The 67,994-nt window shown below is 53.8% G+C and overlaps 4 protein-coding genes across 8 annotated transcripts in view; all 4 read right to left on the bottom strand.

The window, feature by feature from the left end:
* Positions 1-1,756, bottom strand: part of C1QTNF5 (C1q and TNF related 5) — a 2,029-nt gene extending 273 nt beyond the window's left edge. Inside the window, exons 1-3 of one of the 2 annotated variants that reach the window (XM_082660190.1) lie at positions 1,546-1,756; positions 993-1,256; positions 1-665 (exon numbers count right to left, since the gene is read on the bottom strand). The exon at positions 1-665 is cut by the window's left edge and continues 273 nt beyond it. In XM_082660190.1, the coding sequence (XP_082516316.1) occupies positions 148-665; positions 993-1,206 (732 nt within the window). In that variant the 5' untranslated portion in view covers positions 1,207-1,256; positions 1,546-1,756 and the 3' untranslated portion in view covers positions 1-147. Of the gene's footprint in view, positions 666-992; positions 1,496-1,545 lie in introns of those variants that run through there. The other variant, XM_082660189.1, reaches the window with a different exon arrangement.
* A 695-nt stretch (positions 1,757-2,451) lies between these two features.
* MFRP (membrane frizzled-related protein) lies at positions 2,452-7,117 on the bottom strand (the record flags this gene model as incomplete). The annotated part of the gene is made up of 13 exons (XM_082659919.1): positions 2,452-2,676; positions 2,767-2,894; positions 3,489-3,620; positions 3,766-3,896; positions 4,386-4,534; positions 4,907-4,983; positions 5,212-5,337; positions 5,465-5,595; positions 6,014-6,227; positions 6,361-6,522; positions 6,611-6,724; positions 6,837-6,939; positions 7,064-7,117. The coding sequence occupies 13 exons, from the start codon at positions 7,115-7,117 to the stop codon at positions 2,452-2,454; spliced, it is 1,746 nt and encodes a 581-aa protein (XP_082516045.1).
* Positions 7,118-15,424: 8,307 nt separating this feature from the next.
* Positions 15,425-40,592, bottom strand: USP2 (ubiquitin specific peptidase 2). Of its 4 annotated transcripts, none has more exons than XM_082659815.1 (13): positions 40,515-40,592; positions 31,584-32,392; positions 19,220-19,270; positions 18,576-18,699; positions 18,268-18,379; positions 18,059-18,169; positions 17,834-17,898; positions 17,545-17,648; positions 17,376-17,456; positions 17,163-17,241; positions 16,830-16,937; positions 16,525-16,645; positions 15,425-16,307 (listed from the first exon to the last, which is right to left on the bottom strand). In XM_082659815.1, exons 2-13 carry the CDS (start codon positions 32,349-32,351, stop codon positions 16,220-16,222), a joined length of 1,812 nt encoding a protein of 603 aa, XP_082515941.1. In that variant the 5' UTR covers positions 32,352-32,392; positions 40,515-40,592; the 3' UTR covers positions 15,425-16,219. The 4 variants fall into 4 exon arrangements, with proteins under 4 accessions (XP_082515941.1, XP_082515940.1, XP_082515942.1 ...); XM_082659814.1 differs by lacking the exon at positions 40,515-40,592 and adding an exon at positions 38,381-38,478; XM_082659816.1 differs by lacking the exon at positions 40,515-40,592 and adding an exon at positions 38,381-38,478 and having other exon boundaries at positions 18,576-18,675.
* A 23,278-nt stretch (positions 40,593-63,870) lies between these two features.
* The window catches only part of THY1 (Thy-1 cell surface antigen), a 5,072-nt gene continuing 948 nt past the window's right edge, over positions 63,871-67,994 (bottom strand). Inside the window, exons 2-4 of the mRNA XM_082660916.1 lie at positions 66,707-66,767; positions 65,874-66,209; positions 63,871-65,340 (exon numbers count right to left, since the gene is read on the bottom strand). Coding sequence (XP_082517042.1) covers positions 65,228-65,340; positions 65,874-66,209; positions 66,707-66,743 — 486 coding nt within the window. The 5' untranslated portion in view covers positions 66,744-66,767 and the 3' untranslated portion in view covers positions 63,871-65,227. The remainder of the gene's footprint in view (positions 65,341-65,873; positions 66,210-66,706; positions 66,768-67,994) is intronic.

Here is a 67,994-nt window from a genome sequence, read left to right as displayed (position 1 = left end):
CTGCAGCAGAACGGAGAGGCCCCCACCCCACCTCCGCGGTCATTCACAACATTCCAGGGGGGCCAGCCCTCCTGGATGACGTGGCTGTCAGTGTCATGCCCTCCTGCCCTTCGAGTGAGACAGCGTGCGCTCACTTTCCAGTGGGCATCAAGCGAAGACTGGGGAGTTGTGCCAGTCAGAATACACTAGAAATCCAGAGAAGGTGCTGTCTGTCTTGATGCTGGCGTAGATGCCAATATAGTCACCCACGCCCACCTGTACCCACACCTGGTCTTTGGGCTCCAGCCTCACCATGGTGCCCCCAGAGAGCGAGGCTGGCTTGGGCCACCCCCCGAAGAACTGGAAGAAAGAGGCGATGGACTCTCCATTCTTGACCAGATCGAACTGCAGGCTAGCCCGGTAGACGGTGGCGTGGACGGCGAAGTAGTAGACCCCGGGCACGTGGCAGGTGAACTTGCCGGTGACGGCGTCGTAATGTCCCTGCTCATTCACCAGCACGCGGTCGAAGGGTAGGGGCGCGTCCGACGGCGGGGGCACCCGGCTCTCTGAGCGCTTGGCACTGAAGGCGGAGCGCGGAGGCACCGAGCACTCGCCTGCCGGCCCGGCCGCCCCCACGGGGCCTGCTTCTCCTCGCGGCCCGGGCTCCCCACGCGGCCCCGGGAGGCCTGCAGGGGTGGGGGTGGGGGGAAAGCGGAGCAGTTAGGGCGCGCCCGCCGCGGGCCTCCAGCATCCTCCCTCAGCCTCCCACCTGCCCCTTCCCGGGCGGGGCCGCCCTGCGCCCCAGGACCCGCTCCACGCTTCCTGCAGGCCTTGGGGCAGATCTGAGTGTCCCAGGGGTTCTGGCTCCCGCAGCTGAGTCCCTCTCTCCCGGCTCCGGCCGGGTCGGACGGGGACGGGAGCGGCGCCCCCTAGCGTCAACCCCGAGCCCCGGGCCCCTGGGAGCAGGAGAGGGGCCGCACTCTTACCAGCCTCCCAGCGGAGGCGCTTCTTACCCGGCCTCCCGCCCTCGCCTTTCTCTCCCGGAGCGCCGGGCGCGCCGTCGCGGCCGTCGCGGCCGTCGCGGCCGGGCAGACCCTGGCTGCCATGGTGGCCCGGCGTGCCGGGGAGGCCGGGGTGCCCCGGGCACAGGCTGGGGATCTTGTTGTCGTCCAGCGGGGGCGAGCCGGCCGCCAAGCCCAGGAGCAGCAGAGCGAGGAGCGGCCTCATGGCGCTGGCACGCGGAGCCCGGACGCCGCGGGCCTCTGGTCGTCTGTGGGCTGGGCAGGACAGGAGTCGGGACCCAGAATCCTGGGACCTGCCTCGGTCCCCGCCCCGGCGCAGCCGGCTCGGTCCCCACCCCACTGCCATGTCCCTGAGTGAGGCTGAGTGGCCTCGAGGGGACGAAGAATGGGGCGCCCCTAGACCTAAGAACCCCGAGAGCACTGCGCAGGGGGAAGGAGAGGCCGGCCCTCTCCCCACCACCACCCCGGGCCGGCGCCCAGTCTTTCCCACAGTCCCCTCCCCCATCCCCATTTCCCCGCCCCACCCCTTCGCGACCAGACTCACCCCCCTCCCGGCTCCCGGGGCTGCTCGCTCTCTCTGTGGCCTCCTTCGGGTCTCTCGCTACTCCGGACCCTCCAGTTGACTCCTGCTTGCTACCTTCCTTCCCTGCGCTTCTCTCTAGCCAGGCGCCCCCTGCCCTAGGCGTCCCCCTGGTCCCGGTTCGTTCCTTGCCGGCTCTGCTCTGCTCCTCCCAGACTCCAAGAGGAAACCAGTTGTTCAGGGGCCAAGAGCCCGGGCCGGGAAATAGCAGGGAAATAACTCGTGGTGTCGCCCGGCGGCCGGCCAAAGTTTGGTGGAGAAAGGAGGGAGAGATTTGAGGCGGGCGCAGAGGCAGAACCATGAGAAACAGACGCTCAGGGCATCTACAGCTCCAAGGAGCTGGAAGGAGAGATGGTGCCACGACGGAGATCAAAGACAACACTCTAGTCCAGGAGAAATAGAAGCTGAGAACCGAGGGTGGACGGTTCTAGAAGCAGTAGACAACTGGATCCCCAGGGCTCAGAATAGGGGCTGCCACATGACTAGGCACTGGATACATTTTTTTTTGGAATAAATGAAAAAGTGAGAAAGAGGGTGGTAGAGAGCCTGAAAAAGCAGATGGAGATGAGGAAGGTAGAAGGTGGGAAATTGGGGTCAGAGGCTTGGGTGGGAAGCAATCTAGATGATCACTGGTACAGTGTGGAGTCAGGCCAGCTGTTTGCAGCAGCTGGGGCAAATAAAAGGATAGGGAAGGATCTGGCAGGGTGGGAGGGTCCCGTTAGCCCCGCTGAGGACTCCTCTTCCCCTCCCTGGGAGGACCCAGAGGGGATGGGCAGAGTCCCATGCTGGTCCCCTTCCTTTGCTCCCCTGCCTGCCCACCCTGGTAGGCAAAGGAGGCTGGGCAGCAGAGGGCAGGGGCCCGCCTCAGGGTCAGGGCTGGGCACAAGCCTCCAAGCCAGCTGCCTCAGGCAGCCTGTTGCAGTTAAAGGGCCAGGGGGTGCCCAGTAGTGCCAGGCCAGACTGGCACTGGCGCTCTGCCTCCTGGCAGACAGAGCGGCAAGGGGGAAGGACACTGCCTAGCGGGGTGCAGTGGGGCACAAGTAGCCCACAAAGGAGCCTCCGGAAATTCTGGTAGCAGGGCAGGCTTGTCAGGCTCTGTGGAAGGAGGAGACCAGCCCTCAGGCACCCTGCTCCCCCAGTTCCCTCCCCTCCCTGGGGGTTCCTCCTTATCTCTCCCTGGAGCACCTTGTAACCTCTGAGGACCTCCACCACCTCCTCCTGGGTGGCCATGCCCACCCAGATGTTAGGGAAAGCCGTGGTGTTGTAGCTCAGACCGATGCACATCTCCACCTGGACAGGTTCACAGGCCAGCTCTGCAGGGGTGGGAGGGGAGGGTCACTCTGGGGAATACTCACTGGCTGTGTGAGCTGGGACAAGTCACCTAAGCGCTCCCTATGGGTCAGACGGGGAGAATCAAAGGAGATAACACAGAGAGATGCTTTATCCATGTCGAGGATTCCTGTTTTCCTTGAGAGCCTACTCCAAGCATCATTCGCCAGCCCTGGGCATCATGCAGGCACGTCTATGATCTCAGGGAGCTAGGGACACCAGCATTGGCAGGACCAGGGCATCTGGAAGGAGCTCCGCCGCTCTCCCCCCATCTCCGAGGTGGGCCCTGGAGAGGGCCTCTCTGTGTGACAAAGCTGGATGGGCTCTTGAAGCCTCAACCATCAACTCCCAGATTCCCATTTCCCTCGGGGGTGACACTAAGTACCCTTGCCACTCCTGGGGGAGAATCCCTCCAGTATTTGGTGGAGTGGTCCAGAGTCAGGCTAGTGGGCCCCCCACCCCATCAGGGAAGATAGGGATGGCTGTTATGACACGTGCCAGTGGGTTTCTAGGGATGGGCACCCAGCCCGCTCAGGCCTGCCAGCCCCCCTTGCGGTGCCCTGGGGCAGGCTCCTCACCTGGGGGTGGGAGCAAGGGGATGCTGCAGTTGTCATCGCTGCTCTCTGTGCAGTCTCTCCACATGCCACACATCCACTGCAGATTCTTACACCCTCCATCCTGGCAGGAGAACTCTCCGGGCCCACAGGGGTCTGCAGGCACAGGGGGCATGGCAGTGCCCTGGGACATGCAGGTACCCCCACTGCCTTCACAGTGCCCTGACCAGGGTCCAGAGCCCTTCCCTGTTCTCCTGGAGGTGCCTCCACTGCCCACACTCACTCTCCCAGGGCCACCTACTCTCTGTGGCATTGAGGGCCCGGTAGGTGGCCGAGAAGCCCCCGATGCTGATGCCATGGTCTGTCCTAAAGAGCACAGCCAGCTGGTGGTGCGAGGAGATGAGGCGTGGAGGCGGCTCTGCTCCACAGAACCTGCCCAAAGCAGACAGCAGTCCTGGCACGGGGCACCCCCGCAGACGTGGCACGGAGCTGGGTGCTCTGGGCTACGCCAGAGGGGATGGGAGGCATAGTCACTGACTCATGGGACTGGTGAGGAAGACACACATGTTCAGGAGACAAAGTACTAAACAAACGAAACAAACTGCTTGAACTGGAGCCCCTTCGACCTGGGGAGAATCAGTGAGGGTTCTGGGGGAAGCTATAAATAGACCGGGCAGGTGGGAGAGCTGGGACGGGGAGAGCCTCCTGGAGGAGGTGATGTAAGGAGCAAAGGTGAGAGGGACAGGTACGAAGGTGAGGAAGGACGAGCCTTTTTCAGGGTGACAGTGCGGGACCTCCAGCTTGGCGCAGGACAAGACAATGAAGCTAGTGCGTGTGTGGGCCGGTTTGTAGGAAGCCTTGACCTCGGACTCTGGAGGATGGGGTTTATCCTCAGCTCCTCCCCGCTGGCTCCGCCAGTACCTGCCCAGGAGGCTGAGGGCCCCTGAGTTGCGGGTCTCATACACTTCCACGTAGTCAAACTTGCACTCGTCCTGAGCTTCCAGGCTGAAGTTGTGGAACAGCAGTTCGACGCCATGTCCAGCGGGCACCGAGATGTGCCAGGTGCAAAGCTGGGGGAGGCACAGGTGGAGTAATTTATGGGTTCCTTCTTCTGTCCCAATCGGGGCCTCCAGGCTTGAGCTCCAGATGGGCTTCCCCCTGCTGCAGGCCGGGTAGGGAGTGGGTGGGCCCTGCCCACACTGCTCGCATCATCGGTGGTGGCGGAAGGGCCTTTAACTTATCTGGTCTCAGAGATAAGCTTACCCAGCACGGGAACAGGGATACCTAGTAAGCACTTAATACTGTTCTCTTCCTGCCTGCTTGATCTCTGACCTTCCCAAGTACAAGGCAGCATCTGCCATGCTGTTCTCAATCGCACTAACCCGGATGCTCAGGTGTGCCCACGTGGGCTGCACCACCCTCCCTATGGAGCGCTGGCTTACCTGTTGGTGAGGGTACTGCTGCAGGTAGCTGGGAGCAGAGAAAGTGCCCTGGAGCCCAGTCAGGTTCCCCCCACACCCTGTAGAGAGGAGGAGGAGCTCATGAGTTTGCCAGGGTCTGTGCCTTCGCCCGGTAGGGTCAGCAGGGATGGCAGCGAAGAGTTTTGGCTGTGCCCGTGGGGAGGCAAGTTCTGGGCCAGAAGAATGACCAGGCAGGTTTGGAGCTGGGCCAGGCCTGGGGAGGCCAGCCTGAACCTGGATCAGATGCCTGAGGACAGTACCCGCCCTGAGGCTGGCCGGGCCCTTACCCGAGAACTTGGCGCTGCAGTTGGCCTCGTCACTGCCATCAGCGCAACTGGCAAAGCCGTCGCACACCGAGTCGGGTAGCAGGCAGACGAGCTGGTCGCAGGGGAACTCATCGTGGGCACAGCTCCCTGGGGGCGGGCATCTGGATTCAGAACCCCCTAGAATCTCTACCGCTTTTGCAGGGCTGGGAGTGGCTGGAGAGGGGGGAAGTGGACAGTTGACAGGTAGCTGGGGACCTGGCGGGAAAACACTCACCATGACCGGGGGCCACGGCCTGGTACCAGGCATGGAAGCCAGATCCTTCCACGCTGCTGTCGGAGACGAAGGCCACGCGGAGGTGGCTGGCATTGGTGTTGAGTGTCGGGGGAGGCACCCTCCCACACACTCTGCAAGAAGCCAGATTGGGAGTGACGGAGGATCAGAGCTCAGGGCCAGCCAGAGTGGAGCCTGCCTGGGCCCTGCGGTCCTCTTCCCTCAAGCCCCGTCCTGGGGACGATGTGTCCAAAAGGTTCCTTTCATTTCCAGCAGAGCTCTGACCTCCCTAGCTCCTGCACGTCCATTCTTGAGGCATTTATCCATGGGAAAGATATGTGGGAGCTCCAATTTCCAGATTTCGAAACCAAGGTCAGAGAGGGGAAGTGACCTTCCCAAGGTCATATAGCAAGATGGTGGCAGAGCTGGGCCCAGAGGCCAAGCCTCTCCGTTTCCTCCCAGTCAAGAATTTCCCACTGCAGTTCCCTGGTTCTGCCCTCCAGACAGTGGTTCAGGAGGGGGGTGGGATCTCCTGGGGGCAGAGGGACCCACCTGAGGAGGGGGCCTTCAGGCTCGGGGGAGATTTCCAAGCGATCAAAAAGACAGGAGGCCACACTCTCCACGCTGAGAGCTTCGATCTTGAGCTGTATTGCATGGTCTGTGGCCACTTGGATATGCCACACGCAGTGGGCGTTGGGTGGGTAAGGGTCTGGGTAGTCAGGGCTGCTGAAGAAGCCCCTTGGGCCAGGAAGGAGGCCCCCACAGGCTGCAGGGACGGAGGTTAGAGTTCAGAGGTCAAAAGGAGAGAGACTTGTTTTTATAAGATGCCTCTTCCTGGCCTCCCCTCCCCCCTGCCATCTTGGGCCCTTCTCCGGGAAGATCTGCCCCGTAGTACTCACTCGACTGGGGTGCGGGGCTCACGCCTGCCTCCGGTTGCCCTTTAGGGGTCCCAGTTGCCTGAGAGGTGGTGGGGATGGGAGTGGGGGTGGAGCCAATGGTGGTGAGGCCTTGGGAAGGCAGTGGATGATGGGAGGGCCCGGACGCGGCTGTAGCCTGCAATTCTGGAGGCGGGAAGACGGGGGAGTGGGATTCAGAGGTGCTGGATCTCTTGCAGGGCATGGGAGACTCATGGAGGCCTTGGGAACTTACGGGCCAGGATGATGGCCACCAGCAGCCCCAGCAACAACAGCAGCAGGCTGGCCAGCAGGAGGACACACAGCCAGGAGAAGTGGCAGTCAGGCTGCAGCCCTCGGGGACGCCGACCTGCGGGCAGGCGGGGTGGGCTTTTGAGACCCCTTTCGCTTGGGCATCTCTCACACAGCCCTTAGCCGCTGGGCCTTTCTGTCCTACCCAGCTCACCCCTTGAGATGGTTACCATGCCAGGGAGCTCGGGTGCTGCAGCTGGCGTCCTCCTGGAGGCTGGGTAGGGGGCAAGGTGGCCCTGATTCAGGCTCAAAAGCAGGATTGCAGAATTCAGTCTGAAGGGAGAGACTTGAGGGCTGAGGGCCGGTGGCAGCACTGCCTGGCAGGTGTGTTCACTGGGCACTGCCAGCCCTAGGTGGGCATCTGGGTCTTGCGGGAGTGGTCCTGTATGACCCTTACCTTGCTCAGCTCTGTCGCCTCCACGCAGAGGATGATGTCTGAGCAGTCCTTCATGGCTCTAGGCTCTGCATGGCTTTCTCGAGTCCCTGCGACAGCCCAAGACCCCAGAGGGCCCGCTCCCTGCCCCGAGGCCGCCTCTCAAAGGGGCAGCCTCTGCTCCGCTCCCTGAGGATGAGGGCTGCCAGGCTAGACCAGCTCTCCCGCTGCCCTGGGCAGACTGGTTCCAGGCTGGTTCTGGCTACTGGCTATTCTGTCTCTGTGTGGGGGAAGGGACAGCAGGCAGAAGGAATTCGCAGCGGCATGAAATGGTCCCTTAATCCAACTCAGCTGAGGATGCCGAGGTCGAGACCCTGGCACAGAGCAGCGGTCCTTAAAGGCGCAGGCTGAGAACACCCCGTGGAGGAAGCTCGGTGCTCCGTCGGGGGTGTGACCAGGGAGCTGGCCACCCCGTCTCCTAACCTCACTGAGGTGCTGAGTGAGTGTCTGAGGGGTGCTGGGAAGGAAGGGAGACAGCGGGGCAGTTTTACAGGCACGAGGGAGCCTTCGAAGCCAGGTGTGACGGTTTGGCAGCTTCAAGGCCTGTGAGTCCTCAAGGTCCTGGACAGACCAGCAGCCCATCGCTCCTGGCCATCAGGGCGACCGAGGCATTAGCCAAGCTGGGTCTTTGGAAGTTCCCCTAAAGCACCTGGGTGCCTGGGACAAGGAGATAAGTCTTTCTGGGCTGCTTGTGTCTGTGCTGATGTGAGTCGGGGAGCTTGAGGGGTTGGCTGCCTCAGCCCGTAGGGGAAAGGGCAGTGGAGGAGGTGAAGCTGCCCAAGGCCTTGGACGGGTCGGTCAGGGCTGGCCTTTCAGATGGGCTGTGGAATCCGGCAGGTGGTACCATCTGCTGTTGCAGGATAGAAAGCCTGCCCTCTGCAAACTACATCACTCCGTGACTCTCTTTCTCCACGAGCGAAGTTCTCTCGGAAAATCCCAGCCTGGCGCAGCTGTCCTCGGGGAGAAGGGAAAGGGCTTGTTAATCTGTTTTGTGTTAGCTGTGCTCACGCTGAGTTGGGTAGGGCAGGAGGTGGGGAGGCAGCATAATATTTCTGGCTACTGTTTGTAGAATGTCTGTTACGTATTAGGCCCTGGGCCAGAGGTCCTACGTGCAGTTTCTCTCCTTGAATCACTCTGTGAGGTAGCATAACCATTTTACAAATGATGGCCGAAGGCTCCGAGAGGTTAAGTAACTTTCCCAAGGTCACATCAGCTTCCCCAAGATACAGAGACAAGAGTTGGACCCAGGGCTGGGTAAATCCGAAGCGCATGTTTTCTCTGACACATGTCTTTTTTTTTTTTTTTAATATTTATTTATTTATTTTTGGCTGCGTTGGGTCTTCGTTGCCGCTCACAGGCTTTCTCTAGTTGCAGTGCGCAGGATTCTCATTGCGGTGGCTTCTCTGTTGCAGAGCACGGGTTTTAGGCGTGCAGGCTTCAGTAGTTGTGGCACTCAGGCTCAGTAGTTGTGGCTCACGGGCTCTAGAGCACAGGCTCAGTAGTTGTGGCGCATGGGCTTAGTTGCAGCACGGCATGTGGGATCTTCCCGGACCAGGGCTCGAACCCATGTCCCTTGCATTGGCAGGCGGATTTTTAACCACTGCTCCACCAGGGAAGCCCCACACATCTTTCACTCTACACTGGCCTAAGGCAGGCTGGTGACAGAGGGGAACTAAGTGAAGAACCCAGTGGGGAGAGAAGAAACAAAGGAGACAGATTCTGCGATCCCCGATCCCCCGCGGCAGCTCTCTTCACACTCAGGAGATCCCCCTCAACACCCAGCTCCTCTCCTTTCAACCCCTAGAGGGCCCGGGGCTGCTTTTGTCTAGCGGACAAGCCTTTCCTTGGTCCTAAGATGTGAACTGCTTTTAGAGGGTTTGAGAGGTCAAAAGTATTTCTATAATAACACGTAGGTGTTATTTGTCCTTCTCCCTTTCTTTCCTTCCTCTTGAGTGAACAGCGTGGTTTCCAGAGGCTGCATGATGTGAAGGAGGTGAGAATCCAGTTAATGAGATTTGCAAAAATGTAAAACAAAGTTATCCTTCTTACTAAGTTCTTTTTGTTTTGGAAAATGTAGTTTTAAAAAAAATGGGGGCTTCCCTGGTGGCGCAGTGGTTGAGAGTCCGCCTGCTGATGCAGGGGACATGGGTTTGTGCCCCTGTCTGGGAGGATCCCACATGCCGCTGAGCGGCTGGGCCTGTGAGCCATGGCCGCTGAGCCTGCGCATCCGGAGCCTGTGCTCCGCAACGGGAGAGGCCACAACAGCGAGAGGTCCGCGTACCGGGGGGAAAAAAAAAAAAAGGGACTTCCCTGGTGGTCCAGTGGTTAAGATTCCATGCTTCCACTGCAGAGAGCACTGGTTCGATCCCTGGTCGGGGAACTAAGGTCTCACAAGCCAAGCCATGCGGCACGGCCTAAAAAAAAATTTTTTTGTTAAATGTTATTTATATTAGCATGTAAAAGGTTTGCTGTTATTTTAAAATTTATTTAAAAATTAATAAGAAAAGGGACTTCCCTGGCGGTCCAGTGGTTAAGAGTCTGTGCTCCCAATGCAGGGGGTGTGGGTTCAATACCTGGTCGGGGAACTAAGATTCCACATGCCGCGTGGTGTGGCCGAATAATAATAAAAAAAAATTAATAAGAAAATATTTTAATTCCTTTCCATTCTGATTTTAACACGGTAAATGTTAATAGCTATAACAGCCAGGGAGACTTCTTGGAAGAGGTGGGCATTTAGTCTAAAGTTAGAGAGTTGAAAAAGATTTTAATAGGTAGAATTTGGGGGTTGGGTAGGGATTCCAGAAAGGAGGGGGTACTTAGCACTATGGGCCTAAGGAGGCTGGGTTGTAACCCATTTTAAGCAGGGAGTGGCTTGGTCAGATCTGGGTCTCAGAACAGCCCCTGTTTGTGGGAAGGTGGTGGAAAGGAGGCAAGGGGGAGGCTGGGAGGGCCAGAAGCTTCTCTCTGGCTTTGCCATTGCCCATGGCCATCCTCCACGACACCCCTGGCTCTGCCGGCACAGGTGCCCTTGCGACTGGCTGCTTCATGGACGTGTTCCTAGGGGAGAAGGTCAGCCAGGCCAGGGGCCAGGTCAGGGTGGGAGAATGGCACCGGTAAAGGGACAATGAGAGAAATAGAACAGACACCCCTCAGCTCATCCGCTCATTTGACCCTCATAACAGCCCTGGGAGCCAAGGTCAGGGAGGTGTGTTTGTTCCCATTTTCCAGATGTAACTGAGGCACCAGTTACCAGGCTGGGTTTCAGAGCTGGGTCTGTTGGATTCCTGATTCTCAGCTTTTGGTCTTCCTTTCCTTTTCTTCCCTTCCCTTTCCCTTTCCCTTTCCCTTTCCTTTCCTTTCTTTCATTTTATTTTTGGCTGTGTTGGGTCTTTGTTGTTGCATGCAGGCTTTTCTCTGGTTGTGACGAGTGGGGGCTACTCTTCATTGCAGTGCGTGGGCTTCCCATTGTGGTGGCTTCTCTTGCTGTGGAGCATGGGCTCTAGGTGTGTGGGCTTCAGTAGTTGTGGCACACGGGCTCAGTAGTTGTGGCTCGCAGGCTCTAGAGCACAGGCTCAGTAGTTGTGGCGCACGGGCTTAGTTGCTCTGCGGCACGTGGGATCTTCCCGGACCAGGGCTCGAACCCATGTCCCCTGCATTGGCAGGCGGGTTCTTAACCACTGCGCCACCAGGGAAGCCCTCCCTTTTTTTTTTCGTTCCTTTCTTTTACATTTTCCATGTTCTTTCTATAAACCGTGTAGAATAGTGGGGGCGAGAGGTACTGTGGGCAAGGACTCCTGCAGGCTATGTGTGCAGAGGACGCCTGGGCTGTGAAGCCCTGGGAGGTTTCAGGCCTGCGGCCATTGAGCTCCAGGTTGCTTGCTTCATTCTTGGCTGCCTCTTGGGCTTCCTCTTCTTCCTTTGCAGGCCCCGGGGCCTCGGCCTTCTTGCCTCTTCCTTCTCCGGGGGTCTCCCCATCTCCCCCACTGCCTGCAGGGACACTGTGTCTCCAGCCCTCCCTTTTCTTGCTGCTGTGGGGACGTTTGCATGGACTTTCCTGCTGACGGCTATGGATAAAACTAACAAGCAAAGGGAAGTTACCTCTTTTCTTGCTCAAGTGATTTCTACACCCCCGGAAGCTCCACTGGGCTTTTGCTTTTGTTCCTGCAAGCTTGGATCCTGGCAACTCGGCCTGGCTGGCTATCTGTGGCTCCCCCCGACCTTTTTTTTTTTTTTTTTTAAATTTATTTGTTTTATTTATTTATTTTTGGCTGCATTAGATCTTCATTGCGGTGTGCAGGCTTCTCATTGTGGCAGCTTCTCTTGTTGTAGAGCACAGGCTGTAGGCACGCGGGCTTCAGTGGTTGTGGCTCCTGGGCTCTAGCGCGCAGACTCGGTAGTTGTGGCACACGGGCTTAATTGCTCCGCGCCATGTGGGATCTTCCCGGACCAGGGATCGAACCTATGTCTCCTGCATTGGCAGGCGGGTTCTTAACCATCGTGCCACCAGGGAAGCCCTCTGTGGCCCCTTTATAACCAGGAGGGGCAAGGCCAGCTTGAGGTTAGCTATCACCTTCTAGACTCCGGCTCACTAGCTCTCCCTCCTGCTGGCCCTCCAGCTCCAACCCTCCACTCCAGCCAGACCAGCCTCTTCCTTGTCCCTGGCACACTGTACCCACCCTACCTGTCTTTGTCCAGGCCTGTGCTCTGATCTGAATGCTTTCCTTTTGCTGGCTCCCAGGGCCAGCGTTATAGATGTGCATTAGGACTTGACTCCCCGCCACCCTCCCGAGATCCGTCAAATACTCTCTCCTCTCCTTGTTCATTGCCACCCCTACCCTTGACTCTTACCCTCTGGTTCCTGGATCTTTAGTCTCTAGGAGCCCGGATGCCTGCAGCTCCATCCCAGCCAACCCACTGCCGTCTCCAAGGGGCAGGTCACACCGAGTATCAGGAAATCAGAAAAGCTCAGCCCTTGGCTTTGGAATGCCCAACCAGTGGCTCTGCCTCACTAACTCTGTGTGGTTTGGGCGATGCTGTACTTACTTCACATTCCTGAAAAGTCAGAGGCACCCTGAGAGGCCAGGGGAACTCAGCATTTGCTGAGGATCACCCAGCTAAGAGAATCTTAGTGGAGCATTGATGGTGCAGTACTGGAAATAGAGGTGATGTGGGGGAAATAGACATTCGTTGAGTACCTACTATGTGCTGAACACTCACAACTCTGAGTAGCTCTTGTTATGCTCAGATTACAGAGGTGGAAACTGAGGCTCAGAGAGATTAAGTAATTTGCTTGGACTGGGAACGCTTGGACTCCGCTGTCTCCTGCCTCCTGCACAGGTGCTTGTTTGTGCCCCTAGAACAGTGAAGGACGGGACCCTCAGAGACGTGTGGGCCCAGGTATGCGACAGATAGTGCTGGTTTTGCCCTTGGGTGTGTGCATGTGTAGAATCAGGGAGTTCCCTGGTTACGTTGCTGTTCAGCTCAGTTGATAATAGACACGGGGTTGGGAAATTTGCTGCAGAATGTCCTGCAAAATGCTGTCAATTATTCGACCAAAAGGAAGAGTATTCAGATGGAAAGAGATCTGCGTGGGGAGTCAAGATCCCTGGGTTCCGTCCTGCCCCCGCCACCGATGAGCTGGTGGACTCGCGGCTTCTTTACAGCTCGTGTCCTCACTGGCAAGGTAAGAAGGTGGAGAAGGTGACCCCTACGGAAAGTGGTATGCATTTTCTGAGCACTGATCACTTTAAAACGTATAAACTCTCAACGTGGAATCAGGGAATCAGAGGTGTGCACGTCCTCTAACGTAGGACTTGTACTTAGGGAAAAAGTGACTTGGAATAACACTTGAGCTGAGACCTTCGAGGTCCTCTAGTCCAATCTCCCTAATTCACAGATGAGACACTAAGGCCCAGAGGGAGGGAGGTTCTTGCTCAAGGTCACACAAGAACAGGTGCAGGGAGAGCTCCACCCCTAGGGAGAGGCCTGTTGGGATGCCAGCAAAGAATGGGGGAAGAAATCCCAGTTGCTAGGAGGCAAAGCTGATGGGTAAGGAAACACGGGGACAGGTTGTGTTTGGGGATCTGTGCAGCACTAGCACCTGTTGCCATGGGGATGAGAAAGCACCACAAGTACAGAAAGGAGGGCTGGGAGCAAGGGTGGAGGGGGCTGAGCCCCCACCCTCGATGTTAGTTATAGTCTGTCTGTTCCCCAGTGGAAGACAACAAAAGCACACAGGTGGCTTCTACCTCCAGTGAAGAACTAGTCACAGGAGAGGTACAGCACCTTACATTGATTTGAGGCTCAGCCATCCATTTTGCTCTAAGCCTAATGTTTCCATCTTGAAGGTGATCCTGTTCACTTGTGGTTTGGGGGAAATTATTTTTCTTGCATCGGGCCCCTTCCAGGGAAGGCCGGGGAGAAACCTCAGGCTTGAGTCACTCTTATTTTCAATCCTTTCTGGGAAATGCTACCCACCCCCCCCCCGAAAATGGCCGCCTCCAGTCTCAGCCCAGGAGGTGAGTGTGACAGCAGGTGCCGCTGGGAGGGAGAGTGACAAGCAAGGGAAGGAGAGATAGGCCTTGATTTCTCAGTGTGTGGAGCACGGATGGCAGTTAGGAAAATTCCCCATAAAACACTTTAAGCTCAACTGGTGGTGACTTAAGTTTCCCAAGTTCTGGGATTGGTGGCAGAAATGGAAAATCTGAACAAGTCTGAGAGAAAACTCAAGGAGCCAAGTCCCTGGGGACCCCAACGAGGCCCTCCCTCCAAGGAGTTAAATCTGGTGATGTCTTGAAAACACCATTTTAGAGAACAACACCTTTAATGTAAAGGCTGCTGTTTCCAGTATTAGTGGGGCAAGTTGAGATCTTTCATTTAATTTATTGAGGACCAAGCCTTGATCACTCCACACCCAGGCATAGCCACTCTGCTCTAAGAGCAAACGTTGCTGTATTCAGTCTCTGCTGGAGAGACCTGTCTTAGCTCGTCACAGGTCTGTACAGGCACCCAAGTGCGTCAACAGAGAACCACCAGAGTGCCCCTACTAGCAGTTAAAAAGCAGACAGTCCATTTAAAGTGATGTCCGTTAGACATGCTGATTTCCTTAGGTGTGAAGCCAGGGTTGTGGTCACGTGGGAGACGCACACTGAGGTATTTAGAAGTGACAGGACGCCTTGCCCGTAAATGTTTTGCCCCAAAGAATAAAGTATACATAAACAAATGTGGCAAAATGTTAATGTATCAGTGAATCCAGATAAGGAATATAGTGTTCAAAATGTGTACTAGTGCAGCTTTTTTTTTTTTTTTTTTACAGAATTGAGAAGTTTAAGCTAAGAAGTGGGTAGTTAACTTTGTCCAGAACTTGGAATCTACAATCTGATTGCAGCAGTAAACTATCTCCACTGATAGGCTAGGAGCGCTTCCTGGGTTCAGACCTGTCCCAGATCAAGATTCCATCACGTACCAACTTACTTCTCAAAGCTATTATTTATTCTGTACAAGGTTCCACTGTACATCACACATTCTTCTCCTCTTGCTTACACAGTAAACAAGTGTACACCAGCCCTTTGGCTCAGGTTCACAGGTCTTCCCTGGAGAAGGGTGTCAGGCCAGTTAGACTCAGGGTGTCTTTTTCTGATGCTTCCTGGGAACACTGGAAAGTTCTGGGCTCCGAGGGGCACAGGTGGGGCCCAGCCGTGTGGGTGTGCAGAGGGCTCCACGCACAGACCTCCGTGCCTTGGTGCGGAACAGCTGTTTTCTAGGGGGCAGCACAGAGTTTTGCCCAACTACTTAGGGCAGAGTCAAGCCCATGGGAAAGAACCATACAACTGAGGCAAGATGTCCCCAAACACCCAGGCTCCAGCTCCCAGGTTGGACTGTAGACCGATGCCGAGAGGAGCTGGAGCTGGGGGTGGCATGGGCATCCCTGAGAAACTCGGTCCAGAGGGCCTACGTCAGGAGGCTCTGAGAAGGGCGTGTGGGGCAGGAAGGTCGGAGAGGAACAGCAAGTTAAGGAGGAATAAATTAAAGGTGAGAGAAGCTCGAGGGTAAGGGGCTCCTGCTATCCTTCCAACAGCTGGGGAGTAGCCCGGGACTGGGTTAGAGGAGGCTGGCGGGAAGAACTTGATAACACTATCAGAAGAAATCTCCTTTCACCTGCTCTCCTCTTCACCTCACTGCAATGCAAAACAAGCCAGGGGCTACGGGCGCGACCCTGAGGCTCCCCGGCGCTCTGAACATGGCACTGGGGAAAAGGGAAGAGGCTGAGGGATATTTCAGGGAGGGGCAGTCACCCCCTGGTCCCCAAATGCTATAAGGCACAATTCTTGGAGGCAACTAGATTCCATCCAAAACGTTAAAAAAACAAACAAGAAACCTGTCAGAGCCCAGGTCTACTGTGGCTGTGCTTGGGGCCTGGCCAACTCCCACCTAGCACCACTGGGGGCTGGCACGAGAAAAGCTGTATTTTGAAGAATTAAGGAAAAAAAAAAGAAAAATGACCAGCACAATGTCCCAGCTGTGAAGAGGTGTGAAAGACAGCATCTCCAGTCTGAAAACTTTAGTTACGGTAAATTAAAAAAAACAGCTGGGCTCTTAAAAACCAAAAACAGCTTTTTTCAAAGACGTCCCCTCATCTGTCCCCCCGGAGTTAGCAGCGTTAAGAGGGCTCTTGGCTCATGGGTGTTTCTCTTGCTCCTGGGCTGGTGAAGACGGGCAGCGATCCTCCCCAGCAGGCTCCAGGGGTCGCTGTCTCTCCGGGAGGCCGGGGCTGGAGCCGCGGCCAGCGGATGAGGAGCTTCTCCCCACAGACGGCTGTTTAATCACACACAGGAAGAAACCACAAGCTTACAGATGCAAACACGAGAAGCCGAGGGACACTGTGCTGGCTCGGTCTGTGTCCTGCTGGTCTTCCCTGCCAGGCGGGACTTGGGGGCAGCAGGCTCCCCACCCCAGACGCTGGCCAGGCTGCAGCAACTCCTGCTCGGCAGCTTCACTTTCCTTTAGGTTTTGCTAATTAGTCAGGTGGGTTTTTATTTTTTTTTTGCCTTTTTTGGTCTTTTTAAAAAAACTTAGGGTGTAGGGCCACCACGGGGAAGGATGAGATGTAGCTCGTCGTTGCTACATGCGGGAGGGTGGACTGGCCAACTCGTAGAAGAGCAAGTAGGCGTCGCTGGTGCGCACTTGGCCGGAGGACATGGGGGAGACGCTGTGGAGAGAAGACAGGTCAGCCTGGCGGCCGCGAGGCCCCATGACGCGACAGAGCGGCTGGGGGAGCGTGAGGGCCCGTCTCTGATCTACTGGACACCCGAGGCCACCCTCTTCTGGAGGGTCTTCGAATGCACAGCACCCCTTTTGGCCCTGACCTTTTCTGGGTGAGGTACAGGTGCCTGACGGCCGGGAGCCGCGCCCGAGGCCTGTCTCACCTGGAGTCATTGAACGTGTGCCATTCTCCCGTCACCGGGCTCCGGCAGTAGGCTGTGTAATGGCCGCCCATGGTGGTTCCGGAGTGATTGGACACAGCATACAGGTTGTAAACAGCGTGGTCTGAGGAGGAAGCACAAGGCGTCCAGCCCCCGAGGCATCCCTTGCCCCCGGGCCCCCCCTCCTGCCGCTACTCCCAGTTTCCACGTCTCACTCCTTAGCAGCGTCCCTCCACCTCTTGGCCTCCTCGCTGTACCTTAGACACTTGTGCCTCGGTTCTGCGCCTCCAGTGCAGAAAAATACTTACTGGTGTTTTCTGAGGCAAATTCTCTCAAGTCCAGGTCTCTTAGTGGGAAATTCACAAATGTTGTAAGCTTGCTGGTTCGTATCCTGGATTCTGAGAACCGCTTCAGATCTGGTATTGGTGTGAGTCAAGGACAGACAGGGTGGCAAGAACAGAGTCCGAGAACAGGAGACAGAGCCCCTGAGGGTGACTGCGCTTCTCAGGAAGCAGAAGGGCACGTGGGAGGAGAAAAGCCGCCTGACGTTCTGAGGTTCCTACTCCGTTGGCCCTCACCTGGGCCCTTGTCATCAGTCACTCTCTAATGTCAAGTCCCTGCCCTGACGAGCTGAAGGATACGGAGCACCAAGATCTTTGGGAACCTCTGGATGGAGAACTTTTTTATACACCGCTTTCTGGCTCGGCAGCGACAGCACGTCTGAAAGACAGGATAGACAGAGCTGGGAAGGACTCACGAGAGAGGCCAACAGGCGAATCCAGCAACTCCTAGGCTGGTCCGCCCCCAAGAGGGCTCAGGGAGATGCACTCTCGCTGCCAAGGAGGGTGACTTACTGGCTTTTCATCGCCATCAAGCACATCCTCTTTGGTGAAGAGCCTCATGCAGTCCATTAACGTCACCTCAGGATAACCTCGCTGGGAGAGAGAAAAATGAAGGTCAGAGGTCGCTGACATGAAAGGGTAAGAGCGGGAGTTTCAGATGCAGGGGGACAGGGGTGCGTACCTTAGCAATGGGCAGAGACAGGTCCCAGAAGGGATCAAAGACTGTAGAACAGTAACCACAATCAGTACACGTCAGGGAGCTCTTCAGCTGCCCGACAAAGAGATCTGGGGAGAGACGGACATGCGATGCTTAAACACTGTGTCTCCTTTCTCACCGCTCCCGCCTCAGACCTTTGGGTGCTGGGCACTGGATAGCAGGAGGGGTCCCCGGGAGAATGGGCTTCTCATGCTCTGCTCAGGCAAAGCACTTAGCAGGGAAGGCAGGCATTGCCCCCCGTGCCCGCACTTACCCCCGATCCGACTGTCTTCCCGTTCTAGATATTTCCTCCACATCTGGCGCCCTTTCTCATCATCACTAGGACCCAGAGAGAGAGGAAGACAATTGGGTCAGAGCTCAAACCATGATAAGTTTAAAGGCCTAGGGATCTAAATCCTTAATATCCAAAATTCTCCCCAAATCATTACCCCCAAAGAAGTTCGTGTAGTTCTGCCCCCAGCACTCTCCTCCTACTTACGGAAGATGGTCGAAGTTTTCAGGGTTGGACCTGGGCCTCGCTGTGACCCGGTTCACCTCATTGTGGAGCCCGTCCAGAAGGAAGCGAAGAAACTCCTGAGCGTCCTGCTGACTGAACCCGAAGAAAAGGGAGTGAGCGGCACCTCTGGCCCCTAGAACCTGCTGCTGCTGCCACCCACCCCGGGGAGGTCACGTCCCCAAGGCCCTTACTTATAGCCGACGAAGCGCGGTGCATATCTCTGGATCTGGGTCTTGAACTCAGAGGGGCTCACCACATCATTGGGGGATGAGGTCCATATGGTCTGGATTAGTTTTGCAAACTCTATTGGAAGGAGAGGGTAGAGAGGGGCGTGGAGGACAGCTAAGCCATTTTCTCTACGAAATTCTTAAACTAGAGTCCCAACTAAAAGAAGCCAAAGAAAGAGAAATAGGAGAGGAACACATGACACACAACTACTAGTGCAGCGACAGCAGAGTGGGAAAAGCATCCTGAGGGGGAGCAGGGCCGCGCCCCTCACCTTCCATGAGGGCTGTGTGTGCACTGCTGCTGTGGCCGAGGTCCCGCATGTAGAGCCTCTGGAGGCAGTAGTCCCTCAGCTCCCGGGTGTTGCTCAGGCACTGCAGAATGGAGTTCATGAAGCACTGCGAGAGACCACCTGCATGTCAGCCGCGGAGCAAAGACCCTGGCTGGCATGTCTAGTTACGTCCTACCTAGAGCCCTCTGGTCCATCGGGCCCAGAAATGAATCCTCCCACAGCCTCAAGTGCCTCTTTTTGTAAGTAAAGCGGTGAAGTGAGGCAAGTTCCCACTGCTGGCACAGGTGATGTAACTGGTTATTTACTACAGAGGTGTGCAAAAGGGAGTGGGGGAGCTGGACAGAAGTGGGTGGGAAGTGATGGCTGTCCTCGAGGAGAAGGATCCAGGACAGTACCTAAGCTGCCAGTTCAAAGGGCAACTCCTCTTCAGCAGGGCTTCCTGCTGGGGGGGGGCTGAGGAAGAGGTCGGCAACTTTGTAAAACACCAGCCAAGAAGGGCAGGTACCAGCTGGCCTAGCGGGTAGGGAGGGAGTCGGCTGGAGCCAGGAGGGGACTCTGGTTAGACGGTCCCAGTTGGGATGGTAGAGAGTGGCCTCAGGAAAGAAGTGGGCTGAGGAAGAACTCACCGTGTTCCCAAGGTTTCGGAGACCAGCCAGACCCTGGGTGCTCTTAGAATTCTGTAAGCAAAGAACACGTGGCATATTCAGGCTGAAGGAAGAGGCCTGGCCTATGTTAGGTTCTCTCTGCAACTTTCTGCCAGTTGTAGCCAGTGGCATCAAGCCACACACATTATTCTCTCTTCAACTTCAGTCTACGTACGTTGTAGGCAAGAGGGGTGTGGAATGCCTGTCATTTTCAACACACAACAAAAATGTTCTTCGAGGCTTTGCTTTCTTTTATCGACTACGTGTTTTCCCCCATCTTTATGTTACTTTTCATTCTCTGCCATATTGGAGACTGGAGATGAGAGCCAGAGACCAGGAGTTCATATACCTGGCTCCAAGGAATTTCAGGCCCCAAATCCAGGCACTCTCTCAAATGACCTCCATCAGTATCCTGACATGCCTGATGTCTAAAGCAGCCGTCACAATGAGCACTTCAAGGAGGTCTTGCAAAGTTCAATGACAAAACATCTCAACTGAGTCTAGATCTTCATCTGGGGAAAAACCCTAGTTGGCCTGCCATTCTGAACCGCCAGAGACAGGTGGAATTCCTTCCAGCTGAGCTCAGCTCCTGAGGGCTGATTAAAGCCTGGGAGAATCCTCCTCGCCTGGTTCAGGTTTCAACACCCTGACTGGCCACCGGCTGGGAATCCTTCTGATGGCAGGTTGGGCCAAGCAGAGGTGAGCACCTGGCTGAAGGCGCTCCTCTTGCTCTTGTCCCTACTGTGGAGGCTGGTGAGGGGGTGGGAGGGAGAACAGGTGCTCCGGCGAGGACTCTGAGCGTGTTTGTCCAGGTCTCTTGGCTGACCCTGGCCTGACCTCCAAGGAGTCAGAAAACCTTCAGGCTCAAAGGGTTAAAGCATCGGCCTACAGATGAGCCTTCCACCCTCCATCTCAGGGAGGGGACCTGGGAGCAGGCAACTCTGGAGCAACACTGGCTGGGGCATGCGTGGGGCCAGCTCAAGCCTGATCAGAACAGGAGCCTGAAATAACTCAGCTAAAATTACTCATGCCGTGTGCTGTCAGCAGCTCAAAGCCCATGAGGTTGTCAGCATAAGGGGGTGGGCTGGGGAGAGGCAGGCTGAAGGAGGGCTTTTCTCAGGTATTGCCCCGCTGATCCCACAAGTGGGAAGATCCTTCCTTGCCAATTCTCAGGTCTAACACTAATAGGTAGGGAAGGAAACACCTAAACCAGCAGAGAGAACTGCTGTCCACCTGCAGCTAGAAAGAAAAGCCTATTGGCAGCAGGTGGGGTACAGACACCCGCTGAAGAACAGCAGTGTATGGCCCCAGACACAGAATTTAAATCTTCACGACAATCTCAGTAAACCCTGATGCTCCAGTCAGAGGGCCACAACAGAGATAACTCCCCGGACAAAGACCTTATCAGCATTTTGAAGTAGACGTGGGGCCCAACAAAAACACTGACGTCTCCGTGTTGCCCATTCGGAACTAAACGTTAAAGCCTGCCCACGACCGAATACCTGCTCTTTCTTCCCCAGGACACCCACTCTTACATCTATTTCCGGCAGCGCTTTATTAGTTCTTACCCCCCCACCCCGTGCCTCAGACAACATCTGTCTAAACGGGCCACAGAAGCAAAGCATTCTACCGCTGGTGACTGTCGCTGTCCACCAAAGGGGGCCCGTGGCTGAGGCAGTAGTCATGCAGCTCTAGTGGGGGTGGGGCAGTGGGAGACTGGAGGCATCTCTCTAATGAAGCATTCCTGTGGTGTTGACACTTTTAACTGTGACCCAACAGAGGGAAGGTCAAGGAGAACAGCTCACGACCTACGGTTACTATTCTCGAGGCTCTACCCCTGCTTATGGCCTGGCGGGTGGAGAGGTGGGGGAGGCTCCTTCGAGGCATCGCTGGGACCCTCTTAGTTCTGGATTGTGCCTTTGTCTAAGATTTCCTGAGCTCCAAACTACTTGCCAATTTCTAAGCACTCTGTGTAGAAGGCGGCTGGGTAACAGCACTCAGGGGGTGGGAGCGGAGGGGAGAGCAGGGCTGCTCTCTGCCCAGCCAGATATTCTTCTGCCATGAATAGGAAATCAGGAGCTGCAGGGAAAGTCAGCAGTTTCCATTCCAGAGAGAAACAAAATGTCCCAGGAGTGACCTTTCTTACGGGAAAAACAATCCTACCTCAGGGCCGACAGGGAGAGGCCCAAACTGGAGAAGTGGGGAGAGACCCTGAACAGCCAGCCTCTCACCAGGAGACAAGGAAATGACTCCAGTTGGGATGCTGGAACTCAAGTGCAAAGAGCGGAGAAAGCTCGGGTCAAGAGCTTCCTTAAAATTAGCCATCAGCAAACCTAATTTGACTCAGTAGCAACCACTGTTCTTGAAGGTAGATGCCACCTCCATTGCCAGCAAACAGACAGCATTCACCTCCCAGGGAAGGAGCAGGGGGCTCATAAGAGCCTGTTCTATGTTAACGCGGGGGAAACATCTGGGAACACGAGCTATAGAAGAAAGGCTGATGGAGGTTTGTGTCTTCACACTCGAGACCCCAGGAAAGGGCTTTCCAGCTTACTTCACCTGTGCCATGAGGGTCAGCCATGGCCAAGGAGGCTGGTATGGCCCTGGCACGGGGCAGTGCACACACTGCCAACACGGGAGCTGGTGCTGTTACATAAGACTTGTCAGGCTCTGGCCCCCTCTCTCTTCCCCGAGGGGGCAGTGCCCAGCCTTTAGCCCCAGCATCACTCGGGGGCGGCTACGTCATTTGAGGGATCCAGTGCCCACTTAGCTGAACTGGGGAGGGCTGGGAAGGGAACGGACGTTGACCTCTTTCCCCGTCTGCAACTCCTCTGCCCTTCGCGGGGTCAAAGGACCCCTGTTACCGACCCTCTGGGAAAGGGCCTTTTGGAACTGAGTGTCGGGGAGGCGGCCCCTTTCCCACCAGCCTTTCTTGCTGGGTTTGGCCTTGGAGGAGTCACGCCCGCGGAGTCCAGCGAGCTGCCCGTTCCCTCACACACCGAGAACTAGTCAAGGTTACGCTTTCCTGCACCTGTCCTGATAGGTGCCAGGAATTAAGAGTCCAAGAGCCACCTGGTGCAGGGGTCGACGAGAGGGAAGGGGAAGGGGGGTTCGGAGGACTCCGGGGCTGGGACCTCAACAAGGGGTGGGGGCCGCGAGTAAGCGTGAGATCACCCGGGGAGGGGCGTTCCTTGCCGGGAGACCCTGGGAAAGGAGGGGTGGGGGCTGAGGACGCTCCGTGCCCGGGCCCGGCGCGCGGCAGCAGGGGGCGGGAGGGAGGGCATCCCGGGGAGGAGGCGGAACCCCAGCCCTCGGCGTTGGGGGTCCCGGAAAAGGGCCCCGCGTACCTTGGCTTTGTTGAGCAGGAGCCCCACGAAGGTGGAGAGCAGCAGGGAAGGGGAGAGAGGGGAGCGCGGCCGCAGCTCCTTGGCGAGGACGGGAAAGGGGGCTGCGGGGGGCTCCTCAGGCAGGGTCACGGTGTACGAGGTGCGCATGCTGACGGGCGGGTGGCGGGCTCGACCCCTCGCCTAACGTTGGCCAAGGGGGCGCGGGGTAGTACCGCGCGATCCCACGGCCCGGACGCCCAGGCCGGCGAGGCCGCCACACGACACCGTCCGCGGCGCCCGGCGGCAACCGCTACGGCAGGCAGATCGCGTGCTCCTCCGCCTCAACCTCCGCGGCGCACGCCGCCAACCGCCCCTGCACCGGCTCTCTCTCTCTCTCTCTCTCCCTCTCCCTCTCTCTCTCTCTCTCTCTCTCTCTCTCTCTAGCAGACTGGCGGCCCCGCCCGCGCCGCTGGCCGCGCGACGTCAGCGCTGGGGCGGGACCAGGGCTCCAGCTCCGCCCCCGCTGGGCCCCGCCCCCGGCCGCCAGCACGCGGACCCGAGCGAGGCTGAGACCCCGCCAGACCCCGCGCTTCCCGCGGGTCCGCCCACCGCCTGGCTGCCCCCAGCCCCCTGCCGCCGACAGAGCCCGCCGGCCGCAGAGACCTGGCAGCCCCCGGGGGCCGGCAGCACCGGAGCGCGGAGTCCGGCACGCACCTCGGGGTTGGGACTCGAGAAACTGTCTTTGAGGCCCGTAGAGGACACGTCTCCAAGGACGAGTGTCAGCCGGGTGAGCTTCCCCCAAGGCGGCAAACGATTCCTAACTTTTTGGGGGCTGCAGATCATTTTGAGAACCCGATGGAAGCTCTGTACTCATTTTTTTCAGGGAAAAATGCACCCACGCACAAACTTTTGCACAGCATTCAGGGGGGATTCAGCATTCAGGGCTTTCTTGGAGCCCAACATCGACACAGACCGTGAGGGTCACAGGGCCCAGGTTAGGAAGGTAGATTTCCACGGCTTCGGCATTGAGCACCCCTCCTCCCTCCAGCCCTAGTTTGGCCCACTGTCAAGAGAGGCAATGCCCATATTTTTATATGGTACAATACATCACCGTACCTTTTGGCCCCAGGAAGGAACCTTTTCTGGCCTCTTCTACCCAGGTACCCAACTCCATCTCTCCTAGAATCTCAAATTTTGATTTGTTTTCGGGAGATGGGGAGAAAGTACCACCACGGTGGAGAAATAGGTGCTCAGCTGGTGTGGGGTGAGTGTACTCCTCTGACCCGAAGGGCAGCAATGCTTGAAGGTTTCTGCTGCTCCACCCCCCTCACCTATCAGGGACCCACACAGAATCTGCCTGGAGAAAGTATCTTGTTTGGAGCTTGATGGGTATTTTTAGCCAGTATTTTTAGCATTTAAAAATACTCTGGGAGGCAGCAGTGTGTGCTGTTACTCATCTGTGGCCTCCTTCTGTTTCCCTTGGCCTGTCATCCCCACATGTACACGCACACGGCACACACGACCACAGCCACATGGGGAGTGTGTCCAGGACGCATGTATGGCTTGTACCCCAGGCCTCCCACAGAACAGCGATTTTGTGCTACTGAGGGGGGAGCACAGACGGTTGCCCCTGTGTGTTCCAGCAGCGGTGGTGGGAGGAGTGCGCAGGTGGCAGGAGCTGCAGGGCGTTCTCCTGGGTGATAAGTGAGGCTTGATGTTAGGAGGGGTGATCTCCACAGTCACTCTCCTTGCCGGGTGACCAAACCTGGACCCTGGACAAAATGCAACAGCCTTTTCCTCCATGCTTCCTTCTTCCTAACCACACCCTTCCTAACCACACTGTCTGCAGCAAGGCTTGCGTTTCATCACATCACTCCCCTGCCCTGAAACACCCGACTCTTCTATCCATTCTGGAAACCTCAGGTAGCCCTGTCTGTGAGACTGTCATCCATAGGCCGGACGACACCACTGTCACCACCCTCACTCTTCTCTGATCCCCGCTGCCAACCAACCTGCTTTAGCACTTGCCTTCTCTCGCTTAAAAAACAAAATTGCCGGGCTTCCCTGGTGGCACAGTGGTTGAGAGTCCACCTGCCGGTGCAGGGGACACGGGTTCGTGCCCTGATCCGGGAAGATCCCACATGCCGCGGAGCGGCTGGGCCCGTGAGCCATGGCCACTGAGCCTGCGCGTCTGGAGCCTGTGCTCCGCAACGGGAGAGGCCACAGCGGTGAGAGGCCTGCGTACCGCAAAAAAAAAAAAAAAAAAAAAAACCTGCCACCGATGAAGTACTTACTAAATGCCAGGCACTGCTAAGTGCTTTATATATATTAGCCCAGCTAACTTGCATAATAACACAGTGATGTAGCAACTATTACCTCTATTTTCTAGATGAAGGAACTTAAGCCCTGAGAGGTCCAATGACTTTCCAGGACCACGTAGCTGGTAAATGGCAGCGTGGGGCTTTGAACCCAGACCCGTCCTACAGCAAAACCCATGCTAGGAACAATTACCAGGAGATTCTGGAATGCCTTTCCTGTTCTCTGCCAGTTACCAACCTGTAAATTCTGCTCAAAACTCATGTTTTCCACAAAGCCTTCTCTAATGAACTCCACCCAGCTCGAAACACCATCCCTGTATACCCTCAGTCTACTAGCATTCAGTTTCCACTGTATGAATTTGTCTTAATATGTTTATCTTTGTGTTATAAGTGTCTCTAAGGCTTCTGTAAGTGGTCTGAGCTTGTGTGTTGATTGTACCATCACACTGATGCCTCCTGAAGGGCGGGGCTGTGGGTTCTCTTAGTGGGTGCTTAATAAAGACGTTGAGCTCATCATGAAAGGGGGCCAGAGCAGGCTCTGCTGGCCATCCTGGAAGTCCCACTGAGCCCAGAGGGTGGGGCGAGGCTGGGTTTGCATGTCGAGTAAGTGAGCTGCAGGAAGCGCTGTCTATCAGGTGCTCACCCCCTGGAGCATTTGGCCTGTCTCCCCATGACGTAGGCCAGCCACCCCGGGACATCATGACATTCTGCCAGCTCTCTCCATCTTTCCTGGGATGCGGGAGGTTAGGGGCATTGCTGGGAGAGGGGAGGCCCAGCTGGAGAAAGCTCCTGCATGGGAGCCCTTTGAGAAGCCGGGGCGGAAAGAATTCCCACAGGGTCCAGTCTTGTCAGGCAGGTCTGACGGCTGCAGGACACCGCCAAGGAAGAACCGAGGTCCTTTCTCAACTAGCCAAGCCCCTCTGAGACCCTTTCTCCTCAGTGCCATTTCGTGAAGTGGGGTGGGTAAAGCATATGGTCTCCTGGGATCTGAATCTGGCTCCGGCTCCATGACTTTCTGCCTCAGACACACTGAGCTGATCTCTGCAGGGCTCATTCCTGCAGCCCGAGACGGCCATTTCTCAGACCCTGTGCTTGGCCTGCCTCCCCCGTAGGTATTTTCTCACCTCAGATCCTTCCTGGCACGGATGGAGTATTTAAATAAATTAAAGTCAGCGTTAGCTCTACGAAGGCAAGACGGCGAATACTTTGTTCCCTCAGATCTTACTGGGCAGCTTGGTCCTGGATTTGGAAACACTGCTTAGGCCCTGCTCCTGGGCGCACCTGCTGTTACCACCGCAAACGGGACAGACTGGTGGTCTGATTGACTGAACTGGTAGGGGCTCAGAGTCCTTGTTAGGAGGTTTGGCTTTCAGCCCACGAGTGCCCTTGGGGACGGAGGGCCAGCCAGCGGTACCTAGGTCTGTAGGAAGCTCCGCCTCCCTGCATCACTCAGACTCCAGGAGGCCAAAAGCTCTGTACTCCTTTGAGCCCCTGGGCAGTCCGGCCTGAACCAGCTGGATTCCAGAGGCCCACACACTTCCCTCTCTCGTTTATACCTCTGTGTGGGGCACCAGTTTCTATGGACCCATTGAGGTGAGAGGGTGCAGGGGACGACGTGTGCAGCTCTGGGCCCTGAACATGCTGTTCATTTCTGTAGCCGATGGTCAGTGGAGCGGCTCTCCCGGGGGCAGGGAACATTTTGCCAGGCTTGGATTAACTTCTGCCTTGCTGAGCCCACCCCTGCGCCACGTTAACTCATGGAGACACCCCCGAGGCGGGGTGGAGGGGGAGGCAGGGAGCACAGTGCGGGGCACTGATTGAGAAAACGAGCCTGGGTAAGGCAGCACCAAGGCCACCAGCCAGGTCAGAGCCCACAGCCGGTCTTCAAGGGCTGGAGACATCAGTGTCTGTGATTCTAACCACAGACTACAAACCGACTGCCCTTTCTTTCTCAGCAGCTAGTACTAGTCCTGGCCGTGGGACTCCTCTGGCTTAAGGGCTCCTCTGTGTGACCTTCCTATGCTGTCAGCACAGATTCAGGCCCTGAGGAAGTTCAACCTCCTCTGGGTGGCCGAGTGGGTGAGGACAAGCCCCAGGGTCTCAGGCCGCCAAGCTGGACAAATAAGACAGCAGGGATGCAGTTCGGAGTGGCTGAGTAAACAGTGAGAAGGCAGGGGACGGAGAGGAAGGTCACTCCTCTCACCCAGGAGCCCTAGGGCAGCCCCTGCTGTCCTCGAGTAGTTCTCTTTGGAGTAAAACTCCTCCCTTCCCCCTGCTGCTTGGCAGCAGTAAGTCCAAAGTCCCACCCGAGAGAAAAATCACATGACCTCCGCTTATATAATCTCCCTGTCACTGAACAGCTGGAACCCGAGGCTTTGCGAGATGAGTCAGCAGCCCCAGTGGCAAATAGGACCCAGGTGCCCAGGCCGTTTGCTCCTAGCAACAGGTCCCAGAGCAGAGGGCACGGGTGTGCAAGAGGCCAGGTCAGGCCCTGCATCCGAGCCGCAGATGCCCGGCCCGGCCCGGCCCGGCCCGTGGCCTGTGCTCTGGAGGGCCCCAGGAAAGGAGGAGGGTGGCCTCGGCAGGGCTGAGGCCAGCAGGCAGAATGCCAGGGCCGGGGAGGGAGCAGCTGGAGCGGGTGGAGCGGAGGAGGATTAGGATGGATTGTAGGGGTTAAAGCGCAGCCCTGGAAGGGCTCAGTGGGAACAGCTTGTCCTTCCATAGGCCCAAGGGAACAGGAGAGGTGGGGCAGAGGGGGGACGTGCTTGGGCCCCTGGCTCTCTGCAGGGCCAACTCACCTGGCCTGGCTTCCTGCCTTGGAGTCCCCACTGAAGGTAGTGAAAGGTTTTTTTTTAATCAGTTCTGAACCAACACACCTCCCTCCTCTCCAGTCTGTCATAAGGTGGAGCCTGGGGCAGCCCTCACTGTCCTAGGCTGAGCTGCACCCTCCGTGGAGTGGCATTTTGTTGGTACTTAAGCAAGCTGGGGGTGAGGTGGGGGGTATTCAGAATTCTTGTCCCCCTACACCAGTTCTTCACCCGTGTTCAGCTGAGTCTGTGACAGTCCAAGTTCACGTGGGCTGTTACTATTAACAAGGGGACTGAGTCTGGTTAGAACTGTTCTAGTCCCCGGTGGGTGGTCCTGCTTGTGACCTCCCTTTACTGTACTTCAGCTGTAGTTCAGGTCAGCTACCCTGAGAGCCCTGGGGCCACGGCTGCCCCAGAGGAGTCAGATCATGCTGGCTCCGCCCCAGGATGCACTTCCTTCTCACCTTTGTTCCTCCCAACGGGGGTCCCCTCTCCCACTCTAGTCAGTTGCCAAGTGCCCCTTCTTTTCCATCATCTCCTTTCCCCCCTTAAGTTTAAACCGACTCTCCCATCACATGTTACTGGTTTCAGATTCCTCCACATCCATTATTTGCTTTGAACCTCATGACATCCCTGGGAGGTGGGCAGGGCAGGCATGACCATTCCCTTTCATGGGTGAGGACACAGCTCAGGTGAGAGGTGTCCAAGGTTAAAGAGGCAAAATGTTCTTTCAGCGGTCAGAGCAGCCCATCCCAGCCTCGGATGACCTCTCCCTTCCCCATCACCTATGACACTGCAAAACACCTAGGGAGGCCTCCTACTGCCACTGTTTTTGGAACTTATCTCCCCAAGTTAGTTGTGCATATGCCCGAGGGCAGGGGCCATGGCTCACACCTCTCCTGCGTCCTGGAGCACCTGGAAGGGGGCAAGGAGGACTGACATGTATGCAGCACCTACTACGGGCCAGGCCCTTTCACACGCAACCTTTGATTCCTCACGACAGTCTATGAAGTGGGAACTATGATTGCTCTCGTTTCACAGAGGAAACAGGTTCAGAAGTTCAGGAACTTCTCTGAGGTTATGCTGCTAGTAAGCGGAGCACCGTAAATGAATGAATGAGACAGTAAGATCCCCAGATGGAGATCGGAAAAGAAACTGGACCTGGTTCTAGGCAGAAGTGGTCCAGGCCCCACGCACAGGGATGTTCTCACGCCAGCAAGATGTAGTCAGCTCCAGAGGCGAGGGTGAGGGTGGTGAGGAGAGAGAGGGGTGAGGTTAGAGGGCTGAGGGTGAGGTTAAATCAAAGTCTTACACCACGGAGCCCACGAGGGGCGTTTCCCAGTTGATAGCATCTTCTGGAGCGAGAGCTCACAGTGAAACCCTAGCTCAGTTGTCGGGCTGCTGGCTACTTCCCTGTGTTGTGGGGTTGCTTCTGGACGGGAGGAGGAACGCTAGGGTGGCTGAGTTTGCTCCGGGTCAATCTGCCACTCCTCTGAGGTCCTCTCTCAGAATTCCCCTCACCCTGGCCCTGGGGGTGGAGGTGGGGCCGGGGTGTCCCCTGGGGAAGGGGTGGAGGGCAGCAGGCTCCAGGGAGGTTTGGAATATGCCTGAGTGGGAAGGAGGAAGCCCTGCTCTCCTGGGATTGGGCCTGAGAGTGGCTCTGCAGTTTAGTCTGTGGAGGGGAGGTTTTCGGACCTCAGTGTGCTTGAAGATTACCTGACAGTCTTGTGAAAAGGGCAGATTTCCAGGCACTGTCCCTAGAGAATTTGATTCGGGGGGGTCTGGGTGGGGCCCAGACCCCTGAATTGTTAAGCTGTGTAGGTGATTCTGAGGTAGGCAGTCTGCAGACCCCACTTTGAGGAACATTGAGCCCCGTAAAGAGCCCTTCTCGGGCTTCCCTGGTGGCGCAGTGGTTAAGAACCCGCCTGCCAATGCAAGGGACACGGTTCGAGCCCAGGCCTGGGAAGATCCCACATGCCGCGGAGCAACTAAACCCGTGTGCCACAACTACTGAGCCTGAGCTCTAGAGCCGCGAGCCACAACTACTGAGCCCACGTGCCACAACTACTGAAGCCTGCATGCCTAGAGCCCGTGCTCCACAACAAGAGAAGCCACGACAATGAGAAGCCTGCGCACCGCAAGGAAGAGCAGCCCCTGCTCACCGTAACTAAAGAAAGCCCGCGTGCAGCAGCAAAGACCCAACATGGCCATAAATAAATAAATAAATAAATAGCCCTTCTCTTTTGAGCAAAGGGAGGGTGCCCCTCAGAGGCCTCTAGCACCCAAGCCCCTCCACTGAGAGCTGTGCAACACCAGACCTGTTCAAGGGAATCACGCTCCACCCCAAGCGCACGTGCCCTGAGAGCATGTCTTTCTCTCCCGGGCCAGCTCTGTCGTGTGCCACTCCTCGTCCCTCCGACATAGCCAGCCCTGCCCTTTCAGGGCCTGAACGCTCTGGGAGGCACCAGCCTTTGCATCTCCCATGGCATCTCACAGACGGCCCAGCAGGGCCAAGACTCTCTAAGTAATGGTATCAAAGTTGTCCTCTCAAGACCTTTAGTTATGACGAGCTTCAAGATCCGTGCCTCAAAGCTCCACCCCTATCTTGCACCCCTGCTCCATTTTTCTGGACAAGCCCCTTAAGCAGCATTTCTTGCTATGGCATAGCTATTGTTTCCAAGAGACACGTGTCCTAAGAGTAGGAGAAGAGTACATAGAGTAACGAAGGCAACACAACACCCAGTTCTCCTGCCCATATGCTTGCCTGTCCATCTACCCACCTACTCATCCACCCAACCATCCATCCATCCATCCATCCATCCATCCACCCACCCACCCACCCGTCCAGCCACCCACCCACTCGCCAATCCATCCATCCATCCATCCATCCATCCATCCATCCATCCATCCACCCACCCACCCACCCGTCCATCCACCCACCCACTCACCAATCCATCCATCCATCCATCCATCCATCCATCCATCCATCCATCCATCCACATGATAAGCACGTCAGCTGAGTTCTACACTGAGCTAGGCACATGGTGAGGGATCTAGAGATCTGATTTCTTTCTCATCCTATGAGAGCTCACCATCTAATGGGTAAACTAATGACTACAGAAAAGGCAGAATTGTAGTCAGTGCCCCAAGAGAGGTGTGTTCAGGGATTAGATGTGGGTGGGGCCACGCCAGCCTTTACTCTGTCTCCAGCAGAGCCTCTTCCCTTATTCGAGCCCAGGCACTATTGGAGTAGAGAGGGATTGGATCGTCTAAAGCCCTAGACAAAAAGTTCTGCACCATTTTCTCCAAAGACACATGAGGACAACTCCTGTCCAGACACCCTGTCCTGAGCCAGGCAGGGTCCATCAGAGGAGAGACCCTCTTCTCCTGATGTCTTATGTCCCAACGTTAAGCCGCGTCTCTGGACTGGGAGGTGAAAGCCTGAGCAGGAGGAGAGATGCAATCAGGGCCAGGGGGCCTCTCTTACCACGGGGCACACTGGTGGTCTGGGGGCCTCAGCAGTCAGTCCAGGATGGGGCAGGGCCTGCAGGGGACCCTGGCGTGTTGGGTGGGAAAGTAGAGGATAAGAATCCCAGTGTACGTGAGGGTAGCTGAGCATTTCCAAGATGACTGCTGGGCCATCACTGAGTGCACGGGTCATGAAGTGGGTTTCCTGGGGAGAGTGGGAAAGCCCCTGGGCAAAGGCATCAAACCATGAGGGCACCGGACGTGCCGAGGTTACTTCCCTGGCTCATCCCCACCTGGGCTGCAGGAGCAGCCACTGTGAGGCCTGGGAAGAAAAACCTCTGCCTTCGATCATCGGTCAAGTTGGGAGTCCTTTCCTCATCAGTGGCTGCCTCCCCAGCCCATCACCGGGTCCCTCGGGCAAACTCACCATGGTGTTTCGCCCTGGGGAGCTGGAGCAGCTGGACACAGGGGCCTGGCCCTTGCCCTTCTCCCACAGCGTATAACGGCCACTCGGTCGGTAGGTGGGGCTGAGGACTTCAGGGACTCGTGAGTGAGGGGCCTGGGTGGGCACCTGCGGTGCGCTGCCCTTGCGACCATAGCTCTCCAGGTAGTCGGCCAGGTACTCAGAGCGGCTGGCTGCCTGGTAGAGCCCCTGCAGGGCACATAGCTCCTTGCGCGTGCGGGCCAGCATGGGGCCGCGGCCCAGGTCTAGCCGGTAGCTATCTGAGGTCCGGAGGCTGGAGAAATCCCGGGCCAGGTCTGATTGACTGTTCGACTTCTTCTGGGTCAGGGTTACCCCCTGGTCGCGGGCATTGATGGGCAGGTAGCTGAGGGAGCTGGTGGTCACTCCATAAGGGACGCCACTGCCCCCGCTGAGTCCACTCCCTGAAGGCCGCTCGGTGCCCCGAGTCTGGCTCTCCGCACGCTTAGCACCCCCGATGACATCGGGTCTCAGCAGGGGGCGGCCTCGGTCATAGTCCAGGATGGAGGGGGAGCCATACGTATGGGGACGGGTGAGGAAGCTGGTGGAGGGGCTGGGCTTGAAACCAAGCTTCTCCTTCTCCAGGAAGGAGGCAGCCAGGTTGGCCCCGTAGGAGGAGGGAGTGTAGGTGCCATAGCCCGATTTGGCATAAGGGGCATCTGTGTAGCGGGCCGATTCTGTGTAGCGCTTCAGGGTGGAGGAGAGCTGGGACATCCTTCAGGGCGGCACTCAATGGGAACTGGGAGCCTCATGGGCTGAAAGACAAGGAAAGCAGTTGTCAGAGGGCCCTGCTGGGGGTCAGGCTCCCACTGTACCTGCTCTCCATCCCCAGCTGGCCAGACCTCAACCAGGGACCACACAGTCTAATTCCACGAGAGGCTGGCCCGCTGCTGAGACACACCTCTGCATTTGCGCGCACACACACAGGCATACAGGTCTCCACGCACCCGTGCTTTCACACCTCAGGGAAAGCATGAGAGCTGAGCTGGCTTTCATAAACCACACCAGGCAATCCGTCTCAGCACGTCCTGGCCACTCCAATTGCTCCCCTCAAACACCCCAGGGTGAGGCAGGGACTGCCCTACCTCTGCAGCCCTTCAAGCAACAAATAGTATTCCAACCCAGGTCCCATCTGCTTCCTCTCCTCAGCTTCTGCAGATACTCCCGAGATGGGGGGATGCCACCGCCCTCACCCCCTGGATTGGAAACGCTGGACATTTCAAGAGTTAAGACTGCTCCCTTGCTTTCTGACCTACGGGACGAGCAGGAGTCTTTTGCGAATCTTACACTGTCTGAGCTGGCATGACCTGAGAGGATCACTTGGCCAGATCCTTGATGAGAAAAAGGAGGCCCATGTGGTTTGGGGGAGGCGGCGATGAGTGGCTGAGCAGGAGCCTGACCTTGGTCTCCAGACCCAATCCCAGAGTTCTTCCCTGGACATGGTCACCTGCTGCGGTGGGGGATCCTCGTGTGGTAGAGCCCACCGTCTTCACTGATCTAAGACTTCTGTTTCAAGTGGAGTCAGGGCCCTGTGGCCTCCCAGGGGTTCTCCCCTACCAGCACCCATCACAAACTGCTCATGGTGATAATGACTTGTGCAAAGGGGGCCCCCTAGAGGCTAAAATCCTGCACTGCAGGCAGCACTCCTGTCCCTACCCTCAGTCCTTGCAGCTGGGGTGGGTCCGCTGAAGGAACACAGAACCTCTGAATTGAGGAGTTTTGAGAGCCCTAAAGGGTCATCCATCTTTTTTTTTTAAGTTTCATGTCATATATATTTTATCACAAGTAAAAGAAGACATTTCCACATCCATCATCCAATTGAATCTTCCCAAGGTCCCAGGGAGTGGGCAGCCATGACCACACTTTACATAGAGGACACTGAAGCAGACAGGGGCGAAACAGCCCGAACCAAGTCTCACCGCAGAGACATCAGATTTGGAAATCCATCCCAGATTTCCCCAGTGCTGAAACAAGGGTGATTATCAGTTAGATGCATTGCACCTGTTACCTACCCTCACTGTTAAGGTTGCTTTAGTTGTTGCTACAAAAGACTTGCACATCCTCCAGATCTTACTCAGACTAAACCGGAAGATGTTTGCCCAAGTTGTTTTTCAGGAACTTGGAGTCAGCTGTGTCCAGTACATGCTCCAGCCAGTTATGACTGGTTAGGACCATCAACCCCTTCCTGGGCATCTGAGAGTGTCCACTCGATGAAGGGGTCATCCATCTTAAGTTCTCTGTTGTACAAATGGGAAAAGCGCCGCTGACTTGCCTAAGGTCACGCACTAGCAGGCCCAGGGCTGGCGTCCATGTCTCTCAGATTTCCAGCCCAGTGCTCTTCCCACTTTACCTCGACTCAGCACCCCCATCACATTTAGGCTCACGTGGGGGCCCGCAGAGTCCCTCCATCACCGTGAACATGCAGGCTTTATCTATAATGGAGCTGGAGGGCAGAGGTGCTTGGAGGGAGGAGCAGGTAGGATCGGGCCTCTTTCCTTGAGGGTCAGCAGGGGCTCCTGGGGCGGTGAGGGTGCAGAGTCATCCAGGACCCTCAGAGGAGTGTGCGTAGGGGCCGGTTTTGACGTGCCCCGTGGCTGACTAGCTGGGTGATTTTGCCCTAGTCATTTAACCTCCCAAGCCCCAATTTCCTCACCTGCAAAATCAGTATAATAATCATCTTTATGATTCCTGCCTCCCAGGGTTGTTGCGAGGAATAAATGAGATAATGACATGTGAAAGCTCTCAACAATGACAGTGGTTATTATCTCCTCCCCCAGCCCCCGCCAGGCAGCCCGGCTCCTCCCTTTGTAGGCCTGTAATAACGTCAGGGCTGGCTGTCTCCTGCCCGGCGGGCGATGAGCGGGCAGTGGGCAGAATCTAGCTGTTCGGCAGCCAGTGGCTCGGGCAGCCCACAGCCTGCCCCAGGCCGCAGCCCCAGCCCATTAGGGCAGAGATGAGCTGGTGCCAAGCCTCAAGTGCTGAGGGCCAGGCAGAGAGCTCGAGAAACAGTCCACGTAAGGCGTGAGATAGGTGCAGGGGTGGGAGGTGAGCAGGTGGCACCTTCCATATAGGCCCCAGAACAGAACTTGTAGGCCCTGCCAGAGACCTCCAGCCATTTCAGTCTAGGCCGGCATCAGAAAGGCATGACTTATAAGTTATCTTCCACCCTTTTCCCGCCCGGCCCGGAGGCCCCCTACCCTTCATGTACACTCCCTCCCCACTGTGTTCCCACCTCCAGCATGACTTTCACCCCTTTCTAGGAAAAGAGAACTGGAGGAGGGCTAGGGGAAACCACAAGCTTCCCGCCCATCTGCTTAGCTTTCTGGGGTCCAGAGAAGGAAGAGAATGAAGGCTGAGAGAGGCCAGGGGAGAGACAGAAAGAGGCACAGGGGGCGGGGGCGTGGGACCAGTCCTCCTCGATTTCACTTTGGAGAGCGCCATCAATAATTCAAAGTCAAAGAGACTCCAGGTCTCAGGAGCTGGGCTCTGGGACACCTGGCAGCCAATCAGATATGACCCCACCCCACCCCACCCCCACCAGGGCAGGAGCTCGTACCTCCTCCCCTCGGGCCTCTCTACGCCTCCCCACACTGAGGCTCCCAGGCAATTGGTATTCTGCAGGCAGTGCCCCAAGCTTGCGACCTCTCCTGGCCCTGCTGATGCAGAAGTGCTGGGGCCAAACAAGGTGCAGCAGACGGGGACAGACGGCCCTGGGATGGCCCACAAGTAACACTGGGAAGGGTTGGGGTCTGGAGGTGGAGCCGTACCTTCCAGTCCCCAGAATCGCAGGAGGGCTCCTAAGTCCCTCTCTCCTGTCTACTTCAATCTGGCAGGCAACTGGCAGACCTGTCCCTCCCTGCAGCCTCAGGTGGTCATGCCATCACTAACAGCCCCCTGGAAGCTGCCTCTCAGCGCTGGCAGCTGGTTTACAGCTCCCCTGTCTGGGGAGAGGGTCCCTATTGGGGCTGAGGCCTTGACATGCCTATCCCCTCCCCCAACCCCCAGTTTCACTCTTGAGGACAGTGCCAGCCAGCATCTTTCAGGTGAGCAGACAGCTTGGATTGGCGCCCCTTGCATTACCTGGCACGGCTGTCCCTGGAGGCTGCAGAATGCACCCCGGGCGGGAGAGTGGGCCGGGGCCCTGGCTGCAGCCTTGCTGCGCAAGACAGGGACAGGACGGGCACTCACATGGCCACGAGTCTCCTTGTTGCCAAAGGAACGGCCTGAACTGAATGGCCCTTTCATGGGGCAGTGGGAGGCCAGCCGATTGGCTGTGATCCCCCGTCCCCCTCCCTGCCCAGCATGGGGCCCCTGCTGCCCGACTCCTTTCACTGTTTACCCAGAGCTGGCAAGTACAGGCATGTGGTTCCAGGCAGTGCCTCCCCAGGTGCCCGCCACCTCAGACAGCAGGGGCAGCCTCCCTGGCCAGCCTCCTCCTCCGTGCCATCTCACTGGGGCCCCCGGCTTTTCCCTGCTCTGCCAGGCTTCCCTCTCGCTTTGCTCAGTTTCCCTCTCTTGGGAGGTGTGGTGGCATCCCTCTTCCTGAAAGGATGAGTGAGCCAGCTGGCCACTGTCCCGCCAGCAGGTACTGAGCACCCCTGGACCAGGCATCACCCTGAGTGCTTCTCGGGCTGCCTCTCATTTCTCAGCAGCCCGAAGTCCAACACTCATACAGCTTTCCCCGCGCCCCTGGCTTACAAACAGCATTTGAAGGTTTAATTTTTTTACATTAAATTGAAATTCAAAATATTTTCATTCAAAATTTTAAAAAAATAGACAAGAAATTTAAATAATGAAACATTCAAACGAAGCATTTAGCATTCATATTTCTGAAGTTATTAAAGCTTAAAACTGCACTAAGACGTCTGCGTATTAACTCAACCCTCACGATCGCCCTAAGCAACAGGTGCTATTATTATGCCCATTTGCAGATGAGGAAACTAGGGTTCGGGGAAGTGATGTGGCTTTCCCCAAGGTCACACTGGGAGCAGTGACGGAGCTGGACTGGGACCTACCTGGGCTCTGCCTGCTGACAGCTACCCTGGAGCCAACCCCCCACCTCCCTTCTCACTTCCCTGGCCTCCCCCTGAGCTGGCACGGGGGGGGGGCCTGCAGCATGGGGTTGAGGGGGATCCAGGCATCCACTGTCTAGGCAACAGCATGGCAGCTTCAGACTCCCGCAGGAGCTGCCCTTCGAGTTTCCACTGCAGGCGAATGAAAGCGAAGCCAGGTGCAACCTGAGCCCCAGTATGATGCTGATCGGCCGAGACATGGTCCAGGAGGCCTCCATTTCACCCATGATGCCAAGCTCCTGCATGTCCCCTGGCACCAGCATCTGGCCCCAGCCAGGGCCCTTGGCCCAAGGCCTGGTTACGGACATGCCCCCCAGCCTCCTACCCTTGCTGCAGCTCAGCCCACCCCCCGAGGTACCCAGACTAGGTGAGTCAGGGGTTAAAATGAACCCTATCTTCCTGGGGCCACCAGCCCTTTACGTCAGCCACTGTCATTTCCTGTTGCTCACGTGAAGGGCTCCGTAACCTGCCCAGCCAGGGGAGGGACTTGCTCCCCAGGAATCCCTGGCACTCCTGGCCCCCAGGGTAGGGGATGGGTGATGCCCAACATCCCAGCAGCCTTCACGGCCCCTCTCTGCCCAGATCTGCTGTCCTTTCTGGGGTGAAGGCGTGCCAGCTTCTGTGGCCTTGCCACTGCCTGGATAGAGAGCCCCTAGCTGGGCTTCAGAGGTGCGCCTCAGCCGGATTTAGTCCCTTCCCTCCTACTCAGGTGTCCGGGACAGGTGAGTGGGGAATCCCAGCCAGTTCCACTAGGTGCTTGCGAACCTCCACAGTGGTGACCTCAGAGCTTCCCAAAGCCGCTTGCTAACAACATCGGAATGAGACAGTGAGACAGCTGACCTTGAAGGGTAAAGTGGGCTGAGAGAGGGGCCCTGTCATCTACACTTTCCAAGCCGCACGCCCAGCTGCTGGGGCACTGTCTACACACAAGCGTCAATTCCCAGGTTGAGGAATGTCCCGGCCAAAGTAGAGGATGCAGGTGGAGTGGAAGGTGAGGGTGAGGGGTATTTGTGCTCTCATAGTCTAGGAGTTCTGTTTACTCCTCTCAGGCCCACTCCCCTCCAGCCTGCCACTAGAGGCTCTGCCTCTCGGGGACTGGCACCCACCCCACTGACCCACCAGTTTAGTGCCTAATATGCCTTGGCAGGGGTCATCCAAGGGGCAGTGGGTCCCTCTCAGTCTCTCTAGATCCCAGTAGTTACCCAAGTGCTGGGAGTGGGTGAAGAGGTAAGATAAAGAGACTGGGGATTAGAGCCAGAATCCTGCCTGGAGGAGAAGAGGTGGTTGGGCTTAGGGCAGTGTCTCTATAGGGCGCTCCTTGATTTGGGGTTGGGAGGGGGGTGGGCATCGCTACACTTCCAAGAAAAGGCAAAGATATGGGCCCCCGGGCAGTATTAGAACCCTTAAATTCTCTTTTCCAACCACCCTTCCAGGCACTCTCCTGGTACCCACCCCAGGGGAGAGCCCCAGGCTCCCTCCCTCTCCTCTAGGGCTTCATTGTTCCTCCTTCTGGCCTCTGAGCCCTTGGTCTTGTCCGTAGCACCTACCAGGCCCGGTGGGGCGGCCTCTCATATGCTCCCCCAGACAGACAGGGCTCCTCCAAACAGACAGTCCAGGGCCCTCTGGACAATGGCCCTGTGAAGTTCGGACATCAAAGGGGCAGTTACTGACCTGTGTCTGGGGACACTGGACAGGATCTGGGGGCTTCTCCTTCCCCAGCAGGGCAGGGAGTGCAGTGGCCAGCCCAGAGGCAGGGCTCTGACTCGGCCGGGTAATCCGGAGCTCAGGTTACCGCCTCCGATATATATAGTATCTTATCTGACCTCACGGAGATGGCTAGCTCCACTCGCTGGCATTCCAAGCTCGGGGAGAATTAAAGGGGCAGTGGCAGGCCCTCCCCTTGAGGTGGGCCGGTGCCAGGCAAGGAGATCCTATGAGACTGTTTGAAAGGAGGCATTTTGAAATGGAACAGAAGGAGGATTCAAGGGGAAACAACTGGAAAGAGGGTAGAGGGAGGTGGGTGGGATTAGGCAAAAATATGGAGAAGGAGGTGTCAGTCGCTTAACTGCAGAAGAGCAGGAAGCCTCAGTCCACCTCCTTTAGTTTTGAAACGGAGGAGACCTAGAGGCAGACAGCAGCTCGCTCAAGGGCACACAGGTAGGGAGAGGCCGGAGGGACCCCTCTCAGGTTCCCGGTCCAAACTCTTTTATAATGGACTTCTAGGCCTGGGCTTGTATTCTGGGGCTTTCCCTTTTATTGGCTCTGAGACAGTGGGCAAGTCACTTAAGCTGTCTGGACCTTATTTAGTCTGTAAAGCAAGAGCAATAATAATGCTGTACCTCACAGGTGTGAGGGTTAAATAATATTTGTAAATTTCCTGGCCCATAGTAAGAGTTCAATAAATGATAATTATTACTAGATTGAATACTTCCACTTATTATTATAATTAGTGGTAGTATTTGTAGTAGTACCTCCCGGGTGAAGCTTGCTAGGGAGAAAAGGGCCTCCAGGCCACCCTGCGGGAGTGCTCTGTTCTAATGCCAGAGATCAGCGCCATGGTTTTCTGAGCTGGTCCATGTCCCATAACTGGGAAGGCAAACGAGCCTTGCCCTATTCCCAGATGTCCAGTCCACCTATCAGAGAAGGGCCAGGCCCACTTGGGCTCCTTCCTCCTCCACCCAGAAAAATATAGCGAGTGCAGATTCCCCCAGGCTACCGGGAGCAAGGCTGGCTGCTCTGCTGTGTCCACTCTACCTGCAGGAGTGCTCAGGATGCCGAGCCTACGGAGCGGGGCTGGCTGGGCAGGGTCACAGGAGGAAGCTGCTGCATTCTTAACCTCTGGGGCCTCGGTGCTCTTGTCGGCTCGCAGTCTGTTTCTCCTGTTTCTCGATGGCTCTCCCTGAGCACTGGGAGTACCCGGGATGGTGCCTCCACCCCGTCTCAGCAGAGGCTACTGACTCAGCTCAGGTCACGATGATGCACTTCAGAGGACGCCCTCGTACCTGGCCCTCATTCCAGTCCTCCTTCCGACTCCAGCTTGGCATCCTTTACAGCATCAGAGGAGTGGTGGCTACTCCAACCCCAGCCCAACCAGCTCTCCTTTCCTCCTTTTATGCGTCCCCGACTTGGGGACCTTCTCATGCCTGTGCCTGGGGAGGTGAGCTCAGCAGGATGCAGCTCAGGCCCATTCTAAGAGCAGCCAGATGAGCAGGTAGATGTTCACACCTTAGCTAGAATGGGTTGGCCAGAGCTTCCTTAGACTTAAGTATAAGTTACTTGCCTTGGAGCACCGCGTGCCTGCTGCCGGTTTGGGATTGGTGAGAATTTCAAAGATGCCTCTTTCTGGTTTGGGATTGGTGGAAAATCTCTTCCACTTGACTGCTACCCTCCCCCCACCCCACCCTCTTTGGCAAACTGACCAGAGACAGCCCCCAGGAGCTTTGAGAGGAGGGAGTAAATGAGCTGCCACGCACACGTGGGGAGGGGGTTGTCAGGGTCCAGGCGTCACTCTCAGCCACATCCCACACAGGCCTCAGAGACCTGGTCCTGCCCAAGCACCGTTTCCTTAGAACACACTGATCAGCACACAGATGGCTCTTCCCGGCACCCTAGGCTGTCAGCTGGCGGGCCCCCGCCCCCCCATACAACTGGTACCCACAGCTGGAGATCCTCGGCGCAGCTGGCGCTCGCCCTACATTTCTAGTGCCCATTCTGCCCAGGCTGTCGTTGACACCTCACTTTCTGAGCCTCAAAAGGCACTGCCCTCCGCATCCCCCCTCCTCAGTCTCAGACAGGTGGCACGTACCTGCCTCTTCTCCGAAGACGGACGAGTCGAGCCGGGCACAAGCATGGAGCTGCGGGTGAGTCCCGGGCGGTACTGGAGCAGCGCAATGAACAGCAGCTGACGCAGAGGGCTCCCTGGCCTCGGCTCCTGCCCGCCTCTCCCGCACCTCCGCAGGGGGCCCGGAGAGGACCTCCCTGGGAAATCGGCGCCACCCAGCGGACAGCTGCCTCATTGCGCCGGGGCAGGCAAAGCGACAGCCCGCGTCTCGCGTCACTGAGACGCGTCACTGCTATTGGCCTGTTCCTATTGTGGCGTCATTAAAGCCCCGCCCGGCCAGGATCTCTCAGGCGACCGATATATGCAGAGAACCACGTGGAGGAAAGGCACGCGAGTTTGGAGGGGGTGGAGCACCTGAATATGACACGACGGGACAGCTGGAAGGTATTGGGAAAGAGGAAGGGTCACGGGGAGAAGGCTCAGAAGTTGAACCCCAGGGCGTATGTATCAGCCTTCAGTTTTTAGGGAAGGCTAAATGTTCCCGCTCCTTCCCACCGGGCTGGGAGAGGGCCAGTTCTTCTGCCTCTTCTCTTTTTCGCTCCTCTTTCTCTACTCTGCTCATTTTACTCGCACGAGACCAGTGACTGATGGTGCCTCCTTGAGTGGGTAAACGGTGGCCCTGAGTCAGTGGAAGAGATTCTCTTTTGTCTTTCAAGAAAAAGCTGAGAGGAAACTTGAATTTTTGCGGTTCCCATTCTTTGTGTATAACCTTTCCCCCATCCTCCACGGTGGTGAAGAGAACCACACAGCCAGGTAGATTGGTGCCAAGGCAAGTACAGGTTTTCAATTTCACCTGGACCATCAGTCCTTCCAAGTGTCCTTAGCTCTTTCTCTTCTCTTTGGCTGGGATTTCTGTCCATCACCACCCTCCTCAAGTCCCTCGAGTCTTCTATTTCCTAGAGAAACTAGAGGCAATCAGGAGGGAAGCACTTAAAGTTCTGTGTACAAACATAGCCGAATCCATTCTTAACTCTGCTCCAGAAGCAGTGAAAGAGGTGTCCCTCTTTCTTGTCCAAGACAAATCCCTTCTGGATCTCAACTCTTTTGTTTCCTTAATGTTACCCAAAAACTGGGTTCGCCTCTTGGTGGGTATTGAGCCAAAAGACACAACCAGGCCAAAGATCAGGAGAAGGAAGAATGTTTTACTTGCAGCAAGTATGGAGAATACAAGGGATCTTCCCCAAAGCAGTGTCTCCCTGAACAGCAAAACTGGGGAAGTTTTAAGCTAAGAGTGCTTGCGTATTCCTGACGGGACTTGAGCGGAATTCAGCATAGAACTGGGTCAAAGTTGGGCTTCCCTGGTGGCGCAGTGGTTAAGAATCCGCCTGCCAATGCAGGGGACACGGGTTCGAGCCCTGGTCTGGGAAGATCCCACATGCTGCGGAGCAACTAAGCCCGTGCGCCACAACTACTGAGCATGAGCTCTAGAACCTGCGAGCTGCAACTTCTGAGCCCGTGTGCCGCAACTATTGAAGCCCGTGTGCCTAGAGCCCATGCTCTGCAAAAAGAGAAGCCACCACAATGAGAAGCCCGCGCACCGCAACGAAGAGGAGCCCCCGCTCGCTGCAACTAGAGAAAGCCCGCAAGCAGCAACAAAGACCCAACGCAGCCAAAAATAAATAAATAAAATTAAAAAAATAATAAAAAAAGAATTGGGTCAAAGTTTAACAGAGAGCTTTAGTTGATTGAAATTAGAGTGTCAGAAAAGGCCAACATCATTCCTTAGGTTCATACCAGTCTAGGGTCTCAGCAGATAGTTACCATCCTCCACCTGGTTGGGGGCCTTAGTTCCAGCCCAACTCAAAGATTTGCATCAGATTGTTATGTATATCCCTTGAGGAGGAACTAGGGCTCTGTTTTATTAAACTATTGTTTACTGTTGCTTACTGGACTATTGTTTCTCCCCCCCCCCCCCCCCCCCCCCCCCGCCCCACCGTGTCCTCAAGTCATTCTCTATGTCTGCGTCTTTATTCCTGCCCTGCCACTAGGTTCATCAGTACCATTTTTTTTAAGATTCCATATATATGCGTTAACATATGGTATTTGTTTTTCTCTTTCTGACTTACGTCACTCTGTATGACAGACTCTAGGTCCGTCCACCTCACTACAAATAACTCAGTTTCGTTCCTTTTTATGGCTAAGCAATATTCCATTGTATATATGTGTCACATCTTCTTTATCCATTTATCTGTTGATGGACATTTAGGTTGCTTCCATGTCCTGGCTATTGTAAATAGTGCTGCAATGAACATTGTGGTACATGTATCTTTTTTTTTTTTTTTTTTTCGGTACGCGGGCCTCTCACTGCTGTGGCCTCTCCCGTTGCGGAGCACAGGCTCCGGATGTTCAGGCTCAGCGGCCATGGCTCACGAGACCAGCCACTCTGCGGCACGTGGGATCTTCCCAGACTGGGGCACGAACCCGCGTCCCCTGCATCGGCAGGCGAACTCTCAACCACTGCGCCACCAGGGAAGCCCTACATGTATCTTTTTGAATTATGGTTTTCTCAGGGTATATGCCCAGTAGTGGGACTGCTGGGTCATATGGTAGTTCTACTTTTAGTTTTTTTTTGTTGTTTGTTTGTTTTTTGCAGTACGCGGGCCTCTCACTGTTGTGGCCTCTCCTGTTGCGGAGCACAGGCTCCGGACGTGCAGGCTCAGCGGCCATGGCTCATGGGCCTAGCTGCTCCACAGCATGTGGGATCTTCCCAGACCGGGGCATGAACCCGTGTGCCCTGCATCAGCAGGTGGACTCTCAACCACTGCGCCACCAGGGAAGCCCTACTTTTAGTTTTTTAAGGAACCTCCATACTGGTCTCCATAGTGGCTGTATCAATTTACATTCCCACCAGCAGTGCAGGAGGGTTACCTTTTCTCCACACCCTCTCCAGCATTTATTGTTTCTAGATTTTTTTGTGATGGCCATTCTGACTGGTGTGAGGTGATACCTCATTGTGGTTTTGATTTGCATTTCTCTAATGGTTAGTGATGTTGAGCATCTTTTCATGTGTTGTTGGCAATCTGTATGTCTTCTTTGGAGAAATGTCTTTTAGGTCTTCCACCCATTTTTGGATTGGGTTGTTTGTTTTTTTTGATATTGAGCTGCATGAGCTGCTCATATATTTTGGAGATTAATCCTTTGTCAGTTGCTTCATTTGCAAATATTTTCTCCCATTCTGAGGGTTGTCTTTTTGTCTTGTTTATGGTTTCCTTTGCTGTGCAAAAGCTTTTAAGTTTCATTAGGTCCCATTTGTTTATTTTTGTTTTAATTTCCATTTCTCTTGGAGGTGGGTCAAAAAGGATGTTGCTGTGATTTATGTCACAGAGTGTTCTGCTTATGTTTTCCTCTAAGAGTTTTTTTTTTTTTTTAATTTATTTTTTTGTGGTATGCAGGCCTCTCACTGTTGTGGCCTCTCTCTTTGTGGAGCACAGGCTCCGGACATGCAGGCTCAGCGGCCATGGCTCACGGGCCTAGCTGCTCCGCGGGATCTTCCTGGACCGGGGCACGAACCCATGTCCCCTGCATTGGCAGGTGGACTCTCAACCACTGCGCCACCAGGGAAGCCCCCCTCTAAGAGTTTTATAGTGTCTGGCCTTACATTTAGGTCTTTAATGCATTTTAAGTTTATTTTTGTGTATGGTGTTAGGGAGTGTTCTAATTTCATTCATTTACATGTAGCTGTCCAGTTTTCCCAGCACCACTTATTGAAGAGGCTGTCTTTTCTCCATTGTATATTCTTGCCTCCTTTGTCAAAGATAAGGTGACCATATGTGTGTGGGTTTATCTCTGGGCTTTCTATCCTGTTCCGTTGATCTATATTTCTGTTTTTGTGCCAGTACCATACTATCTTGATTACTGTAGCTTTGTAGTATAGTCTGAAGTCAGGAAGCCTGATTCCTCCAGCTCCATTTTTCTCTCTCAAGGTTGCTTTGGCTATTCGGGGTCTTTTATTTTTCCCCACAAATTGTAAAATTTCTTGTTCTAGTTCTGTGAAAAATGCCATTGGTAATTTGATAGGGATTGAATTGAATCTGTAGATTGCTTTGGGTAGTATAGTCATTTTCACAATGTTGATTCTTCCAATCCAAGAACATGGTGTATCTCTCCATCTGTTTGTGTCTTCTTTGATTTTTTTCATCAGTGTCTTATAGTTTTCTGCATACAGGTCTTTTGTCTCCTTAGGTAGGTTTATTCCTAAGTATTTTATTCTTTTTGTTGCAGTGGTAAATGGGAGTGTTTCCTTAATTTCTCTTTTTGAGTTTTCGTTGTTTGAGCTATTGTTTCTTGACTGCTTTTCCTTTGTTTCTGCATTCCCTCCCTTCCCTTAATCTCATTAATTACTGAGACTTGTTCAAGGGCTGGCATTGTGGCCAGGCTTAGATCACAAAATAGCTTAAGCCAAAAATGACTTCTCCTCCATCAAGAAAGCCATGCCCAGTTCTCTTTCTCCAGGGACCTTCTACCCCATCTGCTTACCTTCGGACCCTCATTGCATCGCATTTTACGGACAGCTACTGGACACTCCAGGTAGTCTTCTGGGAACTGAGGATGTAACAGTGAATAAAACAGGCAAAGTAAGTTAAGGGGCTTACACTCTAGTAGAAGTAGAAGACAGTAACCAAATAAGGAAATAAGTGAAATATATAGTATTGGATGGCAGCAAGAGCTATGGAGGCAAATAAAGCAGGGGATGATACAGAGTGTATAACGTGCCATCAGAGGTCTCAATGAGAAGGGGACATTTGAATGACCTGAAGGAGGTGAAGGAGTGGGCCATCTAGAAATCTGGGCAAAGAATGTTCTAAGTAGAGGGAATAGTAAATGCAAATGTGCTGAGATAGGCATGCGCTTGCCACCTTCGAGGAAGAGCAAGAAGGTCAGTGTGGCTGGAGTGGAGAGAGTGGAAGATGAAGTCAAAGAGATAAGGGAGGACCTCACCTTGCAGGGCCCTGGCCATTTCAATGACTTTAACTTTTACTCTGAGATAGGAGCCATTGGAGGATTTTGAGCAGAAGAGGGACATGGATGTCATTTTTGCTTTAACAGAGTCCCTTTAGCTACTGTGTGGAGGACAGACCTGAAGAGAGCCAGAGTAGAAGAAGGAGACTGCAGTCATCTGGTAAGAGGTGTTGGTGGCTCAGGTTGATGTGGTAGCAGGAGAGGAAGTGAGAAATGGTTGGATTCTGGATGTATTTTGAATGTAGAGCCAACAGGGTTTCCTGATGGATTAGGTGGTGTGAGAAAAAAGGATTTTTTGGTCTGAACATGAACTGAGGATGTATAGGCTGTGGAAGGAGCAGATTTGGGAGTGGTGGGGAGGTCAGGAACTTGATTTAACACATATTAAGTTTGAGATGTCTATTAGGCATGTCAAGATGCCATGAAAGAGGCTGGATATACACGTTTGGCAAAGTCTGTGTTGGAGATATAAAATTGAGAGTCTTCAGCATATAGATGTTATTTAAAGTCATGAGATTAGAAGAGATCACCAAGGGAGCAAATATAAATAGAAAAGAAAAGATGTGCAAGGACTGAATCCTGGAGCTCTCCAACATTAAATGGTTTTAGAAGTGAGTAGGAACCATCAAAGGACATGAAAGGAATGGCCAGTGAAGTAGGGGAAAAAACCACAGGAGGTGATGGTATGCTGAAAGCCCAGAGAAGAAAACCTATCAAGGAGGAAGATCAATTGTGTCAAATGCTGCATGTGGGTTAAGTAAGATGAGGTTGTTGGTGACCTTGACAAGAATGGTTTTGGTAGTGGTGGAGTGAAAGTTGGGTTGTGGGTGGTTCAAGAAAGAATGGGAGGAGAGGGAGGGACAAGGTATAGACAACTCTTTTTAAAAAATATTTATCTATTTATTTGGCTGCGCTGGGTCTTAGTTGCTGCACATGGGATCTTCGTTGCCACGTGTGGGATCTTTGTTGCGGCATGCAGGATCTAGTTCCCTGACCAGGGATCGAACCTGGGCCCCCTGCATTGGGATGGCGGAGTCTTAACCACTGGACCACCAGGGAAGTCCCCTAGACAACTCTGTGGAGGAATTTTGTGGTAAAGGAAGGAGAGAGATTGGGTGGGAGCTAAAAGGAGAAGTGAGGGTAAGATGTTACCTGAACAACCTGGGGTCTGCTCTCCTGTGCACAGTACAGCCAATCTACTGACACTGGGCTGTAGTGAAGGAAAGTGCAATGTTTATTGCAGACACCAAACAAGGGGCACAGGTAGCTAATGCTCAAAGGAAACTCTAACTCCCTGATGACTTTCAGGAAAAGGATTTAAAGATGGGGTGAGGGAGAGGGTTGTGGGGGTGTGTGATCAGCTGGTAAACATTCTTCTGATTGGTTGGTGGTGAGATAATCAGGAGTTACTATCATCAGTCTTCTGGTTCCAACTGTCTGGGGTCTAAGTGTTTGTGGTCAGCATGCAGTTAACTTCTTCCACCTGGTGAGGGTTTCAGTATCTGCAAAACAGCTCAAAGGACATGGCCCAGAATACTATCTATAGCCCTTGAGGAGGAACTAAAGGTACTTGACTTGGTTTAACGGCTAAACTCTAATTATTTTGTCTTGTTTGACTGTTTTCCTTTGTTTCTGCATTTTCTCACTTCTCTGATTAAATTTGTTCTTTGGAACTCAGGGAAGCCCTAGGAGGCTAAAGTTTTTCTACAAACAAGAGGCAGGCAGAGGACATGGGAAGGTCTGTCCTGGGAGGGCCCCATAGGGTCCTGCTCAACTACAAAGAAAATTTTTTAAGTTGATGAGATTATATGCTTGGATGTTGATGAGAAAAAGCCAGTAGAGTCAGAATAGACGATGCGGGAGAGAGATCAGTGGAGCAACGTCCTTGATGAGGTGAGAGTGGATGGGATCTAGTACAGGAGTGAGGGCTTGGCTTCGGCCAGGGCACAAAGGGTACATCCAGAGAAAGAAGAGAGAAGGCACAGTGTTTGGGCACCGATGTAGGCAGGTGGACGGATGTGGTGGGAGCTAGTGGACGTTCTCTCGGATGGCCTCTTTTCTCTCAGTGAATTAGGAAGCAAGGTCAGCTGAGAGTGAGGATGGAGGAAGGGCTGGAAATTTAGAGAGGTGTGCGTGGGGGGCGGGAGTGGTAGTTAATAAACTAGCCATCTCGGGGCACTTAACTTTGAGTGTGTATCGGAATCACCTAGAGAGTCTGTTAAAGCCCCGTCCAGAGTTTCTGATTCTGGAGGTCTGAGGTGAGCCTGAGAATTTGCATTTCTAACATGTTTCTGGGTGATGCTGAGGCTGCTGGTCTGGGGTCGGCCCTTTGAGAGCTAGCTAGCGCGTGCCAGTGAGTGGGAGAGTGAACGAATGAATTGTGGACATACAGTGGGATTGTCAGGCAGCATCAAGGGCCCATCCGAGGTTAGAAATCGTGGATTGGAAGTGTCTCCATTCAGTATTCTTTCCCATCACATTCAGTCACTGTCCCTGGGTAGAGTCCTGTCTTTAAAACTTTCATTTTCTGCCAACTTTCCCTTTGACATATAAGTCTCCCAATTCTTCCCCTTAAAAGCATGAAAATCTCGCTAATTCCCTGGCGGTCCACAGTGGTTAGGACTCTGTGCTTTCACTGCGAGGGCGTGGGTTCAATCTCTGGTCGAGGAATTAAGATCCTGTAAGCTGTGTGGAGCGGCCAAAAAAAAAAATGAATTCGTATACATGAAAAGCTCTCAATAGTGCCTGGCATGCAGTGAGTGCCTAAGATCACTGTGATCTGCTACTCATCCGTCAGCTACTACTTGTATGGGCTGACGATGCCCAAATCTGTATTTTCAGGTGGCCCTCACTCCTGAGTACCAGTCGTAATTATCCAAATGCCTCCTGACATACCCTTGGACATCACGTCAGTATCTCAATTTCAGCACGTCCAAACCTTAAACTTATCATTTTCCGACCGTTTGCTCCCCTTCCTTTAATCCCCACGTCTATGAACGGTGGCATCATCCAGTTTGCTACCAGAAATTTGCTAGTTTCCAAGTTCTCTCCTCCCATAGTTCTCAAACAGACGTATTCTCTTAGTCTACCAACTCAGGAGACATAACATTGTTTTCTGTAACATTTCTCTTTGGAGCCAGCCCCTCTTCTACCGCAGTGGTGAACACTGAGTTTCAGTCACTTGATGGAATTGCCCCTCCTTTCTCCAGGGATTGCCTGAACTCCAGGGGGTTTCCCATACGTATTTGCTAAAGCCCTGGAGGAAGTGGCCCTTGTTATTAAGTGGCCATACAAGTGTCCACTGGGATGTCTGCTTCCTGGTTGCTGCTTGTGTGGCCTCGTTAGGTTTGATGTGTCCCTGCTACCTCTGGGTCATTCTGAGACACTTGAGAATTATTCTGCGGCTTCCAGGCCCCAGAGTAGCATGAGAAAATATGATGCTGTCCAGGGTTCCAGCTGTGTCCAAAATAGGCTGCACTCTGCAGTCATTTCCTCTTTCTGGGGGAGAGGACCTACCCAGGATGGGGCGGTGGGGACCCACAGTGGTCAGATCTCAAAACCCTCTCTGGGTTTTTTGCTGTCTCTGTGCTTTTCCTCTGGATTTTGTCTGCTGGTAGGCATGCTAATGGGAGGCCTGGCTCTACCCAAGGTATTTTCTCCACATCTTCTGTCCAGGCTGTGGCTCCTTTCTGTCTTATTAAGGGTCTAGGCAAATGAGATGTAAAAGCCAGAAGTGGCTTCCCATTTTTTCCCCTGGTTTTTGCTGTCACATCCTTCCACTGAAGCATAAACACAAAAGCTTGGCTGGTTAAAGTGGGGCTATGGGGGTAAAGGGACGCCAACAAAAATAATATTTAAAAATATCACCATATTCACTACATCTCATGGAGATCATATCTTTTATTTTTTAAAAAATATTTATTTATTTATTTATTTTGGCTGCGTCGGGTATTGGTTGCTGCACGTGGGATCTTCGCTGTGGTGTGCGGGCTTCTCTCTAGTTGTGGCGCGCGGTTCCAGGGTGCGTGGACTCCTCGTTGCGGCACGCAGCTTCTCTAGTTGAGGCGTGCGAGCTCAGTTGTTGTGGTGCGTAGGCTTAGTTGCCCCGTGGTATGTGGGAACCTGCGTACCCTGCATTGGAAGGCGGATTCTTTACCACTGGACCACCAGGGAAGTCCCCGGGGATCATAGCTTTTTGATTTTCTTTCTTTTGTTGCCCTAAGGTTCTCCTCTCTCCATTGCTTCTGTCTTAGTTCGGAGTTTCATTCTTATAAACCTCCTGGTTTGGCAAAATTTTCTCCTGGTTTGGCAAAATTTTCTCCCCAACCCTGAGGGTCAAGTTGCTGGAACAGTAGGAGGTTTTTACACTTGAAGACCTCTGATGAAAAATAAGATTAGGAAGACTGAGTGACCTATTTAATGCCCAATAAATACTTTATCCTGACTAAAATCAACACTAACATTTAGCACGTGTAGTAAAGGAAATATCAGTAACATTTTACAGATCTGAAGTTAGCAGTAATATGTATATTGTAATTTCTACTCATCATCCCTGGGTGATTTCATCTTTTTAGGCTTTTCCTGCAGTTTCAACAAGAGGGTGGTAAATCTAGTTTGTTTTGATACAGGTGATGGGTAGTTAGTTCTCCTCACGCCAGGTACCTTCTGCAGGCAAGTGATATCTTCTGAGCTTTGGGATTTCCAGATGCTATGGCCCCCACTGGTCCCATCATGGTCTTCGAGCCATTTGGGGGAACCCTCTATAAAGGGTGCCTATCTGAGATTGGATCGTATGTTTTTTTTTTTTGTTTTTTTTTTTTTTGTGGTACGCGGGCCTCTCACTGCTGTGGCCTCTCCCGTTGCGGACCACAGGCCCCGGACGCGCAGGCTCAGCGGCCATGGCTCACAAGCCCAGCCGCTCCGCGGCATGTGGGATCTTCCTGGACCAGGACACGAACCCGTGTCCCCTGCACTGGCAGGTGGACTCTCAACCACTGCACCACCCAGGAAGCCCAACAGGCGGATTCTTAACCACTGCACCACCAGGGAAGCCCAAAACCATCCTTTAAAAGTTGCAAGTTTTCAGTTTCTAGAGAGGGAGAGACTTCACCTTGTGGCTGACTCTTTACGTTGGGAAAATCACCACAAAGGGCTTGTAGTTTCCTAGATGTAGAGCAAGTGTCCAGCACTGAGCTGAGAGGAATGTTAGCTCTGATGGGTGGGAATTGTCTTCTGCCCTTCTCGCTCTTTAGAAGGCAGTGGGGAGAAAGCATTTCTTGGCTCTGAGTTTCGAGCACTCTTGCTGGGTCTGGGCCCAGCGGGTGTGTACAGGGGCCGAGGTGTGAGACAGGGGCACGGAGGGCTGGAGGTGATGGAAGGTGAGAGGGAGCGGGGTGGATGGCGGACGTCCTACAGGCCTACTCATGGCGCACACGGCTGGCTAACGTGGACATTTTGGAATGAAATGAGTTGACGTGTGTTGTGAGTCTGGGTGAGTGGCTGTTCGGGTTAGAGGCGTACCCCAGCCTGTGCCTCGGAAGGAAGTGGAGTTTCCACTGTCAGTTGTGCTGAGACAGGCAGTAAAGAATGGGAGGTGGTGGACCTTAGACTCGCGGTGAGAGGCTTTCCCCTCTCCAGGCCTCCTGACACTGTGTTCTGGGCTCTGAGGCGTTGGTGTGCTCCGAGCATTCCTGGAGCTGACTCTTGCCTCAGGGAGTGAGGCTGAGAAGTGCTCCTTTCAGGGCCCTCCTGTCCTTGCCCTGCCTCCCCTTCATGAGTTTGCCTGAGGTGGGATAGCTCAGCGGTTCAAACAACCATGGTTCCCACCCATGGTCTGGTCCAGCTCTGTCCAATAGAACTTTCTGTGAGGACGGAATGCCACCAGCCACATGTGCCACTGAGCACTTGAAATGTGGCTGGTGTGGCTGAAAAATTGAAATTTTAGTTTACTTCAGTGCAATTTGTTTAAGTCTAAATACTCACATGTGGCTAGTGGCTACCATATTGGACAGCTCGGGTCTAGATGGCAGGAAACCATGAAGCTGTAAAGCCTGAAGCCTGAGCCCAGAGCTGTGACGCTGGCTGATGTCATCAGAGGACACGGAGGCTCCAAGAGGCTGTGTCACCCTGTGTGAGGGGTGGAGCTGCCCCAGAAGGCCCCGCAGCAGGAGGGGGCGGTGTACTGAATGTGCCAGGGCTCCGGCTGCCAGAGAGTGGGCCCCTCCTGCTGCTGACACACCGGGAGCCCAGGACGGTGGGACCGGGCATCAGGCCATAGTTAAGCTGTTTGCCTACCGTCCCCCAGTGACTGCGTCAGGCCAGTCCTACCTGTCTGGCTCAGTCCCCAGAGGTCCAGAGAGTCCAGCGCATCCATTATCAGCACACCTCTCCTGTAGCATCTCCTCGCCTGGGCCAGGTCCCGCCCCACCCCCTAAAGCCCCTTGTGCCCAGACACTCCTCTGGGGTGGGCAAGCTCTGCTTCATCCTCAGCCTCTTCTTCAGAGGTTCTCTTGAGCTCCGGCCTTAAATGAAACTCACTGTTCCCTGAGGACACCATTTCCCCTGAAGCCTCCTTCAGTGGATCCTGCTTTTGCTCTGACCCTCACACACCTCAGGGTCGGGAAGTGGGGTTTGGGTTTCCTAGGGCTGTCATGACTGGGTGGCTTCAAGCAACAGAAATTTGTTTTCTTACACTTTTGGCCAGAAGTCTAAAATCGAGGTGTTGCTGGGGCCGGGCTCCCTCTGAAGCGTCTAGGGGAGGGTCCTTCCTGGCTTCTTCCAGCTTCTGGTGGCCCCAGGTGACCCCTGGCTGGTGGCAGCATCACTCCAGTCTTTCCTCTGTCTTCACATGGCTGTCTGCTCTCTGTGTCTCCTGTTTCTCTGTGTTCAAATTTCCCTTGTCTTATGAGGACGCCAGTCTTTGGTTTAGGGTCCACTCTAGTCCTATGACTCCATTTTAGCTTGATTACATCTGCAGAGACCCTATTTCCAGATAAGGTCACATTCTTAGGTACGGGGGATTGGGACTTGAACGTACCTTTGTTTTGGGGGGTGGGCCACAGTTCAACCCACAACAGGTCGGGTAAGTGTTCTTCCTCATTTGCTCTCTCCTTCAAGCGCCCCTGCTGGATCTCCAGGCACCTGGTTACCCTCCTGCCACCCTTCTTCACTGCTGTCCCGTGCTGGCTGCAGGTCGCTTGTCTCCTGGCTCACTGTCTTCCTTTCTCCCCCTTCTCTTTCGTCATCCTCCATGATTTCAGCAGCCATGTGGATACTCCTTGCAACCCTCTGGCCTGTCAGCTTCTGGCCCCCTTTACCTCCTCTCCCCTCTGACCTCTTCACATCCTGACCCACTTAAGACTCTTTTTTATTTTTTGGCTGCCCCGTGCAGCTTGTGGGATCTTAGTTCCCTGACCAGGGATTGAACCCACGCCCCCTGCATTAGAAGCATGGAGTCTTAACCACTGGACCACCAGGGAAGTCCCTACAATGGATCATTTTAATCACTGCTTTGCTAACTTCCTCTATTCCTTTGCCCCTCCTTCCCTCTGCTGCTCGTGCCTGGAAAAACCTGGACCCTCCCTGAGGCCATCTTCCCTTCCTTGGTATGCCTGCACCCATGCAGGTGAATGACCCTCGAGAAGTTCACCCAATTAAGTCCCCTTTATATTCATGGCCACACACCTCAGATGGGTCACACTCAGCACTGCCCAGCACTTCTATTATGTTTCCATGGTATGTTTATTTTCCCACCGTATTAGCTTTCTACTGCTGTGTAACGCATTACCAGAAACCTAATAGCTTAAGACACCCATGTATTATCTCACAGTCTGTAGGCCAGAAGTTCTGGTGGGCTCAGCTGGTTCTCTGGTCAGGGTCTTACAAGGCTAAAATCAAGGTGCTGGCCAGGCTGGCTGTTACCAGGAGGCTCGGGGCAAGATTCCACTTCCAAGCTCATGTAGGTTGTTGCCAGAGTCCAGTTCCTTATGGCTATGGGTGTGAGGTCCCTGTTTCCTTGCTGGCTGCTGGCTGGGCTCTGCCTTCTGCTCCTAGAGGCTGCCCACAGTCCTTCTCATGAGGCCAGTGGTGGCACGTTGAGTGACCCTTGTGCTTCAAATCTCTGTCTTCCTCTTCTGCCACTAGCCAGAGAAAGTTCTCTGCTTTTAAGGACTCACGTGATTTCATAGGCCTACCTGGACAGTATTCCTCCTTTAAGATCAACTGTGCCATTTAACATAACACCGTCATGGGGGTGACATCTCATCTCAGTCACAGATTCCAGGGATTAGGGGTATAGGATCTTGGGAGGCTATTTTTAGAATTCTGCTTACACTCCCACCTTTTTTTTTTTTCAGTCTGAATCTCATATGGGTTTTTTTTTTCTTTTAAGGTCAAATTTATTGTCATAAAGTTATTCATAATACATTATTATTTTTTCCTTGTTGGTTATCTATTTTAAATATAGCAGTGTGTACACGTCAATCCCAAACTCCCCATCTATCCCTCCCCCCAACCCTTCCCCGCCCGGTAACCACAAGTTCATTCTCTAAGTCTGTGAGTCTGTTTCTGTTTTGTAAATAAGTTCATTTGTATCAGTTTTTTTTTTTAGATTCCACATAGAAGTGATATCGTATGATATTTGTCTTTCTCTGTCTGAGTTACTTCACTTAGTATGATAATCTCCAGGTCCATCCATGTTGCTGTAAATGGCATTATTTCATTCTTTTTAATGGCTGAGTAATATTCCATTGTATATATGTACCCCACGTCTTTATCCATTCCTTTGTTGATGGACATTTAGGTTGCTTCCATGTCTTGGCTATTGTAAAGAGCATTGCCATGAACAGAGTCCCCCAAGGACTCTGCTTCCATGTTTTTCTCTGGATATATGCCTGGGAGTGGGATTGCTGGATCATATGGTAGCTTTCAAAATAAAGGTTTTAAAAAAATAAAATTAAAATTTCTGACTACATGTATGTGGGAGGGGGTAAGTAGAGTTATAATATCCTGAATGAGGGCCTTGATTTATCCATAAAGAGGATAAAGGATAAATTTGATTAATTTAAGAATTTGATAGGTTAAATGTGCATATTGAATCTTAAAAAGAATCCCCTGGGGCTTCCCTGGTGGCGCGGTGATTAAGAATCCGCCTGCCAATGCAGGAGACACGGGTTTGAGCCCTGGTCCGGGAAGATCCCACATACCACGGAGCAACTAAGCCCGTGCGCCACAACTACTGAGCCTGTGCTCTAGATCCCACAAGCTACAACTGCTGAGCCCGTGCGCCACAACTACTGAAACTATGCGCCTAGAGCCCGTGCTCCACAACAAGAGAAGCCACCGCAGTGAGAAGCCTGTGCACCACAACGAAGAGTAGCCCCCGCTCGCTGCAACTAGAGAAAGCCTGTGCACGGCAATGAAGACCCAATGCTGCCAAAACTAAATGATAATAAATAAAATAAATAAATAAAAATTAAAAGAAATAAAAAGAATCCACTAAAAATGGGGTTGGCAAACTCTTTCTATAAAGAGATGGGTAGTAAATATTTTGGCCTTTGCAGGTCCCTTATAGTCTTTTTAAAAATTTATTTATTTATTTATTTTTGGCTGTATTGGGTCTTGGTTTCTGTGCGAGGGCTTTCTCTAGTTGCGGCAAGTGGGGGCCAATCTTCATCGTGGTGCGCGAGCCTTTCACTGTTGCTGCCTTTCTTGTTGTGGGGTACAGGCTCCAGACGCGCAGGCTGCGTAGTTGTGGCTCACAGGCCTAGTTGCTCCGTGGCATGTAGGATCTTCCCAGACCAGGGCTCGAACCCGTGTCCCCTGCATTGGCAGGCAGATTCTCAACCACTGTGCCACCAGGGGAGCCCTAGTCTTTTCTTTTTTAATAGATCTTTATTAGAGTATAATTGCTTCACAATACCGTGTTAGTTTCTGTTGTACAACAAAGCGAATCAGCCATGTGCCTACATGGTCCCCATATCCCCTCCCTCTTGAGCCTCCCTCCCACCCTCCCTATCCCACCCCTTTAGGTGGACACAAAGCACCAAGCTGATCTCCCTGTGTTATGCCGCTGCTTCCCACTAGCCAACTGTTTTACATTTGGTAGTGTACATATGTCGATGCTACTCTCACTTTGCCCCGGCTTCCCCCACCCCATGTCCTCAAGTCCATTCTCTATGTCTACATCTTTTCATATGGGTTTTTTTAATTAAAAAAATTTTTATTGACGTATAGTTGATTCACAATGTTGTGTTAGTTTCAGATGTACAGCAAAGCGATTCAGTTACACATATATCTATGTCTGTATCTATTCTTTTTTTTTTTCTTTTTGCAGTACGTGGGCCTCTCACTGCTGTGGCCTCTCCCGTTGCGAAGCACAGGCTCTGGACGCGCAGGCTCAGCGGCCATGGCTCACGGACCCAGCTGTTCCACGGCACGTGGGATCTTCCCGGACCGGGGCATGAACCCGTGTCCCCTGTATTGGCAGGCGGACTCTCAACCACTGCACCACCAGGGAAGCCCCTGTATCTATTCTTTTTCAGATTCTTTTCCATTATAGGTTATTACAAAATATCGAACCACTTCTACTTTTTGACATGCCTATTTTCTATTATCTACTTTTTTCAAACCTGTTGCATCTTCCCTTCATCTCCTCACCCTCTTATTTAGCTGATGGCCTTGCTACTCGTGTGGAACCCCCTGAACTTCTACCCTCAAGTTCACAAACTCCCCTCTTCCACACCCATCTCCTTTGCATTTATTTCTCGTCTAGATCCCTCCTTTCTCACCTCCCCAAGGACTCTGCTTCCACATTTTCTTCTCCCCCTTGTTCAGCAGTCTTTCCCTGTCTTCATAAGTAATCGCCATGAATGTACATTGTGCTCTAGTCTCTCCCATAAACAACTCCCCTTGACTCTGCTTCCCACACCACTCACAGCTCAGCGTCCTGGAAGAGAAGTCTACACTCTCCCATTCACTCGCTCACCCCCTCCAAACTGGCCTCTGTTACCCCTGCTCCACTGAACTGCTCTTGTTAAAGTGACTATTGCTGCATCACAAACCGCTCCAACATTTAGCGGCTTTAAACAATTTATCAACTTGATTGACATATACACACTACTATGTAGAAAATCGATAACTAATAAGGACCTACTGTCTAGCACAGGGAACTCTACTCAATACTCTCTAATGACCTATATGAGAAAAGAATCTAAAAAAGAGTGGATGTATGTATATGTATAACTGATACACTTTGCTGTACACCTGAAACTAACACAACATGGTAAATCAACTATACTTCAATACGATTTTTTTTTAAGTGTAAAAAAAAAATTATTGATGGGCTTCCCTGGTGGTGCAGTGGTTAAGAATCCACCTGCCAATGCAGGGGACATGGGTTCGAGCCCTGGTCCGGGAAGATCCCACATGCCGCGGAGCAGCTAAGCCCGTGCACCACAACTACTGAGCCTGTGCTCTAGAGCCCGTGAGCCACAACTACTGAGCTTGCGTGCCACAACTACTGAAGCCCGCGCTCAGTATTTTTGTGCCCTAGAACCCGTGCTCCGCAACAGGAGAAGCCACCGCAGTGAGAAGCCCGCGCACTGCAAGAAGAGTAGCCCCTGCTCGCTGCAGCTAGAGAAAGCCTGCACACAGCAACAAAGACCCAACGCAGCCAAAAATAAATAAATAAATTTATTTAAAAAAATTTATTAATGTGTTTCATGCTGCTCTGGTTACCTGGGAACTTCTCACTTGGGGTTTCTTTCTCACAAGGCTGCAGTCAGCAACTGCTGGGCCGGGAGTCATCCAAAGGCTCACCTGAGCTGGATGTCCAAGATGGCGTAGTGACTCGGCTGGCAGTGCATGTTGGCTGTTGGCTGGGAGCTTAGCTGGGGCTGGTGACTGGAGTGACTGCATGTGGCCTCTATGTGACTTGAGCTCTCAGAATGGTAGCTGGATTCCAGGAGGGTGTGTCTCAGGAGTGAGCATTCCTGGAGAACCAGGTGGAAGCTGCAAGGCTTCTTATGACCTAACTTTGGAAGTCATGTAGCATGATGTCTATCATACACTATTGGTCATAAGCAAGACACAGGCCATGCCAGGCCCAAGGGAATGGGATTACACAAGGGCATATTTTATTTAGGGGGTCATCTTTGGAGACTAGCTACCATAGTCACCAACAACTTGGTCCTCGTCTTACTTGACTTCTTAACAGAAGTGGACCTAGTTGATTGCTCTTTTTCAAAACTTTTCCTTCTCTGGCTCCGCTAACCCCTGGCTTTCCTCTTTCCTCACTGGCTGCTCTTTAGTCTCCGTTGTGTCCCCCTAAACTCTAAGTATTGGACCACCTCAGATTCTAGGCCTGGGCTCAATTATTTCTCTATAACACCTCCCTGCATGATCTTACTTGTCCCGCGGTCAGTGCCTACCACCCAAATGCTGATGTCTGTCGAGTTTTCTCTAACTCCCATCTCTCACCTGTGCTCAGGACTGGGAGAGCCAGCTGTCTTCTCGATACTCCATTTGGATATCTAATGGGCATCGCAGATTTAACAAATCCACTTCTCCACCCCAGTATTCCCCATCCTTCTCTGTCTCAACACATGACATCACCATCCACTAATTGTTCAAGCAAAAACCCAAGGGTCATCCAGGATTTCGTCTCCTTTCCTTTCAACACTCCACCTCCATCTAAACCACTAGTAAGCAAGTCCTCTCTGGTTTTTTTGGGTTGGGCATTAATATATTTCTTTAAATACATTTGATTTATATTGTTTAGTAAACTAATAGAGACTAAAAGTATTACTAGGTTTATAATGTAAAAGCAGTCTGTTACCCCATCCTACATTCTCATTCCCCAAAGCAACTACTCTCAACTATTTCAGCTAGTTTTTCTGCTATTTACTTTACTTTTATATTTAAAAATTTCTCATATAGCTAGCTATTTCTTGATTTTTCAGTTTGAAGTCTTATCCGTTGACTTTCACCTCTGGAAAATGAGGTTTAGCTCTCTTAATGCCCATTTTCTCCCCCACTAAACACATGTACTTAGTCTTCTCCCATCCTCCAATATAGCTTTATCACAATTTTTGGTTAAAATCACTGTTTAGTGTTTATATTAGTATGACTCTATAAATATTTCACATCTAAGCTGTGTAATGTGCTATATGATTAGAATTCTTTTTTTCCTCCCTCTGGCGTTTCTGGAGTTAGTACTTGCCATCTTTTTTTTTTTTTTTGGTTGTTGAGAATTTAAAAAAACCCTTATTTAAAAATAATTAAAAATTTACAACAGTTACAAAAATAGTATGACGAGGTCCTGCGTACCCTTCATCCAATTTCCCCCGATGGTAACATTTAAAAAAAATATATATATATATATACACACATATTTATTTTGTTTGCACAGGATCTTAGTTGTGGCATGCAGGATCTTTGTTGCAGCGTGTGGGATCTTTTTTGTTTTAGTTGCGGCATGCATGTGGGGATCTAGTTCCCCCATCAGGGATCAAACCCGGGCCCCCCGAATTAGGAGCATGGAGTCTCACCCACTGGACCACCAGGGAGGTCCCCAGTGGTAACATCTAATACAACTGTAGTACAGTATCAACACTGGGAAAATCGATATTGGTAAAATCCACAGACCTTACTCAGATTCACCAGTCCTCCCAGTTTTAACTCTGTACGTATCTCAAAGTCACCATTTCTGTTTTTGCCATGCAATTTTTGTCCAAGCTACCATCATCTCTTTTAGGATTATGGCAGTACCCTTTTGATTTCTTGCTTCTGCTGTTATTCTTCTCCAGTTCATCTTCAACAAAGCAGCAAGAGGGATCTTCTAAAAACATTATTAGAACAAGTCCTTTATCACTTCCCTATTGCCCTTAAAATAAAATTTGAACTCTTCACCATGACCTCCAAGGCCCTGTGGGACCTGGCTTGCGCCTACCTCTTCAGTGACTTTTCTTTTTTTGGCTGCTCTGCGTGGCTTGTGGGAACTTAGTTCCCTGACCATCGAACCCAGGGCTCCCGCAGTGAGAGTGCCAAGTCCTAGCCACTGGATCTCCAGAGAATTCGCCTTCAGTGACATCTTGTACCCCTCCTCGCCTGGACACCTTGAACCCTTTGTGTTCCCTCCGTCTGATTGGTTTACTTGCTTCATGTCCATCTCCTGTACCACAATATAAGTTTTATGGGGAAGGAACTTGTCTGTACCATTCACAGGTCTCTTCTCATTACCCTGCACAGATAGTTACACTCCCTGGCATGGGGTGCACACTTAGTAAATGTTTGAATGGATATGACTGGGGCAGGGACCCTAATGAAGGGCCCAAGTGCTCTGAGGGCTGTTGTATCAGCCAGCAGTTTTGTTGCCTGAGAGAGGGGCTGAGGCCTGTCCTCGGACTAAACCCACAATGGCTTCTACTTCCCCTCCCCAAGTCTGTCAGGATATAGAAGAAATAAAATAACATTTCTTTCTTTGTAATCAGCTTACGAAATAGTAGAGCCTGCTTTTTGTGCTAACTCCTACCATGACCCCTCCTCTGGGAAGCCCTCTAGCCTGGCTAGGGGCCCTACATATGTATTCTCATAGCACTTTACTGAGGTAAATTTTACATTTGAGGAAATTCACCCATTTTAGTGTACAGTTTGATGAGTTTTGACAAATGTAAGTGCTCGTGTAAGCACACCAAAAAGTTCCCTTGTGCCTTGGCTGTTTCCTTTTTTTAAAAAAAAAATTGTGGTAAAATACGTATAACCATTTGGTGGCATTAAATACACTCACATTGTTGTGCCACTACCACCACCATCCATCTCCAGAACTCTTTCATCTTGCAAAACTGAAACTCTGTACCCACTAAATAATAACTCCCCATGTCCCCTCCCTGTAGCCCCTGGCAACCACCATTCTACTTTCTGTCTCTCTAAATTTGACTTTTGGCTTTGTGTGTGTGTTGTGTGTGTCTGTGTGTGGTAAAAAATACATATAACATTTACTCTCTTAACCATTTTTAAGTGTACAGTTTAGTTGTGTTAAATAACAGCTTCTTTTTAAGGTACATTTAGGTTCAACTGTGAGTGCAGAAACTCCAAATAAGAGTAATTCTGACATGGTATTCCATGGCTGCTTTGACAGTTCTAACATCACTAGGAATCCAGGCTGTTGTACTTTGTGATGTAACATAAAACTTCTATCTCATAGTCCAAGATGGCTGCTCCATTTCCAGCCGTTGACTCCACATTCCAGCCAGCATGAAGGTGAAAGGGGTTGAAAAGCGCACATACTCCCTTTAAGAGCACTTCATAAAAATTGTACACATTATTTTGTGCTAATGTTCCATTGGACAGAATTTAGACACATGTGCACATCTTGCTGCAAGGGAGCTGGGAAATGTAGTCTTTATTCTGGACCATATAATCTAGTTCTAATTTGTGGGTCTATTGCTGAGAAAGAAAGAGAGAATACATGTTGGAAAACCCTCAAGCAGTGTCTGCCACAGCTTCTCTGCCTCCTAGCCCCAATCACTGCACTGAAATCAATTCCTCACTTCTTACTGGGCTGTAGATTCCTTCAGCCAGGGGCTATGTCTTTTACCTTTTAGCACAGCCAGGTGCTTAACGTTTTTTGTACAAATAAATCATTCCAGCACTACTATCTTATTTTATTTTTTATTTTGTTTTATTTTAATTTTGGCTGCACTGCACGGCTTGCGGGATCTTAGTTCCTTGCAGTGGGGGTGTGGAGTCCTAACCACTGGACAGCCAGGGAATTCCCCTGTCTTATTTTTATTTATTTATTTTATTTTTGGCTGCGTTGGGTCTTTGTTGTTGCACATGGGCTTTCTCTAGTTGCAGCGAGCGGGGGCTATTCTTCATTGTGGTGCGCGGGCTTCTCGTTGCGGTGCTGTCTATTGTTGCGGAGCACAGGCTCTAGAGTGCAGGCTCAGTAGTTGTGGCGCACAGGCTTAGTTGCTCCGCGGAATGTGGGATCTTCCCAGACCAGGGATCGAACCCGTGTCCCCTGCATTGGCAGGCGGGTTCTTAAACCACTGCACCACCAGATGCGCCTCCCGCCCCCCCCCCATCTTATTTTAGAAATCAGAAAAATGAGGCACTGAAGGGTGAAGTGACTAGGGTCATCTAGCCCAGGTTCCCACTGAATTCAGGAAGTTGCTTTCCTGCAGGCTGGACAGGTGGCCTCCACTGACCACGCCCACTGCCAGGCACTCCTGCCTCTGCAGCTGGGCGGCTCCAGCCATCAAAGGCCCCTTCCAGTGTAGAGCCACACTTGGCCTCCGCAGAACTCTCCCATTGGTCCTACGCTGCGCTCTACAGCACGTGCCCACTTCCATAGCTTCCCTGCCCCAGGTCTTCCCTTTGCCAGGCAAAGACGCCTCCCGGGAGTCTTCACATGACATGATACTCCCGAGGGGTGGGAGACATTTGGGGCCTGAGAGCCCTGGGCAGGAGGCAATCCCACCTTTGTTCTGAAGCCCTGCTTCAGGGTTAGCAGGAGGCAGCTGACGACCCTCACGCTTTGCCAGAACTCTGAAGGACTCCAGGCCCACTGATTCCTCAGCGGTAGATGAGGAAGTGCTTTACTCCTAACCTGGGACTTGCTTCTTTCACATGTAAAAACAAACCTGCCCATCACAACACGGGAGCTGCAGACACAGTGAGGACAGGGACATCATGCTGGGGGGGGCAGGGGCTGGAGGATGTGTGTCACGGGTCCCCTGGACGCTGGGTACATTTATTGGTTGGCCAGAGAAAGTCCCTGCGTCTCCCCACGGTGACCCACCTCGTTCTTCCCGAGGGAGCCCCTAGGTGTTGGGAAGACCCTCACGCTGCGCCGTGTGCAGGTGCTCCTGTCTCAGTGGACGAATGTGTGGAGAGGGGCTTCTTTCTCTTTCTACTGAGCAAGGATTCCACGCCCTAAGGTAAGGACCAAGATGGCCAAGGGGGATGTGGGGGAGGGGTGAGGAGGAATGGGAAGGGGCTCGGTGGGGTGGGCTCTGGGCATGTGTGCAGGAACCAGGGCCAGCCCCAGCCCTCTTTGTAACTAGCCGAGTCCCTGAAGACGTGCCGCAGCACTCTTCAGCTCTCCTGACATGACCGGGGAGGAACTGGCTGCCGTCGTGGACTGGCCCCAGGAGCCCACCGCAGCCCCGGCCCGCAGTCTTTCTGGGTTGGCTTGTGCTGTGAGGCCCGACGGCCCTGCCTTTAAATCGTCGAGCCCCTTCCCAGGCCCAGGCCTGTTCCTTTCTTCTCTGTCCCTGCCTTCCTATAGCCCCTGGACCTCAGAGGCCTCTGTGTCTTTTGAAGCTAAGCCCACTCGCCGTGGCCTTGGGCTCTCCTCCCACAGGCGTGGCTGCAAAGGGACCCTTGTTGAGGGGCCACTAAACTCTTCAAGGAAACAGTGCCAGGGTGACAAAGACCACACAGGAGGCTCACACAGGTGCCAGGGTGTCATGGCTTCTCACAGTTGAGGCTGAACGCCTGGCTTCCCAGTTCCTTCCAGAAAGACCTTCCAGCTTTAGCTCTTACTACCCCGAGGGTGGCATTTGAACTCCCTTCCCCTACAAAGGCTCTTCATTTTTTGGCTGCAAGCAGGGCACAGCAAAAGGGCCCTGTGTCCAGGCTGGCTACACTGTCCTGAGTGGCCAACAGCCCACGTGGGGATGGGTGGGTCCCCGTGGTCGGTGACACGGGCAGCTCCCGCTCTTCCTTGAGCGCTTCTCTTGCCCTCTTCCGGCCTGGCCACTACGGGGCTCACTGGCAAAGCTCAGGTATCAATGGGAGGTGTCGCAAGAGTGGGAGTCAGTGGCGTGAGTTTAGATCCTGGGCCTTTAAGCAAATGCTCAGAAAAACCATCCTACCCAGCGCTAAATACCAAATGAGTCAGCTTCTGGGTAGTCACTACTGTCCTCCCCCAGATTCCCTTCTGGGGGCTGCCTCACTCTGGCAGCAACTGAGACCCAGAACCACCCTGTGATGCTGTTCTAGTCCCTTCTACCAAGGGGCGCTTTCTACTCAGTGACTTTTAGGGGAGGGAGCTGGGGACGGGCCTCAGTGTTCTCTCCCCACCCCCAGTGCTTTATGTGGCCATGTTGGAGTTAAGAAGAGACGCTTGTCCTCACACCTTGATGATAAGGGCAGCTCCCGCGTACCGCCTCGCTTCCCGAGCCGCCCCTCTGTGCCCCTCTCTATAGCAGCTGTAAGCTGACGGGGCATTTCTGAGAACATCCAGACGCCAGAAGGCAGACTCCGTGCCTTCGTGCCTGTTAGCACGTTCTGGAACCGGCGCCATGCGGCTTGGCCCACACATGGGGCAGGTGAGTCCACAGAGAGGGAACATTTGTTTATTTGGGCAAACGTGCCGTGTTAGAGTGGTTCTGAGAAGCCGGGCATGCAGTGGTCCACCCCTGGGGGGGCAGCGGGGAGGAGAAGGGCTGCAGAAAGCAGGGATGGGGGAGAGGAGGAGGTGGCGGGTCGGGCCTCAAGGCTAAGGGAGGGGGGCGGGCCTGGGGAGAGAGGAGCAAAGCAGAGACAGACAGGAGGACAGATTCCAGAGGCTTGGTTTTATTGTACAGTATTCTTTTTCCTCAGTGAGATGCCATAAGCTGGGGTGGCACTACACACGGTCACAGGACGGGGAAGAGCCGCCGGGTGCAGAGCTGGCTGCTGGGAAAAGCCACCCCTCGAGGCATGTTCACTTATGGGTATCACCCCACGGCCAGCCCTAGGCCCCCGAGAGGTCCCTGAGGAGGCAGGTCTCTGGGGCGGGGGCCTATCTGAAGGCTTGGGCGCTGCTGGGGGAAGACGGAAGAGCCTCCTGGGGAACACGTGGGCCGAACTCCGTGTGGCTCAGCCAGGGGCTCCACCTCATTCACTGCCTCCAGCTCTGAGTTCTGGAAGCTCCTAGGAGCTTGGGATAGCCTGGGAGGGGGCCTGTCCTCCTCTGCTACCTCCCAACTGCTGGCCGAGCCAGTGCGAGACGCTAGCTCCCATTTTTAGCTTCCTCACTGGGGGGAGGGATGATGGACCCTGCCTTCCACCTGCCTCACCAGCCCATCAGCACTGCTTCCCGGGCAGAATCTGCATTGTCACTGGACCAGACGCCGGGCCCGAGGCCCCTTGGGGACTTCTGCAGGGTAAGAAGGCGGCTTTTTTCTGTGACAGAAAGTGCTCGTGGAGACACTTGGTTCTCTCCTCACAGGATGGGCCACAAACGCTTGGCAGCGCCTTCACATCCGGGGTCTTCAGGCGCCATCCCTACTGCTGAGGGATGTGCTAGGGCCAAACACACCCCTCCCCCTCCTCGCCCAGGTCTCTCCCAGGCCTCTAGTCCCGGTGGGCAAGGATGACCGGCCCCAGGGACTGATACCCCTCCCATCCCCTCACTCTCCATCAGGTCCCCAGCCCTGGCTTCCCTTTTCGCGAACTGCCAAAGAAAAGGTAGGATAAGTCCTAAATCAGACAGAAGCAGCTCTGGAACTAAGGATACAAATAGGCAGTGGCGTGCGGAGAGGGTAGGGGGTGGCAGTGGGGGATGGGAGATGATGGCATGCAGCAGTGGGATTCCTTAGGGGCGGTGGGGTCCCCACTTCTCCCCAAGGTGTGTGGGAGGTTGGGGGGAGGGGGGTCAACTGACTCCGAGAAGTAGGGTCTCTGGACTGGGCCTCGTGGCTTCCTGTATTCTCCATGGGCCCAGCCAGTCACAGGGAGATGAAATCCATGGCCTGCAGGAGGGGCAGCGAGAGCAGAAGCAGGAGCAGCCACGAGGTGCTCTGGATCAGCAGGCTCGTGCCTCCGCACTTGACCAGCGTATCTGTGGACAGAGGACGGGGCAGAGAGGCAGGGCGGGAATGCAGAGCGGCCGGGACTCGGGCAGGCCCAGGCCCAGGGCAAGGCTGCTTTCCCTTGGGGAGGGTGGCGCCGTGATGTCTTGGCTGGAACCAGGGCCAACCTGGTCTGACAAAACCAGCCACCTTTCCCATTTGCAGGTTCCTGGGCCCTTGAACAAATATCGTCACGAGGAAACTGTGGGCGAGGCAGCTGTGCCATCCTGCTTTCCAGGTGGGGAGAAGGAGGTCCGGGGAGGCCGAGTGATCTGCCCGCAGTCATGGGGGAAGCGTGTGCCACACCACTCTGCCCGTCTGACCGTCCCCTTAGACTTTCCCCATTCACGCTGAAGGTAGCGATTCCGCCGGGCACAGGCAGCAGTGGGCGGAAGGGGAGAGAAGTTATGGGACCACTCCCTATTGCGGCCCAGCCAAGGGGACTGCCAGCTGTCCCAGCCAGCCCGTTCCTCCCCAGCCTGCCTCTCCCAGCTTCCTTGGTCCTGTTGGGGGTTTGCCTCACCTCTGAGCACAGAGACGTTCCTGTTGGAGACGATGGGAGTCTGACCAGAGAGGTGGAGTGCGCACGTGTAGGTCCCCTCATCCTTGGTGGTGAAGCCCGACAGGTAGAGGACCTTGAGATTGTACTTGCTGAAGAAGTTGGTTCGGGAGCGGTATGCGTGCTCAGGGACCCCAATGGTGCCAAAGAGCACGTGCTTCTTCGTCTCACGGGTCAGGCTGAACTCGTACTGAATGGGCAGGTTGGTGGTATTCTCATGGCGGCAGTCTAGACGAAGGCTCTGGTCCACCAGGCAGGCTGTCAGGCTGGTCACCTTCTGCCCACGGGCCACCTGTAAGACTGGCACCAGCAGTGCCCCCTCCAAGTTGGTGAGGACCTGTAGAGCAGGGGGCCTCCCATCCACGTTAACAGTAGAGAAAGGCCTGGCCAGGGAAGGGCACAGGGTCTGCTCTCTGAGCACCTCTCCCCGCCCAGAGGTCCCTGAGGGCCAGTCTACCTTCCCTACCGCAGGCCCCAGCCTACCTCCCTCTACTCTAGTCGTGGGTCCCACCAGTATGTTCCAGGGGCAGGAGACCTTGGGGGAAGTTGATGCAACATCCTGGTTCACACTTGGAGATTCCAACTCAGTATGGGGCAGGCTCAGTGAATTGAGTTTCCAAAAACCATCCCAGGCAGTCAGAAGATCAACTAGGTTGCTCAGCTGACTTAGGGATAAAAGGAGCCCTCTCTCTCCTTTAGTCACCTCTACTTTCTGAGGTCATGAGGAAGAAGCTAGCTTCTCTGAAAGGAAGGCAGCCAGGGTGCTTGGAATCCCAGCCCTGCCCCTTGCCCGGTACCTGTCAGCAAGAGAGTGATGCCAATGGTAGGGTTCATGGTGCCGAGAGCTCAGTCCTGGATCTGGGGGTGCAACAGGATGGGAATCAGCCAAGAGGTGGGGCAGGTGCGCCTGCACTTACTGCCAGGGCTGGGGGCCCCTGGGAGACATGCCATAATGGCCACAGTGGGCATCCAAGCCCCTCTCTACAGCCCTCTCCCCTCCCACCTCTCAGTGAATGTGACACTGCCACTCAGCCCTTCCCCATCTGGGAAAGCAAGGGGGTTGGAGAACACACCCTTCCGTGGTGTGTATGTGTGCTGAACCCTTACTAGCTGGGTGGCTTTGAGTAAGTGACTTTAACTTGACCGTTTCCTCTTTCAGGAAGTCAGGGACTTCCTAATTTTTTAATCGTAAAATTTGCAGAACACCCAATTTATTATCTTCACCACTTTTAAGTGTACAGTCTCCAATCTCCAGAACCCTTTTCATCTTGCAAAATCAGAACTCTCTACCCATGAAACAAAACCTCCTCATTCAGGGCCTACCTATTTCTCGTTCAGAAGAAAATCCCCAGTGCCCAGACAGTTCCTGGCATACAACAGATGCCCGAAAGGTACTGAATGAACCTGGGCTTTAGATGCCCACAGGGTTGTGATGGGGATTAAGAAAAATGACAGACATCTGGCACTGCTGGAGATTAAGTGATCCACGGCCTTAGTCCCCGGCCTCTTAGATGAGCGTGGTCGGGTATGTGTGGGGCCCCAGGTAGGACCGTACTTGGCACACCGCTAAGGGTGTTCCCGACTGTGTGTGGGGAAGGCGACAGTGCCATCCTATTGCATAGGTTCTCTGCATCAGAACCAAGATGTTTCCAATTGTCCAGCTCTCCGGGCAGGATTCCTGGGCCTGCAGCTTTCCAGTCCAGATTCGGTAGCCTCCCTGCCTAGGCTCTCTGCCCTGTCTTTTTTTTTGCAGCCTAGGCTGAATCTATATCCCGGCGAGGCGACACAGAGCGGGTAGCCTAGCCCGTCTGCAGCAGTGCTCGCCAGGGAGAGGCCACAGCAGGGGCGTGTGCCTGCGAGTGCGCGGGGCCGTGCCCTGGTGCGTGCGCCCTGCTGAGCAGGGCGCGCCGCTAGCCGCGTCTAGGGTCCCAGGCGCTCAGCCCAGTGGGGGGAGGGGGGAGGGAGGGGCGAGACTGGGGCTCCCGGGTGCCTGCGGCTGCAGTCGGTTCCCTCTCAGACCCCTGCTGAGAGGGACCCGGAGGTGCCGTTGGGGAAGAAAGGGAGGTCGACATCTGGTTTAGATTA

This window comes from Grampus griseus (genome assembly GCF_964374135.1).
Source record: "Grampus griseus genome assembly, chromosome: 8".
NCBI lineage: Eukaryota > Metazoa > Chordata > Mammalia > Artiodactyla > Delphinidae > Grampus > Grampus griseus.
The sequence above is the reverse complement of the archived record's forward strand: the minus strand, read 5'-3'. Positions and strand labels throughout refer to the sequence as shown.

Excerpts from the sequence above, each read along its gene's own strand:
- USP2 (XM_082659815.1), bottom strand. The coding sequence starts at position 32,351 with ATGTCCCAGCTCTCCTCCACCCTGAAGCGCTACACAGAATCGGCCCGC. Across the intron at positions 19,271-31,583 it reads CCCCAGGGCGAAACACCATG|AATTCTAAGAGCACCCAGGG; the intron begins GTGAGTTTGCCC and ends CTTTGCTTACAG. Across the intron at positions 17,242-17,375 it reads TTGATGGCGATGAAAAGCCA|ACGTGCTGTCGCTGCCGAGC; the intron begins GTAAGTCACCCT and ends CCTGTCTTTCAG.